We start from the raw sequence: 63,414 nt of genomic DNA, 5'->3' as shown, positions 1-63,414 counted from the left end.
GATTGGTTGAAACACACCCAAGCTTCAGTGATCTGGGTCAGCAGAGTAGGACCCTCTCCTCAGTCTGTTTAAGCCTGGCCTCGCTCTGGAACTGAGTCCCCCATCCCACAGAGAAGGTCTTCTGGACGCTTCACATTCCTCATTCCTAGTGTTCTTGGATTTGGCCCCTTTCCTTCTGCCTTCCAGCTCCCTGTGATTTCTCAGGAGACTAGTCTCTCCCTTCTGAGCCATCGCCTCCTGTGCACCCAGCAAAGTGGCTCTTACCCACCAAAATTCCCAGGAGCAGAGGTCCTCCCCACAAAGGACCCCTAGGAGATTTTCCAATCCTTTGCTCACTGTTCCCAGGAGATTGGTACCTCATGGCCTGACTGTGAGAATGCCCTGCCCTCCATTAGTTACCTTCCAACTCTGTTCTCCTTTTTCTGTCTCTTCTGCCTTGTGTATTCCTCTGTGACCTTATTGTCTGTTTTGTGCCACTACCTTGGCCCTGGGCCTTTTATGAATTGCTGAGTCTTAAAACAATGAACTTTCTGAGTAGGCAGTGTCAACTTTGCTCTTTACGGTCCTGAGTCTACCTTTTTGCCCTTTCACAGGTCCATTTGATACTGTAGTAACCCAGTGTGTTGGGTAGCCAGGCTGGCCACAGAGTGCAGTGCAGTGCAGAAGACTGGGGAGGTTTGGGTACTCTCCATTTCCACTACCGGGGTGATGTTCAGAAGAGGGGACCTCATACTGTGACCTGACCCAGGACCCTCTCTGGAAGAGAGCTTAGCCCACACGGTGTGTGTGTGTGTGTGTGTGTGTGTGTGTACACGTACGTGCGCCTTGGGTAAACTGACTTATCTGGTTGTGTTACTCAGGGTGGGCTGGGGACTCACCAGGAGTATCTCCTCAACCTGCCCAAGACTGGTTTTCTGCTGTTCCCTCTCCATAGGTGTCAGGGGAAAGGGGGTCCAGGTGTGTTGAGGGGGTTGCAATGGATAACCACTAAGGCCACACTGCTGCCAGGAGGAGTAGGAGGTGATGAGGTAGCCTAGGGACCTGGCACCTGGCTTTGGTTTTCCGTCTTCTTTCCTCAGGTTGCCCCCTGAGGCCTGGGACCTGCACCTAGCTTTGAGGAGTGTCTTTGGCTGGGTGTACCAGCTGCTGGTGTGATCATGGGCTTCCCTCCTCTCTTGGCAGAGCAGGCGCTCCTGCCCCAGAGACTGGGCAACTGGCTGTTTCTATGACGTATTTATTTTTACTTGTGTTTCATGTCACTTTTTTAAAAAAGCAAACAGAACAATTGTAAGTCAGTATAACTGCCTATCAGTTTTCTTTATTTCTCTTTTTGTAAAATAAAATTTAAACTCAAGGCAGCGTTGTTTGATCAAGGAATTGTCTGCGCAGTGGTTTGGCAGGGTGGTGGTGGAAGGGATATAATTTAGAACGTAGTGGGCACTGGATGACACTTGGGGGGTAGGATAGGTGGGAAGAGAAGGCACATTGCTGGCAGGCTCTTTGGTGCCGTGGGATTCACTAGGCTTTTTCTGCCTTTGATCACCTGAAGAGGACCACATTTCCAGGCTGTAGGGGAAATGGCAAAGCCTGCTAGAGTGGCTTGCAGTGAGCTGGCCCTCAGCCTTGGCAAGTCCTGCAGGCACAGTCCTGGCTGGGCTGTGAGTGTCCGGGCATTACGTGCACATCACTGCCTTCAGAGGGCAGGGGGTGGTGTGTCTGTGATTGTCCAGTGGCAGGGTTTGCAGAGCGATCTAAACTGCATGTGTGTTCTCCAGTTATCATCCAACATGGAGGATCTAGCCACTGGCCCACAGAGAGCTAACCAAGGCTTTGGAGAGTAGGGGGAGTAAGGGAGGGAAGGCATAGTCCATTCCCAACAGTTCCTTTAATGGGACAGGCCCTGGGGAAACAGATTATCTGTATATTTACTAAGGGAGGATTAAAGAGTTTCTGTGGGGATTCTTTGAAGAGAAGGCGGCAAGAGGAGACAAAGGCCAAGTCTGGGCTCATGGGGATGAGAGGAGAATTTGTGCTATTGGGAGACCAGACTGGGAGTAAAGTGTGGGTGAGGCAGACAGTTAACTCCAACTACTGGACTACAGGGGAAGAAGAAAGTGCCTTGCAAAGTAGCCTGCTGCCTTCTGGTGGCCAGTCGAGGCCTTACAAGGATCCTGCCAAGGGCTGTGCTTCCACTGTTGGGAGCAGCCTAAGTTGATGCCTGGCTGGTTGACGGCCTGCAGCCCTGGTCACAAGCAGACTCCCTTTTAATGGAGGCGCTGGCGCTCCCCAACCAGACTAAACAAAGTGAGCAGAGAGGACAAGATGAGGAAAGGGCAGCTCCAGACAACAGTTTCCCAGAAAAGCTCATCAGCTTCTGAGAAGCAGAAGAGTTAAATGTGCAAACTCTTCAGGCAGAGGCTGTTGATCTCTGAGCCAGTGCCCTGGCCCCTCCTTGTGTCACAGGAAGGGCTATAGCCCACCATCCTGGAACACCCAAAGGGTTTGATCCTGTGCCTGACATTCACAGGCAAAACAGAACTGCCGTGACCATGCCCGCCCAGCCCAGAGTGCCTGTGAAGGACCAGCTGCCCAATCTGCCCAGAGGAAAAGGATCAATCTTGCCTGCCTGTGGAAGGAAGAATGTGAAGTAGAGAGATAGAAAGGAAGCCAGGATTAGGAGTGCCTCACCTGTCTTGCTAGTGCATTAGTGGTGGTGGGGCAGGGGGGGATCCCCAAGATGTACCCAACTCATGGCATCTGACTCTTTTCACGGCTGCCATCCTGATATTCCATCAGAGTGATCTCCCTCTCAAACATCATGGCTCCACATCAGATCACCAAGGTGGCTCTTGGCCCTTTCTTGTGGCTGAGCTTGTGAGCATGGCTGTCCTCACCCCAACCCCCCACCACCACAGGACTGGGCCACTCAGGAGGGCTGAGTTTTATCTTTGGGGCCCTAGCAGAGTGCTTTGTAGTTTGTAAGTGCTCAGATACAGCTGAAGATTGTGTTTGTAAAGAACTTAAGGCTGAAATGAGAGTTACCTACAGTACGTTAAGCCAGAAGAGCAGACCAGCCTCCTCCAGCCATCCTCCAGGTCAAGTGACCAAAATTCAGGGCACCAAGGGAGGAGCCTGGAAGAGGGTCATCTCCCTGGAACATGAGCTCCAGGAGAGCAAGGCCTTGGTTTTGTTCACTCAGTAACCTCGGCGCCTAGAACTGTGCTGGTGGGAGTGGCACTGAACATGTGTTGGGTGGATGAACTATCACCCCGTGCTCTGGTTGGAGAACGTGGTGGCCTGGTGGTGAAGAGCTACAGCTGCTAACCAAAAGGTCACCAGTTCGAATCCACCAGGCACTCCTTGGAAACTCTATGAGGCAGTTCTACTCTGTCCTATAGGGTCACTATGAGTTGGAATCCACTCGACGGCAACTTTTTTTTTTTGGTGCTCTGATTGGAAGTGGAGGGGAAGGAGGGAGGAAACCCGTATTTCTCTGTCCAGAGGTTGGGTCCACCAGCGTCTTCCCTGAACCCAGGTTGGCCCTCAGCTTCCTCAGCTGTAACACGGAAGCAAGTGGCCCTGCCTTGCCTGGTTCCCAGGACTGTCGGGAACCTGGCGAGCGAATGGCAGGACCACGGGTAGTACAAATGTCAAGAGGCTTTTACTGCTGTGCTGCCCCTCCCCAACCCCTCCAGACACTCCTCCCCGGTCCCGGCTTCCTCACCCTAGCCTCCGCTGCGGACCACCGGGCTGACTTTCCTCCTCTCCTGGGGCCAGATCTTCGTCTTGGTGCTCCCGCCAACCCACAAGCCAGGGCGCTGTTGCTAAGGAGCACCGCCCCCCTCCCCCAGCGACCCTGAAGTTTGTTGGAGGCGGGAGGGTACGCGGCGGGCTCCGCCCCTGCCAGCGCCCGGGGATTGGCGCACGCCGGTTGCTATGGAAAGGAGCCCCAGCAGGCCTCCGCCCTCCGGGTCCCGGGCGCACGCGCCCACGGCCACGGCCACGGCCACGTTCCGTCGTGAGAGGGGGCGGAGCGAGCGTGCGCGGCGATCGCGCGCAGGCCCGGCGACCCAGCCGGGAGCCGCCGGAGCGGGTTGGCGTCGGCGGCGGGCGGCCGCAGAGGTGAGGGCTGGGCCAGAGGGGAGGCGTCTCTGCCGCGGCGGCCCTAAGCGCGGGGCGCACCTGGAGACCTTGGCCGCCGGGGCGCGGCCTCAGGGCCCCCCGCGGGAGCTCCTTCCGTGTTCCTAGCGGCCCGGACCGCCCTTTGCAGCTCATCTTGCCTCACAGCTGGTCCCGGCCGGGTCCGAGGGTCCGGGCTGGGACGCGACCTTGGGCCAGCCCCTACCATTCGGGACCCTCTTCCCGCTGTCTCGGCGGCGGGTGCAGGGCTGGCTCCGGGGCCGCGCAGCGGGAGGAAGCTGAGGCATGAGCTGCGCTTTTTAACTCGGACCCAGACACCAGAGGCCGCGCCTCGCAGCACGGGCTGCAAAGTTTAGCTTTACTTCAGTTGTTGGCGGAGGTGTGTGGGGCGTCGTGAGGTCGCGGCTGAAGTGGACGGAGCTGGATGACCAGGGGCTGGGAGCCGAGTTTGGGGGCAGCGTCGCCGTCATCCCCGCCCCGGCCCCTCGGAGTCGCGATCTTCCCGCTCGCCGCTGGCCCCGAAGTTTTCCCCGCGGCGGGTCCCTTTAAGGGCGGAGCCCGCCGCCGCGCCCGTGAGCGGCACCAGGAAGCTGGCGCGGGACCGAGCTACCCGACGCCTGCACCGGACCCGAGGGGAAACCGAGGCCTGAGAGGAAGCACAGCGTGGGCCTTTTTCTCCGGGCCAGTTGGAGTGGCTGCGGATTTCCTGAGCAGGGACTTCACGACAAGTCTGACATTATGAGGCTGGTTCGGTCTCCTGACCCCCTTAAGGGGTCTGAGGACCGGTCGAGGGGCAGTGTAGAGGCCCCGGTGGACTTTCCCTGAAAAAGGAGAAGCAAGGCATAGTGCCCAGCACAGTGGCTATTCCTGGGGGAGGTCGGTTGTCACTGACTGACTGTTCCTTTCTGCCCCCAGCACCGGAGCACTTGGCCTCTGCAGGACTGGACACCATGAGCTGCTAAAAGGGAACCTGGCTTTTCGGGTGAGCCTCCCTAGCCTTTCTCCTCTCTTTTCTCTTGAATGTGGAAGAGATTCATTCACATTGCTCCTCCTCCTTTATGTGTTGACCAAGGCTCTGGGGCCCCCAAGGTGGATTTTTTCCCCTTTTCTAAGTAGTTAGGGCATGAGAGGAAGAGAAAGGTAGGAACTAAGTTCCCTTAAGGGGACAAGAAGTGTGTAGCTGGGAGGAGGGTCCATCAGTTACTCCCAGGGCAAGTGGGAGCCTAGATGCTGAGAGCTTCTAGCCTTGGCTTCAGAGATGTCCAACATGGTTTAAATGCTTGGGTCATTCTGGAACCCTGCCACAAGGAAGGAAAAAGTGGAAATGGGGGCCTGGAGTCAGACTGCCTGGGTTCCCATTGCATGCATTTTGATCCATTTGGCTCTTCTAATATTTGTGTGACCTTGGGCACGTCTCTTAATTTCTAACCACTCATTTCCTGTACCTACTCCACTGGATCCCTGTGAGGATTAATGAAGTGGCTGTGTTTCGACATTTAGACAGTGCTTGGCAGATAGCAGGAGCCCTGGTGGCACAGTGGTTAAGAGCTCAGCTGCTAACCAAAAGTTTGGCAGTTTGAATCCACCAGCTGCTCCTTGGAATTCTTATGGTGCAGTTCTACTTTGTTCTGTAGGATTGCTATGAGTCGGAATTGACTCGCCGGCAAGAGGCAGATAGTAAGCGCTCAGTGAAAGATGTGTCATCATCAAAGAAGACAGGAATGAAACTAACAACGCAAATGAGTAGGACAGGGAGTGGGTATATAAAGGATAATGAAGTTGACAGGCAGGAGCACCGATGGTTGAGAGGACAAATATGAGAGGCACCTCTATGTGATGATACCAAAGAAGGTTTAGAAATTTACTTTGCCTGTGTGAGGCAAACACTGTGTACTTGTTGATGATGCTAAAGACAATTTTTTAGCGTGAAATTATGACACCCAGAAACCCATGCAAAACAAATTACATAGACCTAAATTTTCCACAAGGCTGAAGTGTTAACCTTTTTAGCTCCAAAACCTTTTAGATTTTAAATATTAATTTTAAATGCTTGGGAAGAAAATGTTTCCCCAGTGGTTCACCTGTTTCCCTGCCTCCTAAGATTCTTCTCTGTGCTGTGTTTTTCCTCACCCTGGGCTACTTGGGTCAAGTTTTCTGGAAGGGGCTCAGGCCTCTGACCCCACGCTGTGTGGAGGGCTGGGCCGTCTGCCTTGAGTAGCTTGTACACTTGCTCTGTGTTGTGTTGCTGGGTCTGCACTTGTGTAGCTGCTCTGCCTCTTATGGGTAACTGTTGCTGCTTTGCCTATCTTTCCTCTTTCCTTCTTGCTGCTTCTAATCTTCTGTGGGCTGGAAAATTGCTGTCTTAGTTATCTAGGTGGTGCTGCTGTCCCAGACATATCACAAGTGATGGCTTTAAGGAAGAGAAATTTATTTTCTCACACCTTAGGAGGCCAGAAGTCTAAATTCAGGGCACCAACTCTAGGGGAAGGCTCTCTCTGTCTGCTCTGGGGGATAATCTTTGTCTCTTTCAGCTTCTGTTCCTCAGTTTTGTGTGGCATCTATCTTTCCCTTGTTTGCATTGGCCTGCTCTTTTTATATCTCCAAAGTCGTTAGGTTTAAGACACACCCTACACAGATACGACCTCATTAACATAACAAAGAAAACCCTATTCCTAATGGGGATGCATCCACAGATAAGGAAGTTATGATTCCAAATGATATTTTGGGGGGACACAATTCAATCTGTAATGAAGGGGATGAAGTTTGTTAGCCCGGTGGCTCAAGTATGGGAAGCTTAGTGCTGGACTTTGTTCCAACTGCTGAGGCTGTTTCCATCTGGTCTCCCCTGGTTCCAGATGGATGATCTTGCTGGGTAGCAAGGTCTCTGCAGGCCAATATGCTTAGCAAAGGAGAGTTTCCTATGAAATTCTCTTTCAGTGGCTCATTTTCCCCTGGGGTCTTGCTGTTCATGGTTTCTTTGTTAATAAGCATTTGGACCCTGGCAGTTAGCCTGTCCTACCTCTGCCAGTGGTCCATGAAGCTTGAGGCTGGGCTGATAGTGTGGCTCAGCTGTGGGTAGAAAGAAGCGATAGGGGAAAAGGCAGGCTGTCTGGCCTCTGGCCCATCTTGGGGGGAGGCTGTCTAGGGCTTCCTGGCTGACTCACCCTTATGCCCATCTATGACTCAGTTTCCCCAGGTGTGACCAGGGCTGCCAGCTGACAGGCAGAGCTGCTCTGAGAGCCTCAACTATTGTGATTAAGAAATAAAGAGGCTTGTGGCTTCTGTCCTGCTTTGTAGCTCTCTTCTAGGTCACTATATGTGTAAACACGTCCGGCCCCTCCCCTCCTGGGTCAGAGTACCCAAGGCAGGGCTGAGACTGGGCCAGAGCCAGCTGAAGGGCAGGTGGGTGCATTGATTAAAGCAGGCTGCCAGCCTCCTCTCACCTCTGCCTCCTTTGCAGCTGCCTTGGGGCACAGCGTGGGGGGCCCAGAGCCATGTCGGACTTGCTGCTGCTGGGCCTGATTGGGGCCCTGACTCTGCTACTGCTCCTGACGCTGCTGGCCTTCGCCGGGTACTCAGGGCTGCTGGCTGAGGTGGCAGTGAGTGCTGGCTCACCCCCTATCCGGAACGTCACTGTGGCCTACAAGTTCCACAAGGGGTCCTATGGCGAGACTGGGCACCTTTTCACCGAGAGCTGCAGCGTCTCCCCCAAGCTCCGCTCTATTGCCGTCTACTATGACAACCCCCACATGGTAAGGAGCCTTCTGGGCCTGGGCTGGGGTTCCACCCCATGGACAGACCTGGGACGGGGCTTGTTGGGGGAGGGGAGTTTTGGTTTCTGAGGAAAAGGTGGGAACACATTTTAATTGGGTCTGCAGACCATGTGGCTCGAGTTCCTTTCCAGATTTAGCCTAAGCATCTGCTCCAGGCATCCATGTGCTGGCTTGTTACTGTGCAGGTCTGGTTCCCCTGGCTCATGGCTACCCATGGACCTCTGAGTGCAGTAGCCACACCACCGTGAGTTCCTCGTCTCTGCTTGGGCTGTGGTCCCATGTTTCCTTTTCTTGCTGTCTTTCTCTCTTCCGTCCTTATTTGGGGCCAGTGCACCAAGCCAGGTTGTTCAGACTCTGCCGTCTTTGGGGTCAAGTCTTTGGTTTTTATCTCTCCTGCTGTGACTGGAGGCCCGTGAGGACTGAGAGGGCAGCACCTGGTCATGGGCTTAGAATCCTACCTCTAGCTGTTCTGGTGGTCCCTGGCCCCGTGATATGGTGTTTCTTTGGGCCTCAAGGTGCCTTGTTGCGAGGGGAGAGCCTCAGGGCAAGGGGACCCTGGGGAGCTGCCCACATGCCCAGGATGCTGGAGCCAGAGACTCACCCAGCAGCATCACTGGCACCCTGTGGGCGTCTGGCTACACTTACAGCCTGTAGTGAGTCAGGGCTCGCCAATGTGGCTGCCTGCCATGCTGTGGGGGTGGTGCTGCACACGGCAGGATGGGCTCACAGCTCTGCCAAGGGCTCCTCAACCTCTCCAGCCCCAGCCCCTAGCCTGGCACCAAGCCATGCCAAGCATCCATTTGGCATCCCCAGCTCCAGGTTATTTGCCTGGAGAACTCAGGCAGGCAAGCCCTACAGTTCACCCACTGACTGCTCACTGGCCTCCCAGGCCTCCCTGGGACACTCATTTGAAACACGGGTGTACTGACTCCCTCTCTGTGCCAGACTCTGTGTGACACCTGCACTCCAGAGATGGATCAGACCTGGCCCTGGCCTCAGGAAGCAGCTTGTGGTTGGCGAGTCAGCTCCACACAAATGTCGATTGTCTACCAAGACACTGCTCGGTGCCCACAGAGCTTTGAATTGCGGGTTTAGGGATGGTGCCTTAAGCCTGCTGGAGAGGGTTAGGGAGGAGGTGGACCTTCTCATATGAGTGGAATTTTGCTTTGCCTGCTAGGGGAACTGCAAGAGGAAAGGCCCAGAGACATGGGGTGACAGGGGAAGTGTGGCCAGTGGATGGGTGGCAGGTGGAGAAAGAGGTAGAATGGTTTACTGGGTCAGGCTGTGGGGAGCTCTGGCAGATTGGGAAGAAGGGTGTGGCACAGTTTGCTGCCTTCATTCTAGGAAGCTAAATGGAGAGCAGGTGGAGGAGGGGAGGAGACGAGGCAGAGAGGCCAGGAGATTGGGCCAGGCCCAGGTGAGGGGTGATGTGGGCTGGGGTCAGGAGCTAGCATTTGGCTGGTTGAGGGGTGAGTGGACATTGCCTGAGGTTTTGAGGTCATGTGATGATGATAGAGTCAAGAACACTGGGGCCCAAGTGGGATGGGGCAGGCACTGGGGTGTGGGAAGTTCCTAGAGCGGATGCCCAACCCCTACCCCTGCAGGGGTCTGTTGTATAAGTTCCTGTCCTTCCTCTGTCCCTCCTTCCATACCTGGCCCAGGAGGAACCCTCTGCCAGGCCGCAGTGGAAGGGAGGAGAATACTTGTGGCTGCCTCTTTCCTCACTGGTATGTCTTCCTGTTACTGAAGCAGCATGCTGCCTCTTGGATTGGAGGTGCTAATTCCAGGAGGGAAACGGCCGAGGCAGTAGAATACTCTGGGGTCAGCACTGGAGGCTGATCCAGGGATGTGTGAGATGGAGGACCCTTGAGTCTGGCAATTTCCCTGTGGTGTCCTGGCTTGGCCCCTGCCTCCAGAAAGCCTACTCTGCAGCTTCCCCAGAGGTGTGAAGGACCCAACAGGGCGGGCCCTCGGTGTCCAAGATTGGCTGAGCACAGCCTGAATTGGTTGCCATTCTGAGGGGCCATAGCCTAAGGGCACAGCCTCAGGGTTGCCAGTCCTGGGTTCCAGTTCCATCCTGTCACTCTCCAGCTGTGTAACCTTGGGCACATCATGTAACCTCTCTGAGCCTCCATTTCCTCATCTGCAGAGTGGTGGTAAAATACCTGCTTCAAAAAAAAAAAAAAGTTTTTTTTTTTTTCATAGGTAGGCTGGTGATTAAATGAAGTGACATAGGTGAGGCATTCATCCCACCACCTGACCCTCAACAGATGTTTGACAACAGCAAAAAAGGGTGGAAAAATGCTCATCTTAGGGAGTGCTGAGGGATCAGGCTGAGCTCTTGTGATCCAGACCTGATCCTTGGCCTGGCTATGGCCATCTATTTGGCAGGAGGATGGACCAATAGGACAGGGTGGCCCCTGTGATCCTGCCCCTCCCATTCTTGGGTCACTCCAGGATATTCCTGTGTCCCCATTCATGGTTGGGCCACACCCTAACACCTGGGATAGCTCAGAGACACTTGGGCCCTCGCCTACTCTGGGAGCTGGGCAGTACATTCTGTGCCTGGTGTAGATCCTTAAAGATCCAGGGAGCCACGGACTCCGAGGCCTCAGGTGCTTGTGGCTATCACAGACTGTCTGATCTGCAAGGACCCAAGGCCTCCGAGTCCACCCTGCAGATTTTATAGAGAAGACTGAAGTTTAGGAGTGAAGAACCAATCTCACACAGTTCACGCATGCTGTTTTGTTTTCGTTTAACTGTTTGAGCACCTAATCTGTGCCAGGATCTGGCGTCGTAGGGACCATGGGACCTAGCCCCCAGGACCTCTCAATATGGATATGGACAGGGGACGTTGTGGACAGGAGAGCCTGGAGAAGAGGCCCCATCCTGGTCCTGGCGAAGCCTGAGAACCTAAGCTTTCTGCCCTCTAGGCTGCCTCCCTCTGTAGTGTCCAGCATGGGGTACTGCATATTCCGGTTCTCAGAAGGAAGGGACAGGATTTAACCTGGGCTGTTGAGAGTGCCCCATTGGCACACCTTCTCCCACCTCGGCCTAGCACAACAGAAGCCAGAATCTGCTTCTCTGAGCATGGAGAGAAAGTGAGGCTGTTGCAGGCTCAGTGTGGGGTAGCGATGGCCAGGTTAGTGGTGACTGTGTGTTTTTGGATGCTGCCATCCTCGTGAGGTATGGCCTGACAGCTCCCTAGCCACACCCCACACCTGACCTCAGCTGGGCAGGGGGTAGACTGGTGGCTGGCAGAGGGCTGCTGAGGCCCTACCTGGTCTGGCTGAGGGGCTGGAATCTCCCCACTCCAGGAAGTGGTACAGGAAAGGGCACACCAGAAGGCAGGATAGTGATGGTTGCTGTCGACCCTCTCATATTGGATGCTGCTTAAACTACTAAGCCTTATGTGTTGGAGCCCCATGTGGGAAGAGGCTGCAAGGCCTGGGCCAAGTTGTTCCTGTGGGACGGGAGGAAGGAGTCCGTTGCCCATCCCTGGGGACCTTGGCATGGTTGGTGGGGGTGGAGGGATGGGACAAAGCATGTGGCAGGAAGTGGACAGATCTGGCAGCATCTCCTAGGTGTTCTTCTCTGCTCTAGGGCCCAGAATCCATGCAGTGCAGGTGGTTTCTTCTTCACAGATCTGCACATGCACACACACACTCTGGTCCAGTTCAGCCCTGCCCATGCCCACTTGAGTGGGAAACTGCTCTGCCATCAGCCCTGTTTCTGAGGTGGAGTCTGAGGCGCAGAAAGCGACTTTAGCGCCCCCTCCTGGGCCTGGTGCTTCTGGGTGTCTTGGGTCTTGGAGGGCAGGAACGAGCTGGGAGGGCCCTGAGCTCCTCATTTGTTCTTGACTTTCTCTGGCCTGTGGACAGCCCCTCATGGCCAGGCTATTGTCACCATACCCGTGGACCCCACCTTCTGCTGCCACCACCTCCACTGCTGTTTGGGGCTTGTGCAACCTGCCCGCCTGCCCTCTCAGTGAGCCTGGCTGAGGCAAGAAGGGCAGGGAAGCCAGTTCAGTTCACCTGGCCAGGATGGGCCTGCATCAATCTGTCATTACATCTACCACCTACCTGGAGGGAGCGCCTACCCTGGGCGTATGCAGTGGCTGGGGGACTGGAGACCTCTTTTGATTCTGCCTTTAGAAAGTGCTACCTGATGAGGGTCCGTGCCCTGGAGCAGTCAAACCAATGAAACATAAGTTTATTAAGGAGATGCATACATCACCGGGGACCCGGCAGCAACACAGCCTGTCTCTGTGGAGTCCCAAAGAGCAGTTTTATATTAGAGCTTATATAGAATCTTACAAGGGTTACAAGTGTCTTCATAGTCCCCTGCCAGACATTTTTTTATTAGGCTAAAGATATACATGTCTGATACCTGGGCTCCAACCTTCCTGTGGAGGTTGTATGCCACAGGTAGTCCAGACAGAACAAAAGTTTATTTGCATCAATTTTAAAACAAAGAACAAAGTCATTAACGGAGGTATGTGAAGGAGGCAGGCAGAAGAACAACTTACAGGTTTATCATGGCCTTAGTCCTGTTAAGCTCTCAGTTGCCCATTTTGAAAAAGGAGAAAACATGCTGGGGGGTATTGGGGTCACATATTCCCCCCTTTGAAACTTGGGTGACTATATTCAGCTATCCCGAGTTTCAAACTATTCTTTATAGAACACTTTCAGGTGAAAGTGCCTTCTGCCTGCAACAGGTTTGAGCCATCTGTTAGACAGAGAATGTAATCGCACATATAAGCATAAATTGGAGATGGTAACAGATTAACAGGCCTGTGACAACCAATCTAATTCCACTAATAAATAAGGTTTTTAAAAAAACGGCAGGTAAAATCTGACAGTCAAGAAAAATCAAATCGTTCACGAATCTTGTTACAGGTCCCCAGCTATAGATATCAGAATATTAACTCTGTGTACAAGAGTACAAACCTTGATGAGACAGAACATGAGGGCCGAGTTAGGCATGCAACCCTCTGTCCACACAGGGCAGACAGAAATCAGTAATGTTTGACACTTCTCTAGCAATATAGATGTAAAAATTTTTATCTTTTAACAAGGGCTCCGGGGATGTTTATTCAGTTGCAAAGATTCTCCAGGCAAAAGTCTCTCTGGCCCCTAATAGTAATCTCATCTAAGCTAGCATTAAAAACATTTTTACTTTTTTAACCCCAGAGAATCTTAACTTCAGGCCATCGATCGGCTGAGCTTTCTACTCCTTGTCACTGTAGACCAGGCAAGGCTTGACTTGGAATAATGGGTCCATGGTTTGACTCCTGCAAGCTTTACCAGTGCTAAGTGGTGCCGTGAAGGGTCCAGTCCACTTAGGCTGTAACAGGAGGCCCTTCTACTTTCGGAGGAGCACCTGGTCACTGCTATCTCAAGAAGGAACTTCTGTCTGATGTAAATGGGAAAGAATTTTGGTTAGAGAAAGCAAATATTTAGACATTATTACATTAGGGGCTGGGTGGAGGATTGTGGGGAGAGTTGGTGGAGACAATATGATTTCCCATAAAGTATCTCAAAAGGACTGATTTTAAGTTTTCCCCAGGGTGCAGTATAGACTCAGAGGAGGGCCGGTGGCAGAACATCTGTCTATCTAGGGCACAGTTTACTAAAATGACGTTTTATGGTCTGATTCATTCTTTCACCCTTTTCCGATAGATTGAGGTCTCCATGTTGTGTGGAGTTGCCACTTTATTCTTAAAGCAGTTGAAAGCTGTTGTACCTCGCTCTAGCCATCTTGGTCTGGCAGAGAAAAGTCTCTAACCATCTTGAAAAAGAATCTACACACACCAGTAAATATTTCATCCGATGTTTAGTTTTGAACACTTCACAAAAGTTAAATCTGATTTTCTCTCAAAAGCTGTATTTGATACACTGTTAGTTGGCTGGAGGTGAGTCACAAATGTCTTTTTTGTTCCAATACTACAGTCACTGCATGAGGGACAAACAGGATAGTATCATGTCCCAAAGAAATTAACTCAGCCACCTTTGATAATGTTAGTGGTGGCAACTCCTGGCCGGCCAGCCTTTTGAGACTGTGTCCAGATTTCTAGAGAAATAGGTGGGCGACAGGGTGTCTCCATGGTCCCAAGAACTGAATTAACATACCAACAGCTACTCCTCTTATTTATATAATTCAAAGGATTTTTGATAACCTGGCAGCCCCAGGGCTGGGGCTTTGATTAACCAGGACTTTAAATCACAAAAGGCTCATTGACTGCATTTGAAAGGATCTCTCTCTGCCCCATGGGTAGCCTGATAGAGGTTAGCTTGTAACTTTCTTAAAGACACTCAGTCCAAAAATTTAAGACAGTCACAGTATTTGTAAGAGTCTTTCTCAGACTTATTCCCTATCAGGAGGTCCATATATTGCAGGAATATTCCTCAGCTGAAGGGAGGTAATCGCTCTAGACCTTGGGCCACCACTGTTCCAGAAATAGTGACAGAGTTCTTAAACCCTGGAAGTAACACAGTCTAACAGAATTGTTTCTTCCCTTTTGTCCCTTTTCCATTTGAAAGCAAAGATTAGCTGGCTCTCCAAAGAAAGTGTCTTTTAAATCCAAAACAGTAAACTGAGTACTGGAAGGTAAAAGGGCTGATAGTAAGGCATGTATGGTTCAGGACTACTGGGTATAAGGTCTTTACAACTTTGTTTACAGCCCGCAAATCTTGAACAAAACGGTACTCACCAGTTGATGTCTTTTTCACGGGAGACCGGGAGTGTTGAATGGGGATTCGCAGGCCAGCAACAGTCGTCACTCTAGGTATCCGGTGGTCAGTCCCTGCAGCCCCAGGTGAGCAGCCTCAGTTTGTTTAATCTGAGGAGGCATGACATTGAATAACAGCTCCATAGTCACAGGGAAGACAGTCTGAGCTTATCCTGGCCAGCCACTGGCCCAAACCCACCGGGTCACAGCATCAACCACTCTTTGAGCTGTGGGATAGCACTGGGTGAGTGCTGAGAGCTGTTTCCACATTCCAGGTATTCCCTGGTGGTACTGTCATAGACAGGCCTTTTTTTATCAAGAGATTTCAACATGTACTTAGGAAATCTCGTCACAAAAAGTGAGACTGAGCATTTGGGCTTGTGTAGAAACTGGCAAGATAGCTTAGTTTCTCTTATTTCAGTCTATTGGCCGCAAAAAGGATCTAGTCACCTCTTTTTCAGTCACCCCCACAACTTGAGTACTGCTGGCTGAGGCAGTCCCTTTAGGCTTCTGGGTAAGTACCGAGAAGGCTGCTCCAGTATCAACCAAAAAGTCTACTGACTGTCCTCCTCCTGCTCTTCCGTAATTCTTTGAAAAAGCTTTCCCCCTGTTTCAATCTTGCCTGCCTTTTCTATTCTTTGTGGGGCACTCATTTTTCCAGTGTTCCTCCTGTTTGCAAAATGCAGTTTGGTTTTTCTTTTAGTCAGGGCCTGTCCTTATCTTGGTCTCCTTGTCTTCCTCCGGATGATCCTAGAACAGCAGCCAGTTTCTTCGTGTCCTGGTCTTTTCCTTTCTTCTTCTCGACCTCTTTACCTGATCTCTGTTGGTAAAGGCCTTAAATGCATTCAGATGCCAGGGACGGATTATAGACTCACATTATCTGAGGTGACCCTTCTGCAGCGGGGACTGGCACCCCCTGGAGTGGGTAAAGCCCCCCCAGGGGAACTGGGCCGAATTGTAGCCCACTGCTAATAAGGGGTGGGGAGACCGTATCTGTCCCACCTCCTCCGCCCCCCCTTCAAGGCCTTCCCATTCTCATCTTTTGATACCACCTGGGAGGGGTCACAAATGGAGTTTTTCCAGGTGGGAGAATAAGAACATCCTCAGGTTCTTCATCTTATACCTCGTTGTCATCATTCACCTGCAGAAGAGGGGCTAAAACAGAGGCTTTATCCTTTTTCCATGCGATAAAGTCATAAAACATTTCACATACAGCGTTTTATCTCACTTGTCAGTTCCAGTACAGAACAGATCAAGCTTTACAGTGGTACCAAAATCTCCAGAACCGTTTACAGACCACACTTGATTACACAAAATATTAAGACGTCTCCTAGTTAGGGAAAATCCTATCCTAAATAAGTCCAGTTCTTAGTGGACTCTTGGCTGGCACCTTACGTCCTGCGTATCCACTGGCAACGAATGGGGAACCTCTCCTGTCTCTAGTCCAACCTCATGGGACCTAGTCACCCGTTTTTAGAGGGAGTCTGTGAGAACCGATGCTCCTGTGGCTTTTACAGAGGATTTACCACTCGATGCCCAGTTACCTACCATGGCTGACAGAAACTTTCTCCCTCTGTCTGGAGCTCGCTGCCGTGGAGTCCTCCCCTGTCACCAGACCTCTGGGCCACCACAGGTTGAGAGAGCTCCACAATTCAAGGAGGGGTGCACCTTCTCTCTTCCCGGGCCCATCCCAGGGACTCGGTCCTTAGGGAGACGGAACCAGGGCCTGAATAATTTGAGCCCCACGTTGGGTGCCAAAAATTTGTTACCTGATGAGGGCCCATGCCCTGGAGCAGTCAAACCAATGAAACATACTCCAAGTCAGGGGGAGTGAGAAAGTTTATTAAGGAGATGCATACATCACCGGGGACCCGGCAGCAACACAGCCTGTCTCTGTGGAGTCCCAAAGAGCAGTTTTATATTAGAGCTTATATAGAATCTTACAAGGGTTACAAGTGTCTTCATAGTCCCCTACCAGACATTTTTTTATTAGGCTAAAGATGTCTGATACCTGGGCTCCAACTTTCCTGTGGAGGTTGTATGCCACAGGTAGTCCAGACAGAACAAAAGTTTATTTGCATCAGTTTTAAAACAAAGAGCAAAGTCATTAACGGAGGTATGTGAAGGAGGCAGGCAGAGGAAGAACAACTTACAGGTTTATCATGGCCTTAGTCCTGTTAAGCTCTCAGTTGCCCATTTTGAAAAAGGAGAAAACATGCTAGGAGCTGTTGGGGTCACAAAAGCTAGACTGCCATTGAAGCTCCTTTTTTCCTCTCAGTCCATGAGAGCCAAGGCCCAGGCTCCCCTAAGTCTACAGGGGTAGAGGCTTATCTGCTGAGAGCTCTGACTTAGGCCTGTGCTCCACCCCCATCCCCTCTGTGTATGGAGATGAGCCCTGCTGCGCTCCCCACAGGCAGGGAGATCAGAGGCCAGGAAGGTGTGAAGGATGTTGTAAATCCTACCTCTGTGATGTTAATAAGGCAGGATTAGAGGCAGTTATATGGAGGCAGGACTCAGTCTACAAGATTAGCTTGAGTCTTAAGTAAGTCTCTTGAGATAAAAAAAGAGAGAAGCCAGCAGAGAGTCAGGGGGACCTCAAGCCACCAAGAAAGAAGCACCAGAAGAATAGCGTGCATCCTTTGGATCCAGGGTCCCTGTGCTGAGAAGCTCCTGGACCAGGGAAGATTGATGACAAGGACCTTTCCCCAGAGCCTACAGAGAGAGAAAGCCTTCCCCTGGAGCTGACACCCTGAATTTGGACTTGTGGCCTCCCAGACTGTAAGAGAATAAATTCCTCTTTGTTAAAACCATCTACTTGTGGTATTTCTGTTATAGCAGCACTGGATAACCAAGACAAAGGGGTAGGATTTCCCAGGAGGAAGTGACCCCCCCCCAACAAGAGCAGTAGGAATGATGACTGGGCTAAGGTTTCCTGAGGACCCAGGCCATTCCCTTCCTCCATTACCCTGGTGGCTGTTTTCTGCCAGGAGGAGGTCAGGTTTTTGCTCTGGAGTAGGGTAACCATGTAGCACAACTCTGGAAAGGTGGTTCCCTCTCTGCCCACGAGAGCTGCCCTTGGGAGAGAGGTGGGATGGGGTGTGGGAGGAGAGGACTTTGAATTCGCTCTTCTGGGCATGAATCAAGACTCCACTGCTTACCAGCTCTGTGAACTTGGGTGAGTCACTTGGCATCTAATAATCTGTCCCCTCATCTGTCAAATGGGATAGAAGAATGCCTACTTCAGGGTTTTTGGTTTTGAGGGGACTAAATGATAAGGCTCAGTGCCTGCCTGATACATAGTAGGTGCTTAACACACTAGGCATCCAACCCTGCCTCTGCCACTGGGGCTTCGCACTTTTAGGAACCCTGCCCATGTGTGTCCGGCCTAGTCCCAGCCTCCTGCAGGTCACCTAGGCCAAGTGGGGAGGTACAGTGCAGGGAGAAGCCCTCGTGCAGCCCATTCCCAGGAAGGCCCATTTCTTGGGGCCCCAACTGGCCTGAGTTGTGGGGTGCAGCTCTGGAGCCAGTCTGCCTGGGTTCAAATCGTGGCTCCAACACTGCCTTGCTGTGTGACCTTTGCTGGGTGGCTTGGCTCTCTGAGCCTCAGGCAGAGGCTTGATAACAAGACCTACTGCACAGACCTGTTGGGATTTATGAGCTGCTGAATGGAAGGCAGCAAGTGGGGCAGGTGGTCAGCACCTTGTCAGATACCAGCTGTTAGGATTATGCTTCCAGGGGGAATGAGGAAGGTTCCTGAAACACTTTTGGGTGGGAGCTCCCAGATATCCCCCAGACCACCCTGTGGGGGTTGGCATCCTACTGCTGCCCCTCTCCTCCTCCCCTCTTCCTGATCCTGCATTATTGGTCCTGTCCCCTGGCCTGGCTGTCTTTGTTGGCTCTTGTCCTGTCTGCTGTCTGCTTCAGTGTCTTTGGGTACTCGGGGACAGGTAGGGCTTGGACTTGCAGCACATAGGAGGCCTGGTGTCCACCTGCTAATAATGGGCACGTATAGCTGTTCCTTCCCCTGGGGGGCACCAGTGGAAATGGAAGGCACTACTCCTACTTCTCTCCTTACCTTGGCAGCTCCGGACTGGGTGGGCTGGGGGTCAAGGCAGCCCTCTGGGGCCTGGCATTGGCAGGTGGTGCAGCTGTCCATGTAGGTTCTGGGCCTGGGGCTGGCCATTTCTACTGAACCCAAGGGCTAGGTTTGGTCTGTGCCAGCTGATATCCATTCTCCTTCCTGGATCCTTGAAGATACTGACCTTGTCTAGTTCCTGGATTCACTGAGCTCTTGGGTGGGCAGGCCCTCAGGTGGCTCTCTCCACTGTAGCCTCACATGATAGGGCTGGCAGACCACTGTGAGGTCCCTCTGAAAGGGATATCGGGGGCAGTCCTAGGACTAGCTCATACCTGGAAGCTTCACGTTCTAAGCAGATTCTCCCTTTCCACAGTGCTAGGACTCGAGGGGCCTTGCAGCCCTGAAGGAGATGCTCTGTGGCCTGACCTGCCCCTATCTCCTTCCTAGTACTCTGGCACTGAAGGCAGATCCTGCGTGCCCTTACCTTCACCCAAAGTGGTGGTGGGTCTGGCCACTGCCTTGTCTTCCTGGCATGGATCATTGCTGCTGCTAGTTCTGGTCCAGCTTTTGTTCTGGACACAGGTACTGTCTTGGTTATCTAGTGCTGCCATAACAGAAATACGACAGGTGGATGGTTTTAACAAAGAGAAATTTATTTTCTCACAACCTAGCAGGTTACAAGTCCAAATTCAGGGTGGCGGCTCCAGAGAAGGCGTTTTCTCTCTCTCAGCTCTGGAGGGAGAAGATCCTTGTCCTCAATCTTCCCCTGGTCGAGAAGCTTCTCAGGCACAAGGACCCCGTGTCCAAAGGACGCGCTCTGCTCCTGGTGCTGCTTTCTTGGTGGTATGAGGTCCCTGAACTCTCTGCTTGCTTCCCTTTCCGTTTATCTCTTAAGATAAAAGGTGGTGCAGGCCACACTCCAGGTAAACTCCCTTTACCTTGGATCACAGAGGTGACCTGAGTAAGGGTGGTGTTACAATCCCACCCTAATCCTTTCATCGTAAAATTACAATCACAGAATGGAGGGCAACCACACAATATTGAGAATCATGGCCTAACCAAGTTGATACACATATTTCTGGGGGGACATAATTCAATCCATGACAGGCACCATCCAAAAATGACTAAATGGGAAGGAAAGGGAGCAGGCAGATGGAACCGGGAGGCCCAGGCTGGCATCCCAGGGTTAGGGCCAAGTTAAAACATTGCGTTGGACCAGAGTGGGTAGGGTCTTATCAGGATACCCCTACCTTCTGGGCCCTTGACAACCTCAGTAGGCCGTTCCCCCACGGGTAGCCTTAGTGTTCTCCTGGGAGTCCAGGGAAGCCTTTTCATGCTCCTGAACCAGCTTTGCCACTCTGTGGCATATCTTAGAGCCTGTCCTAGCTCCTTGCTGGTGGCTAGTTCAGCTGCCTCCCAGCTCCAGCCTGGCATGGGGTTATTTGGCAGGTGGTGGGGTTGCTGAGTAACCTCCTGGGCTTCCCTTTTAGTCACTGGCGTGGGGGGGGAGGGGGCAGTTAGTCCTCACCTGTGTAGTTGGGGATTGCTCAGACAGGAAGGGAGACGTGCCCAACATAACCTCTAAGATCCCAAGGGTCCCGTCTCCTTGTTAGCTGCCTCTATCCATTGTGACGAGAGCCCCTCCGGTTCTCTAGGTGGAAGGAGACGAGGTTTTCTCACAGCGCAAGACCCATGTGTGCATGTGTGAGCCATTGCTGAGCATACCCCAAGAACTTTCTGTGTGGGGGGCATCCTAGGGAGCCCTGAACCTTCCTGCCTAGAGGCCTGGAGTCTGAAAGGGAGCCATTGATTACAGTGCAGCACAATACCTCCCTTGTGTGGGCATTTGGGATCAGAGAGGAGGGGCTGCTTGGCGGGGAGGAGCAGAAGGCTCTGAGGAGGAGGGTTGAGCTGATGAGCAGGAGTTTCCCAGGCAGAAGGGACTCTGGAGTAGGGTGAAGAAGGACATTCCGAGCAGAGGAAGTAGCTTACGCAAAGGCAGGAAGCATGGGAGGACGTGGCATGTTTGGGAAGCTGCAAATAGTTCCATGTGGGCGCTTGCAGGGGTGTGGCGGAGAGGAGGCTGGCAAGGCGGGCTGGGCCACAGCCTGGATCTGTTCCTCCCTCTGCCACGCAGATGCTCAGTGGGCGCCTGCCCACCTGGGCTCTGGCCCCTGCTGGGGTCTGAGGCTGTGGAGAGGGAGTGCGAGGTGAGGGTGTGGGCAGATCCAGCAGCACTGTATGGGCCATTGCTACGACGGCCTTACGTGCCAGGCTTGGGAGCTCAGTCTCATCTTGAAGGTGAATTGGGACCCATTGAGAGTTTCTAGGGAAACGCTGGTGGTATAGTGGTTAAAAGCTACAGCTGCTAACCAGAACGTCGGCAGTTTGAATCTACCAGGCACTCCTTGGAAACCAAACGGGGCAGTTCTACTCTGTCTTCTAGGGTTGCTATGAGTCGGAATTGACTTGATGGCAATGGGTTTTTTTTTTTTTCTGAGAGGTTCTGAGCAGGAGTGTGAGTGATCATGTGTGTTCCTGGTGCCTTTTGGGAGCCCAGTGAGGACTGCTGAAGTGATCCCGGGAAAGCCTCTGTCACCTGAACCCAGGCAGGACGAGGGGTGGAGAGAGGCCAGGTGGCCCTGCATCTGTTTCTCCATCTGACATCTGTTGAATGTGTCTTCTGTACTGCGCAGCTTGCTAAGGTCAGGGACATGAAGATGGGCTTTGCAGCAGGCAGGTGACTGCCCTTGGTCTGTCAGTGGGAGGCCTGCCAGAACCTCCTTTCAATCCCCAAATCTGTCCAGCCTCTTCTTCGGATGTGAGTGGGGCAGTTGCACCATCTAGAGACGAGAGATGGTACTACAGCTATCCCCTCTGGGTGGGTGGGGCGGGAGGAGCTTTGAGGCCAAGAGAAGTAAGTGACTGTGCTGCAAGGTAGACTTGATGTGGGCAAGAGTGTTCACAGCGAAATGTTGACGTGTGTGGGGGACGGGGGGAGGTATCACTTGGCCATTCTGAAAGGTTCCCTAAGAGGGTGTTTGAGCCTGAAGGATTGGCAGGGAGGACTATTCAGAGGTTTGGGTGGATGGGTGTTCTAGGCCAAGGGACAGTCATTTGGTCTGTGTCACGGCTGCCAATAACTGCCAACAATCATGGAGCATTTGCTGAGTGCTGGACCCAGGCTGAGCCCTCATGTACTGACTGACTGACTAATGCCATCAGGTCAATTCTGACTCACGGTGACCCTGTAGGACAGGGTAGAACTGCTGTATAAGGTTTCTAAGGAGCAGCTGGTGGATTCAAACTTCCAACCTTTTGGTTAGCAGCTGAGTGGTTAACCACTGTGCCACCATTTAATATGACAATTCTGTAAGTAGATATCAAGGAGCTGACGCTGCAAGAAGCCAAGTGACTTGTCCAGGATCACATCCAGGCATGCCATTCTCCAGAAGTTGTGGTCCTGACCACTGTACCATATTGCCTGCCACTAAAGCCCTAAACTAGGCTTGATGTCATTGGATTCAAGGGGGCAGGAAGGGGACAAGAGAAATGGGGGCCGGGGATAACCCCGGAGGGTGTGCAGATTTGAGAACCTGGCGTCCCTGGGTGGTGCAAATGGTTAACGTGCTCAGCTACAAACTGAAAGGCTGGAGCTTTGAGTCCACCTAGAGGCCCTTGGAAGAAAGTTCTGGCAGTCTTTCTGGAAAATCAACCATTGAAAATCCTATGGTGCACAGTTTGATTTTGAAACATATAGGGTAACCATGACTTGGAGTCAACTTGATGGCAGTTGGTTCTCACTGGTTCAGTTAGTGCCCACGTCCCAGGCAAAATGTGTCTCCAAGGACAGGGCCAAATTGGTCAGGATAGAGGAAGCAGAGCAGGGCTGGGAAGGGATTACTGTAGTACCTTGGAAAGGGATGGAATGGGAGGGCAGAAGTGAGAACAGGTAAAAATGACTATAGTGCTGGGAAGGTGGGCTGAGAAGAGAAGGTGGAGGCAGAGGGAGTGACCTGTTTAAATTTAGGGGTCAGTGGCCCCTGGGGGCAGAAGAGAAAGGGGTCCTCAAATCAAGGACTGAGAGCACAAGGTCTGTGTGAGTCTCCTGGATTCAGGAACTGGTGCTCCGGGGGATCAGCCTGAGCGCTCTCACAGACTCAAGCTGCAGGAAGGCTGACATGGGACACAGTGGGAAGAGGGAACCGCTGGGGCTTCCTGAGGCCAGGAGAAGTGGGTGCTAGGCCTTGCAGGCCTGGGTCAGGCCTAGGAAAGTACTGGAGGCTCACATAGGAGCCCACTGGCTCCTGGGAGCCCGGGGAGGTAAGGAGGGAAGCAGAAGTGCAGGTGCCAGAGGCCCAGAGAGACTGGGAGGGAAGCCAGCTCTCAGACTTAGCCAGGAAGCTACTTGGGTGTCGGGTAGGGCCTGGGATGGGCTTGGATTAGAGAAGGGGTCTGGAGGCCCAGGGATGGTGGCTGGCCCTGTCTGAGGGACTGAGGGAGGATGCCCTTGCAGTTTCATCAGTAACCCAGAGTTCAGTGTGATCCCTTGTCCTGACCAGTGCTCCCAACAGCACCCCTCTCCAGCCAGGTCCTCTTTATCCCTGAAAATCAGAGAGGCACACACAAACTTTTTTTTCTCCTAAATTTTTTCATTTCATTGTTGAGCCCACTCACACACTTTTCCTTCCCTGAAGAGCTCTGGGCTCTTTTCCTTGCTCCTGCCTTCCAGTTTTGCTGGGACCTACTCTGTGCCAGTGAGAGCTGCTCTCCTTTAGGAGATAGGAGGGAAGTGAACTAAGAGCTGGGATGGATCCAAGCCTGAGGATCAGCTGGCCTATGGGCATTGTGGGGTGGCGGTGGAGGGGGAGTAGGGGTAATGGTTGGCAGAGGGTCATATCACTGGGTAGGAAGGACTCCTCAGTGATGCTGTTGATGGGCTGTGTGGGGTAGGAGTATGTGTGGGGGCATGAGGGTTCAAAGGTCCTTTTCATCCTTCCCTCACCCAGGCTCCTGGAGGGCAGGGACGAGGTCATTCCCTGCCATGACCCCCAGGTCTCCAGCATGTTTGGTGAAGGAATAAACGAAGAACTGGATGAGAGTCCTGCCGCAGGATGCCTCAGGCAGGGACCACGAACGTGTTTCCATAGAGAAATTACTCAGTCCTGGTATGCAGGCCTGCATGGCCTATCAGAGCTGGTGGTTCTCCCAGGCCCAAGGTGGCACAGAGGCAAGAGGCCTGGGGACCCCCTTCCTTTGCCCAAACCTGACACTCCTCTGTCTCCCCAGGTGTCCCCTGAGAAGTGCCGCTGTGCCGTGGGCAGCATCCTGAGTGAAGGTGAGGAGTCGCCCTCCCCTGAGCTCATCCACCTCTACCAGAAATTTGGCTTCAAGGTGTTCTCCTTCCCGGCACCCAGCCACGTGGTGACAGCTACCTTCCCCTACACCACCCCCCTGTCCATCTGGTTGGCTATCCGCCGTGTCCATCCTGCCCTGGATGCTTACATCAAGGTAAGATACAGGCCTGGTGTATAGGTGGGAGCTGGGGAGGACTGCCCAGGCTGCCTACACTGTGAGGAGAAGAGGCCTGGGGAGGATAGAGCCCTGGGCATCCTATGGACTAGTTGCATGTGGAGCTGGGAAGATGAGCAGAGGCTACTGTGTCTCCCCAGAGCATCTCGTAAGAGCACAGGGAGCTTGCTCAGAAAGCTGGCTTGTCAGTCCTGCCGTCTTCTACCTGAGACATTCTTAGTGCTCAGATGGGTGGGCAGGTCCACATTGTCCCCATCCTGCTGGAGACTGCAGAGCAAGGGCTCTGAGGCTCTCAGCTGCTAGGCAGGTCTTAGGTGTCCATATGCTGCATGGGCTCAGGGCACCTGGGCCTGAGGCCCTTGAGCCAGGTCTGTTCCCTGAACCCAGGAGTAGGGCAGCAATGTCAGGCCCTATCTCCTTCACTTTCTGGCCTGGTCAGTGGTAACACTGGCAGCCTGGCCTACCTAGAGGAAGGAGGAAAGACAGCTATAGGAGGTCTGATGGGGGTCTCTGTCCACAGATTTTTTTTAAAAACTTACCCTGTTGCATATCCCTTCTCTGAAAACCTTTTGTAAACTTGGGTACCAGGGAAATGACCTCAGGTTGGACTTGGAAATCATTGTTTATTCATTCATTCGACTTGAATGTCTGTGTGCCACGTGTTGTGCAGGGCGCAACGAGACTTTGGTGCGTGAAATAGGCATAAAATAGGTGGTGGAGATAGGTAATGGATGTCAGACAAATGGGAGACAGGCTAGAAGAGAACAGGATGCAGTGGTGAGAAAAGCCAGGGGGACCAGCTTGGACAGAGTGGTCATCGGTAGCATCTCTGAGGAGGACCCTCTAAGGCAGAGTCCTAAAAGAACCTTTGGGGAGTTGGTTGTAGGCAGAGCAGGGAGAGGGGCATTGGAAGTCACTGTAGGTTTCCATCCAGGAAAGTACCAGGATCCAACCCACGTCTCTACAAGATGGGCTACCCCTTCCCTGGCCAGGGTGGACCTGGCTTATGAATCAGAGGGGCTGGGTAGGGTGCTTAGGAGGCTGTTGTGAATCTTAGCCACAAATGGTGGTGGCTGGGCTAGTGTAGTGGCTATAGAGATGCAGACAGTGGGGAGATTAATGATCTGTTTTGGGGGTAGAGCTGATGGACTTGTGGGTTGGATTTTGTGGGAGGGGAGGGACAGGAGGAGTCACAGAAGGTTCCAGTTCCCTCTGGCCTGAGCGGATGGGTAAGCAGGTAGTGGTGCTTTTCACTGAGATGTGGGGAACTGAGGGAAGACGTGGTTTGGAGGGCATATCAGCTCTGTGGGCTGTGTCAGTGGAGCTGCCTGATGAGAGACATCAGGTGGTGGTGTGGGGTCAACACTGACGTGTGTACCGAGAGTCTGGAGTTTAGAAAGGGTTGGGTGTGGACATTGGTATTTAACTGGGAGGCTGCCCTGAGCCTTCTAGTCTCTTTAGGGCCAGGCAGGTGGTTGATGGCCTGTGGCAGGCAGGGCTGTGCAGAGGGTGTGGCCAGCGTGGCTGGGGTCAGGGAACAGGAGAAGAAAGAATGGGTGGGAGCTTGTGGAACTTGGAGGAGACTCGTGGCTTCGTTCTCCAGACCAGCTTGGGGGAGAGGGTCTGGCCTTGATGGAAATGGGACCTCAGACAGGGCCTGGAACACCAGCTGTGGCTTTGGTGGCCAAGGATAGGAAGGGAAGAAACAGGGTGAAAAGACCTGGAAATGGGAGGGCTGTCGTGGCAGGGAGGGCAGGAGGCTGAGAGGACAGAGACGGGTCTCCTTTGTGAGCTGAAGGGTGGCAGCCAGAACGGGAGCTGGGCAGGGGTGTGCTTGCCTGGGTGTGTGGTTGGGGCTGGAGGCTGAGGGGTAGGGTGAGGCAGGAGTTGGGGGAGCTGGCTGGCAGTGAGGACAGGGAGACCTCAGTGTCCTAGGCCTGCTCAGCATGCCTCCTGAGGGTGAGCCTCACTCATCTCACCCAAGGAACGGCTGGTGTATGTTTTCTTGGGTCCCATTTGTGCCATCCTCAACCCTAGGGGCCAATCTGGAAGAGGACCCCTGGGAAGAGACTTCCCAGGTTCCAGACCTCAGAACAGACCATGGACATGTGGTGTGGCTGCAAACAACTCAGCCACCAAAGCCTTTTCCTGGCTTCAGGGGTTTATTTTTAGACACCTTTGTCCAAATTTCCCGGCCCCTGACAGCTTCACAAGTTGCCTAGTTTTGACGTCACCTTTTTGATGAAAGCCCTTCCTCCTCCTCCCCCTCCTGTGGGAGCCATCAGCCATGCTCTGGGCTGAGACTCCTCGGGTGGGGGCTGGAGCAGGGACAGTACCATCCTCTTTGTATCTGGGATGAGGAAACCAGGGATATAGGGGGAAGGCAGGGGGCTTCTCTCCAAATGTCTAGGAAGCGTGCTTGTGTGGGCTTGGCCACCAGATGCAAGGGCGAGGGACTCCAGGTTGCCCAAAGTAGAGGGATGGCCCAGGGTCCTCTGCTCCTTCTGTGCCCCTGTGTTTAGACTAACCTTGTACCCTGGGAAACAAAGTCGGGTAAGAAATGAGAGAGAGGCTGGCTCTGTGTGCCAGTCTCTGCCTGCTGTGGACAGGGGGCTGGCCCTGTGCCTCTCAGCCTAGGAGTCAGAGAGAAGGGAGTACAAGGCTCCTTCCCACCCTTGCCCTTTTCCCCACCGCCCTAGGGTCAGAGAAAGGAGGCTGCTAATGAGGCTCTGGGCGCTTCTGACTCTCCCAGCCCTGACAGCTGGCTGCCCTTAGCGGACTGTGTGTGCATGCGCACTCTCGCCTCTTTCTGGCTCTGAGGCTAGGCCTGCCGTGGAGGTGCTTCAAATGGAATGACAGCAGCTGCTAGCTTTTTTTTAGGAGGGGTGAGGGAGGCCAGGAGCCCTACTGCCAGGAGGATGGGTGGGAGGGCTTGGCAGGCTTGCCTGCTGCTCCAGAGGCTGGGGCCAGGAGAGGGGGTGATGGGCCTCAGAGAGCTTTGCTGGGGGAGGTGGAGAGCAGCTAATGGCCTACAGCTGCAGATGTGCCTGAGCTGGGGCAGAGCTGGCCTCATGGGACATCAGTGGCCTGGGGTGTCACTTTGAGGAGCCCAAAGAGAAGCCTGTGTGGGGATTCTGGAAGGGACGACTGGAACCCAGCTTTGTGGTCTGCATGACACCCCCTGGCTCTCCAGCAAACTGAGCTACAGGACCTGGAACTTTGTCTTTCTCTGCATAAACTACTAGGGGCCCCAGGCCAAGCACCCTGGGACAGTGTGTGTATGAAGGGTCCTGGGTACTATGTGACTGTGGTTCTACATGGAAGATACCACAGCTTTGTCAGGCCACTTTACTGGTGCGGGAGGTGGCTTCTAGGGCAGAAGGAGACCATTCCCTAAGCCCCAGGAAGGAGCCCTCTTCTGGCAGCTGCAGGAGGGAGCAGGAGGGAGCTGAGCTCCTTGAGCTTTCAGGGTCACAGAGTTGAGAGGACCTGAATGTCAGCTCAGAGCAATTGCAGAGCCCTTGGAATTCACCTCAGGGTGGAACCAATCTCAGCAAGTGTCCAGGGAAGGCTCTGGGCATGTAGGGCAGGCCAGGACTCAGTGGCAGGCCTGGGGACCATGTGTGAAAGGTCCCCTGAGCAAGGTATCAGGCTCATGTCTGTCTGTAGCAATTGGGGGAGGAGTTAGTTTGAGTGTTAGACTGATTCAGCCAAACTCCCCACGCCTGACTTTTCACACAACAGGATGCAGGATCTTTTCTATATTCCCTCTTACTGGGGTTTTTGCTTTCTGGGAGTTTTCAGGGAAGGGTTCTTGTAAAACAGTTTAGGCATTTTCTCCCACATTCAGGGAGACGTAGGGCATTGTCCATGTGGCGACTGCTCCATCAGGCTCTAGGAGTGCAGGCAGGCCCTGGAGGCCAGACTTGGCCCTTTATCCATAGAACTAGAACGAAGTGGGTAGCGGTTGCCGAGAGGAGTATAGTGAGGTGGTGACTAGAACCGTGGTGGCAGTTTCTGAGACTGCTGGGTTGACTTGGGCTGTTATGCCAGGAGTTTGAAGTGGGCAAGGACCCCTGACTGCTGGGGAGGGAGCCTAGAGGCTCTGCTGAGGTGCCCCTGTGACCGGCAGCCAGGGGTGGGGGCCACACTCAGACCATTACCTGCTTCAAATAGAACAGCTCTGCCTCTGGGTTGTACAAACCAGATGACCTCACGAGCTTTAGCTTGCAGGAGGGCTTTGGGGCTTAATCGGTTTGAAAACCTCTGTCCTGAGAGAGGCAGTCAGCTGCTTGTCTGTCCCAGGGCCTGAGGATGCTGTGGCAGCTGCAGAGTGAGTGGAGCTGGAAGGCACAGGAAGGCGCGGTGCCCCCAGAAGAGGCGGTTGTGTCTGGGGGAGCATGACTGACTGAAGCTGGGCTTGGAGGGGAGCCCTGGGAGCCACAGGGTGCAGACCCCTCTGGGGTGGTTGAGGCTGAGTTCCTGAGTGATGGGTGATCAGAGGCAGTGCTAGGGGGCAGCCAGCTGGGAACGAAGGAGCATGGGGCCTGTGGAAGTGGGTCCGCCTGCCGAGCTGTGGGCCCGAGGAAGCGTGCAGCTTCAGGTCAGAACCTGGATCCTTTCCCTGGTCTTCAGAAGCTAGCCCCTGTGTTTGTTTCCCCTTAGCCTGCCTCACTGACTCCGAGGCAGCAAGTGGGGGGTCTAAGTCCATGCTGGGGCCAGAACACCAGTGGGGAGCAGCATGGCCTTGGCAGTGAGAGCCCAGGTGAGGGTGCCCTAAGGGTAATGTGAGATTTGGGATCATCCCCTCCCCCATGCGTGTCATATCTGCTGAGCTAATGAGGGAGGGTGTTCCAAGCTTTGTTTTTAATAAGGGGAGCCCCCTTGCCAGTCTAGTCACTTATTCAGAGTTATTGACCACGGCCTCTTCTTTGCAGCACTACTCTGGTCATGGGGGAAACCAGTGAGGAGGCAGTCAGAGGGGCCTAATCAAAGCCAGCTTCCCCATCGTTTTACAAACCGAGAGACAGGCCTGGGGAGGGGAGGTTACCCAAGGTTAAAGAGTGAAGCAGTGGCTGAATCCAGACTGGGCCCCTTGAGCTGAGGATCGTTCTGACAGCTACCTGCCTTTTGCCTCTTTCATGAGTGGGGCCAGGCCCAGGAGACAGAGACTCACTGGTCATGAATATGGGGTAGTGCCCACAACTTGGGTGGGTCTGGGATGGCAGCACGTAGAGCAATACCCACTTGACCATTTGTCTCCAGCCCTCATGGGCAGAGTCGGGAGCATAGGCTGCCAGTCTGGGAGACTGAGGCAGGGCCTGCCTGTCTGTTTGCCCAACCAGCCCTTGTTAAGGGAGGTCTAGGCAGCTGTTGCAGGCAAGGAAACAGCTGCTGCAGGTGCCTCCCCGGTACTCATGTCCTCACCTTTAGTGAGGTGGAGGCAGCTACATTCCCAGGCTTCCCTCACTGGGGCTCCAGGACTGGCTCATGTGCCAGTGTTGCCACCTGCTAATTGGCCTGCCGTGGCACAGGGAGGAGGGCATCTTCAGCACTGCCAGAGCCTGGGGCCAAGTGACAGCCCCTAGAACACTTTCCACTCCCATCTTCCCCAGCCACAGGACTTGACCATGCCTGGGGAGAGGAGGGATAGATTCACTGGGAAAGGCAAAGCAGCCTTTCTGAGTTGGTGGCATTTGGGGTCAGCCTTGAAGGATTCACCAGGTGGGAAGGCAGGTCAGACAGAGGCTCTGGCATGAGCAGAGGGTTGGTGAGGGCCCTGGCTGTGTATCTAAAGTGGCAGCAGGGCAGGAGAAGAGCAAGAGTTGGGAGGAGCTATCAATGACTTTGAATCTAGGCCCGGGAGATTGGGTTGGGTCCTCCAGGCGCTAGGAACCACAGCTAATGTCTGAGCAGATGAGTGATGGTGTTCAGCCTGAGCTTCAAAACAGGACTCCCAAGCATAGGGAGAGGAGGAAGAGGAGCCAGAGGGTACCAGAAGTTAGCTGAGAGTAGCCTTCAGATACCTCCAAGCCAGGAGGAGCTAACCCCCCCGCCCCACTGTACCAAGGCTTGGCTTCCCTGGCACACCTTAGGGAGCTCCCCATGACTGTTGAGGAGAGGGCCCCAGGCCTCTTCCTTCTGCTGGCCCAGGCACTCACACCTGCTCTCCAGCCTCTCTGGCTTCCCTCCTCCCACCCCCATTCTCAAGACTGAAAGCACAAGGCCAGCCTTTGCTGGGGCGGGCGTGGGAGCCACCACTCTCGAAATACCAGCTCGGATATCGTAGCTTGGCAGCCCTGTAGGACCCTGGAGGCTGAGACTTGTCTGGTTAGTGCTGTAGGATTGAGCCATCAACAACCCAGAGGGAGCCTTCGTCCTCAGGCAGATGGGACTTACCAAGAACTGTTGCTCTTCTCCCAAAGCTTGGGATTCCAGGGGCTAGGGAGGGAGGAGAGATTCTGAGCAGGTGACAGAAGGACCTTGCCCTTTAGCAGATCCCACAGCTAAGGAGAGGCTATCTGTCGAGTTATCAGACAGGAAACCTGGGGCTCCAAGACAGGAAAGGGCTTTCCGGAGGGGTGGAGCGGCCCATCAGAGAGGGGCCAGTGGGAGATGAAATTCAGAGCCTTCACCTTCCACCTCATCCTTTCCTCCCCCCACCTCTCCATTCCCAGTTGCCCACCTGTCCTTCCCCTCTGGCACCTCCGGACTCCTCTGGCTTCCAGGTGCTTGGCTTCACTGCTCCATCTGTACCTAGCAGCCTTCCTGCTGCTGGATAATCAATCAGTCAGCAACATTTTTGTCAGCTTGTGAGCCGGACAGGGCTCAAGGTCCTTGTCTGCACAGACATGACGAAGAGTGGCTGGACCTAGGAGAGGGGTGGGCTAGAAGCCTGCTGTGGTAGGAGGGCCGTCTGGGAGGGCTGTGGCTCCCTGCCCCAGGTTTGGAAGGGAGAGCGGTAGCGTCCTGGGGCTGACTCCCCTGTTCTCTAGCCCATTTCCCCATAGGGTGCTTACCCTCGTGCTCCCCTGCCCTCTGGTCCTGCTCTATGAGGGCCCAGGAAGGCCAGAGCTGGCTGAGCTGGGGTTGGGGTTGGCCATCTGGGTCTGGGGCAAGGAAGGGCTGGGCATGGCTGCTGGGTCAGGGGCTTCTCAGGCCACCTGGCACCAGGGCACTTGAGGACCTGTGGCCTCTGCGCCTGATTCAAGGGACTCTTTCCCCCAGCTTCTCAGTGCCACAGCCAACCCTGGTGCTTAACTGCCGCCCAGGCCCCCTTATAGGCCACCCAGGAAGCCAGGGCCTAGGTAATGCCAGGGAGATGAGCAGAGGTGTAAATTGCATGGCGAGCTGCCGGCTCTGAGGTGAAAATGAAAAGTCCCCAGGCAGTGGCAGCAGCAGGCACAGCAGGCTGGGGTGCCAGGCTCAGCACCCCGCTCTCCCGCCCCGCTCTGCCTCACACCTTCCATTACTGCAGACTTCCCCAGGCTCCCACCCAACCTGCCCAGCCTGCCTGGCTCCTCTGTTCCCTGAATGTGGAGTCCCCAGACCAGCCCTGGGCTAGACCCAACTCTGAGAGGGCCTTCATCTCTTGCTTCTGTTATATTTTCTAACTGGCTGACTGCTGCACAGAAAAATGGACTGGCCTTTTGTTGATTTTGTGATCTTAGTGTTTGTGATAGTTTCATCGTTGATTCTTTTTGGGTTTTCCAAACATACATTCATTCTGTTTTTAAATAATTGATGTTTTTATTCATCTTTTCCATTTCCTCATTTCTTTTGAGATCATCTGTTCCAACCCCTTTAATTCATAGTTGGGGAAACTGAGGACCAGAGGGAAGCCACCCATTTGTCAGTAGCCAGGCCAAGTTTCTGAACTCCTGCCTGGGGCCCTCTGCCACCTCCTGTTCCCTCTCTCCCTCCCTGGTGGCCCCATCTCTTGCTCTCTGTCTCCTTTGCCCATTGTTCTCAGGGCTTTGGGCCCTCCTATATGGGGAGGAGGCCAGAGGTGTTCACCAGCCCCTCTGAAGGCTCTCCCTGTTGGCACTGCGTGGCTCCCAGTGCTGTCTTTGCCTGCCCAACAGACAAGCTCTGGTTCTGGGCCAAAGGCTTTTGGGAGGTCTAATGGGGAAGAGAGGGAGCCCAGGAGAAGGAAGTTGACAGAAGTTCCTGGGCAGAATAATAACAACATACTACGTTCTAGCCACAGCCTCCCTGCTGTGCCGTCTCCCGCGTGGCTGCCTGGGGGTCTGAGCCCCCACTCTCAGGGACCGCTGTGCGAGTGCAGGCAGAGGCATGTCAGTATCTGTGTAATTAAAAATCAGCATGCTTCGCTTCACCCAGCAAGGAGAGGCCACCACCTCGGGTGGGATGCAACAGCTGTTTGCTGGCTGGGTGGCTGCCCTGCTGTCCAGCCTGGAGTGTGGAGGGATGGGTAGGACTGGGCAGCTCAGGGTGGGTGAGGGAAGTCCAGGAGCCCTCACCCTGAGGCAGGAGGTGAGGGCCTGTGGTGGGGTGGGGACAGGGACGGGTCGGGCAGACCTCATCCCTTTCTGGACGCAGAGCTTGTATAGTTGTGTGTCCCGGTCCTTGGCCCAGACTCATTGCCCCCTCCCTTTGGGGATTTGAGGTCACCTAGCTCTGAGCAGACCCAGCCTCTGGGCAGCCTGGAGCCAGGATCTGCACTCAGTCTCCAGCCTGGGCCTGACCTCTTCTGCCTTCCTGCGCCACGCCCAGTGAAGCCAGGATACAGGCTGATACTCTGAGAGCAAGCCCAGTTCATCTCTCTTGCCTCACCTCCTTCTGATTCAGTAAGATGAGCTGGCAGAGGCGCCATGGGTCCTTTGGGGAGACCTTGGCCTAGCACACTAATCTGACCCTTTGCAGAGCCCTGAGCTTATGGGCTGAATGCTTATCCCCACCCCCACCCAGGAGGTGAGCTCAGCCTGAGGGAAGGAAGGAGTGTGGTATGTTTCCAAGGTGGCCAAGGCAGTGGCACTGCGGCAGCCTTGTGTGAGCTTGGTGAGCTGCACCTTCCCTTGTCCACCAGCATCCCTGAGTGGGTGAGCCAGTGTTGGTGGCCGAGGAAACACTTGCATCATGGGTAGTATCTCAAGTCACCCTCTGTTTCTTTGTGCAGGGTAGTGGGAGGGAAGCCCTGGAGGTGTGTCTGAGGGACTGGAACTCCTGAGTCTAGTTTCCAGCAGTTCCTCTTACCACCTTGGCGTGATTTGCTCCGGCTTCTTCCTGTTAGGTGGGGAGGATTGTGGGTGTCTGCATCTCCCCCACTTTGGAGAGGACTCTTACAGTTTCCTTGAGTCTCTGTAACTGCTCTGGGCTTTGGCCTTGTCAGATGGCCAGTGGCTTCAGTGGCCAGAACAGGTTCCCCTGTCCCAGCAATGCTTCCTCAAGCCCCTGGCTACCTGGGTTGTAGGAGGCAGTGTGCTCAGGGCTGGGAGGACTCCAGGCCCATTCAAGCCCCTTAGCGGTACCAGCCCAGTATGGCATTGAGCTGGTGTCCTTGTCCATCTGCATTGGCTCACCAAGGGCTCCCTGGGGCTAGCTGAGTGAGAGGCAGCTGGCCTTGCCTTCCTCTGACGATTTTCCAATATTTACCACCTCCTCGACATGCTGCCCTGGGGCCATCGCTCCTTCTGTGCAGTGATGACCTGAGACCTGGCTGTGGCTGTCCTTCCTCCCTGTGAGGCTGTACCTGGCTGGGAGGGAAGGGCTTGTCCTCTCTGCCTGATCACTCAGGGACAGGGCATATGACTAGTTCTGTCCCTCACCCTCCATCCCAAACCCCCACCAGACCCATTCTTGCCTAGTGGGCAGAGCATGGAGAGGGGAGAGAGGTCTTCCATGAGGGGGTACAGGGTCAAGTATAAGCTTTCTCCTGCCTGCAGGCCTGGGCTGAAGTTTGCCCCTTTGCCTTCTCCCTGCCCATTCTCCCCTCTCTCTGAGTCTGAATTTTGTCAGGACCTGGCACTGGCACGTGTTATGATTTGGGGCTGAACTGTCAATGAGATTTTAATTAGCTCCATGCCCCTGTCCACTGGGGGGGTCAGGGGCCCCAAGGTGGCAGCAGGGAGGCTGAGCTTGGGTACAAGGCTGTTCCCAGGGGCCTGGGGGCAGGCTTAGGCAGCTGGCGCTCCCTGTGTGGGATGCTGTGAGGAGGGAGGGCTGGGCAGGGAAGGAAAGGCTGTGTAGCCGGGCCACAGTTTTCTCTCCCTCCTCTGTTTCCCCCGTTCCTCTGTTCTCCCGATGGCTTTGAGATGAAGGCAACGGCAAGGATGGAGGATGCAGTTTCCATGGCAACGGGGCTGTCCACAGCCAGGCAACTTCAGAGCTGGGCTCTCTCCGGAGGAGGCAGATGCGCAGAGCAGCCGCAGAGCTGCCTCCCGCCTGCCAATGAGGGGGCTGTGAGAGCAGGTGGCACAGGGTGGCTGCCGAGCGCTACCCACCCTGATTCCTGGCCTAGAAGGGAGGGGAGAAAGAGCACTACTCCCTCTTATCCTGCTCCTGCCAAGTTCATCCAGAACGGACGCTGGGGAGGTAGCTTGAGCACCAACGGGGGGCTGTGCTAGAGTCCAGTATCCCTGGACTCTGAATGGACACAGGCTCTGGTCCCTAGAACATCCTCAAGAGCCCGTCATCTACAGCCCTGAAATGGTGGGCCACCAGGTGACCAACAGCTGCTCAGCTGCAGCCTTTGGACCCTTCGAATGTCCAGAACATGGGGATGCTGGTGATGGCCATTCTCTGACTGGATTCAGGGGACCTTTTGTTCCCTCTGGCCACCAGGGAAGGACCTGGACATTTTTCAGGGAACTGCCTTGATCCTGGCCCTGGTGACTGGGCCCAGTTTGCTGAGTGGGGTTCAGCAAACAGGCAGGTGCCTGCTCCCAATTGCTGGCAGCAGAGGGGTCTTGATGTTTCAGCGTCTCTTACCTGCTCCCTAGACTTGAGTACCTCTTGCTTCCTGATGTTGTGTTCTTGCTTAGCCTCCCCTCTGGGCCAGGGCTGGGTGGGTATCCACATAGCCACAGAGTAGGTGGAAAAGCCTAGGCAGCCTTAGGCAGCCATCGGTGTGTTCAGAGATGGGAAGAGCTGGGGGTGGCTGGCCCTTCCCTGAGGCTAGGAAGTGCTGTTGAAAAACCACCTGTGTCTGTTGTACTCCAGGCCCCTACAGCTGCCCTTGATGAGTGGGGAGGTGGACTCATGAGCTGGTACCAGGTTGGCAACAACACTTGGCTTCAAACATGAAAAATAATGACTTCCTATGGTATCAAATTGACAGCAGCGACTCAAAAGATTAGATAGGTAACTTAGGGGGGCAGTGAGTTTATGTTAATGAGGGAGGAACACCTCAGAAAAGGAGAACGAGAATGGCTGCACAACTTGAAGAATGTGATCGGTGTCACTGGATTGTACATGTAGAAATTACTGCATTGGTGTATGTTCTGTGTGTATTCTCAACAACAAAAATAAATTATATAAAAAAAAATGATTTCCTTCACTGACCCTGGAGGTGTCAGGACTAGGGCACCCCACTCTGCAGTGAGCACACAGACTGAGGACGAAAGGCCTTGTCTGGGACACCCATGGCGTTACAGCCAAGCTGCTGCTAGACCTGGGGCCAGGCCCTCCACCCCACATGGCTTCCTGGAGGAACCTTCCCTCCAGCTGGCTGCTCGGGCCCACTCCTCCTTCCCTCTTTCCCTGTGGCCTCCTTTTTTTGTCCCTCTTCACTTTAACTGGGGGGTTCCCTTAATCCTAGGTTGGCCAGGTGGGCAGACAAGTGGAGGGCCTGGAGTGGCTTCTCCCCACCAGGCGATAAGTCTTTCATTACCACTAAGTGGAAGGCTCATTTCAGAGCTCATGGTGAGAGCCGGGCGGGTGCTATAAATAGCTGTGTTGTGAAGGTTGGCGGGTGAGCCTTGACAGGGCAGGAGCCGCACAGTCATCTTAGTGGGTAATTGCGCTCCATCACAGGAAAGGAGGGCGGGCTCCAAGCAGGAGACACTTGACCCCCGTTCTGGTTGCTCCTGCCTGCCCTAGGGCAGCTCTGGCATTCATCTCTGTGCCACCTCCACACACCCCAGGCTGGGGAGTATCAGGCTGTGTCCAGGCAGAGGGGAGTGGAATGCCTGTCTCAAAACTCGAGGGCTTCCCTAGACGCTAGTACTTCAGCCCAGAGGGTAGTCAGGGTAATGCCCACTGCTAGACCTACTTGGTCTGCCTGCCTCTTCAGCCCAGGGTTGGCCTCCTCCTCTATGGCTGCTCCAGGGGCCAGGCTGCTGAAACCCTGGGCCCAGGTGTGAGGAGAGGGAAGACCAACCATATGTAATAGCCTCAGAAACTGGTACAAGCCTGGACTAGCCAGGGTACCGGGAGCAGAAGGGAGGTTTAGCTGGCCTGGAACCCCTGTCCTGGATCTGTCGGTAACATGTCAGCAAGGGTAGGGGCTAGAGGTCAGGGCATTGGCCTCTTCTGACATCTGTTGGTCAGTCAGCATTGTCCAGGGTGGAGAGGAGGTCACAGAAAGGAGTACTGGAAAAGAAAGTGTGGCAGGTCACACCTTGCTTTGGCTTAGGCTCCTGGGATCATAGTCGTGGGTCTCTGTCCTGGGGTGGTCCAGGGATGCTAAGCTTAATGCCTCTGTGAGACCAGTGCTTTTTGGAATAACCTTTTAGTCACAGACATATGTATAGAATTAGCAGTGGCAGTTTTCTGGGTTCACACCTGCCCTAGGTCTTGTCCCAAGGACTCCTGGGTCCTCAGACCACTGCTCCCTGAAGTGTGGGGCCCTGCTGTTAGGGTGCGCTGGATGGGCTTCCTCAGCAGAGGTTTGGACTTGGGAGAGATTGGGGCGGGGGGCGGGGGTAGGGCCAGTCCCCCCGGAGGGAGGAGGCTGTCGACAGATTCTGGAGTCACCTAAGAGACAAGTGGGTTGGGGGCCCTGTAGAATTCATTCTTCCTTTTGCCACCCTCTGGCTAGGAGCGGAAGCTGTGTGCTCACCCCCGGCTGGAGATCTACCAGCAAGACCAGATCCATTTCATGTGCCCGCTAGCACGGCAGGGGGACTTCTATGTGCCCGAGGTCAAGGAGACAGAGCGGAAAAGCCGGGGGCCTGTGGAGGCTAGTGACATCCCTACGGATGGCACAGGTACAGGGGGTCGGGGAGTGAGGGTGGGGCCTGCCTGCAGCCCTCTCCTGGAGCCAGGGGCGTGGTTGAGGAGGCCCCTCTCTTGGTCTGGGTTGACAGAGGTGGAAGAAGGAGACACACCTACCCCTAGGGCCCACGTGCAGAATTGTCTCTTCCCAGATGCGTGGAGCCACATAGATGTGGATTCACACACATTACCCCTAGCAACACAGATGCAAAGACCCTGCCCAGGTTCTCTTCAGATGCCACAGGGGCACCCTTAGAGACACAGATCTCAGGGAGTGGGAGGCTGACACTGCTCAGTGAAGGAATCACTTGAGTGGAGCTCATCAGGAAGTAAAATTAGCACTGGATCTAGAAGGTAAGGAGAAGAACAAGGTGTCCTCCTGGTCCCAGTGTAGGGTCCCACCCAGGGCCAGCTGCTTTCTCCCTGTCAAAGCTAATGGGTACAAGCAGGGGCAAGCCCCCAGCCAGATACCAGAAAGAGGGGAGCCAGGTGAAGCCTGCTGGGCAATGGCCTGACCTAGAGTGAGTCTGGCGATCAGACCCCTGCTCTTTCCAGGGGAGCCAGCCTACCTACTGGCAGCCTTAATACCCCGGATGCAGGCCAGCAGGTTTCCCGCCTGATCTCAGCCCACCTGTCTGCTATTGTTATGACCTCTTGTGACCTCATGGCTGTCCCCAGGAGTGAGGGGCCCTGCTGGTGACATCCCAGATGGTGCCAGGGAGCCCAACTCTTGGCCATCCTGATGGAACCTGGTATGACTCCTTGAGGTCCGTGACCTCTGGGAGTGGTAAGGGCTGGGGGGAGACGGGCTGTCCCCCTTCACCTCCTCCTTTAGGAGACTTCCTTGGCCATCCAGTCTTCAGCAGCCAAGGTCACCCTAGAGGGGCATGTGTTAACAGGGGCGGGAGGTATTGGGAGGCAGTCACCACTCCCTAGGGCCCATGTCCAACAGAGTTAACTTCATCTGCCACTTAATTACCTCCATGGGGCTACTCCCACCCGCCTGGCTGTGCCCGGCAGACACTCTTCAGTGCCACTACTGTGGGCACAGGACATGGCACAAGGTCAGCAGGCCCAGACAGGGCAGGAAGGGGGTGAGCCTTGACCTTCCTACAACCTCCCTCTGCTGCCTGCCACCCCCTGCTGGACCCACCCACCCAGCTTCCTTCCTTCCAAACACTGCCTGCCAGGGGTGTTGAAGGACTGCTTGACATCCACTGCAGCTGGCTGCAGCCACAGCTCCACCCCCACCCCACCCCCACCTCCTCGGCCTGTCCTCCCCACCAGCCTTACCCGCCCACTCCTGGCGTGGGGACCAAGAGGTCTGCGCATCTCACGGGATATGTCCTGACACCCAGGGTGGGCCTGAGTGTCTGTCCACCAGATGCATGCCACTTGCACAGCAGTGTGTGGCAGGTGCCCGGCCTGCCCAAGGCTTGGCCTGTCCCTGCCTGCCTCCCCGCTGGGGCCCCGGCTTGGGCTAGGAGGTGAAAGAGGGTGATTAGCTGCCTTGCTCCTGTTATTACATTGATGTATTATTTAGCTGCAGAGAGGCGATGAATATTTGATCTTCTTGCATCGGCTGTGGGCAGAGGGGAAGGGAGGGACCGGGGTGAAGGTGGCAGTATCACGTCCCTGCTCCAGCAGCCCTGGGGATTGAAGTGGTGCCCTGCCTTGTCTGGTGTCCTCTCCCCTGAGACACAGGACCTGCTCCTCTGCAGACCTTGATGGGCTGCAGGGATGCTGCTTCTCTGTCAGGGGCCCCTTTGTCAGAAGTGTCTACATGTCCCTAGGGTGTGTCCTAGCTAGCTGGGTCCTGACCTGAAGGGGAACCCCTGGGCTGTCCTCTGAGCATTCCTAGTTCAGCAGCTGGGTGGGAGGAGGTGGCTGGCTGGTAGGCAGCCAGGTTCCTGTATGGGGTCCCAGGAGAGCTGTTGGATAGGTGATCAGGCAGGAAATGACAGTTCAATGGGGCCAGGGAGAAGCTATCCCCCTCCTTCCAGGCCTGCAGTTCTCGGGTCCCTGGTTATCATTTAAGGGTTGACTGAGCAAGGGACTGGAGTCCTGGCCCAGGGTCAGAGTGACCATTCTCAACCCAAGGCTCAGCCTGGGCTTCCATGTACATGTCTCCACCACTTTGCATGCCCCTGGCCCCCTTCTTGGGGCCCCAGCAAGAGGAGGGCCCTTGGCCAGCAGATTGGCACTTCCTGGGCTCACTTCATCTCTGCCAGTAGGGACCAGAGGAGATTCTCTCAGGACTGAGGGGACTGGAGGAGCAGACCCCAAGTTCCCCCACCCTACCGCAAGCCACGGATGAGGCTCAAGGAAACTCCAGGGTCCAATCCAAATGCCAAACAGTCCCAGCTGTGCCTGGCTCAGGGCTCCATCACCATGGAGATGGGAGCTGGAGAAGCTGTCCCACCCTTTACCTTCTGTGATGTTCAACAGCTGCCCACCCTCTGCACAGGAAGGGAGAGGGCATCAACCTTCCCAGCCTGGATTCCTACACTTAGTGAGGCTGAGCTTTTTGCCACTCTCCCGCCTTCCAACTAGCATTCAGCACCCCTGAATGGGGGAGATGAACTGAGGGTGTGTTGGGGGCAGAAGGTGCAGGCCAGGCCCTGTCCAGGGACTCCCCAGCCAGCGGCAGTGTGCTCTCAACGTCCCCTCCTGCTGCCTGTGGCTCAGGAACCACCTGTGGGTGGGGTGGGTGGGTAGGGGCTTCTCTGGTTGCCCCAGGCAGAGCAGAAGAAAGCCCTTAAAGGGCCAGCACTCTTTATTCCAGTGCCTCCTTCCTCGTGATTGGTTGAGCAATTCTCAGGAATTCTCTACCCTTCTCCTGTCCCTGGGTCTCCTGTTCCAGCCCCTTCCTCAGGTGAGGGCTCAGAGGGCCCCCTCTGCAATGGGCCAGGCCAGGGGCCAGCTGACTTCCTGGACATGGCTCCTCCCCTGGGAGCCAGCATGCAGGGTGGGGATAGCCACAGGCCTCCTGGTCCATTCTCCAGTCCTCTCGCCTTCTGGCAGTGTTCTGTGTAGCTGGCCATGGACACACCGCCCTCTGAGCCTGAACTGGGTGGTGGGGGGGGGCGGGTACGGACACTACTTGGGCCTCTTTGTTCTCCTCTCCACCCTTCACCTCAGGGCTGAGTGGCCCTTAATGGATGGGGGTGTGGGGGAGGCAGGGGCTTTGTGGGAGTACCGGGAGCTGAGGCTAATTCAGGGTGTGGGGAGGAGCCCACAGCAGCCACCATCTCTTCCTCCTCCCTTTCTTTCTCCCTGTTGTGTCCCTCTCCCCTGTCTGCAGCCAGTCACAACAGAGGGGAGAGGGCAGCTGGGAGGAGCCTCCTGAGCTGGGGCAGCTGTATTATTCATGAGCTGACGCCTGCAGAGTTGCTGGCCTGGCCTGGCCTAAGGGCCTCTGCCCTCTCCCTGGAGGAGGTTGGGGGTCCTGGCTCCTGCTAACCTGCCCTCCCTCTTCTGGCTACAGGAGCTGACACGAGTGACACGAGTTCTGTAAGCCTGGAGGTGGGGCCTGGCAGCCGGGAGACTTCAGCCACCACACTGTCCCCTGGGGCCAGCAGCCGCTGCTGGGACGACGGTGACACCCGCAGCGAGCATAGCTATAGTGAGTCAGGTGCCAGTGGCTCATCCTTTGAGGAGCTGGACCTGGAGGGCGAGGGCCCCCTGGAGGAGCCACATCTGGGCCCTGAGGTGGAGCCTCTGGGGGCTAACAAGTGGCCCCGGGAGCCAAGTACCCCTGAGAAGGGCGAGGAGTAACCCAAGGCCCACACCTTCCCGGGGCGCAAATGCTAAGGAACTGAACAGACTCCAGCCCTCTTCTTCCTTCACTTCCTGGGCCTGGGCTGGCACGAGGGTCCAGGATGACCTACTTTCCCCGCCCCAGGCCTCTAGCTAAGCCTTCTCTTCACTGCCCTCTTGGCTACCAGGGCCAAAGGAGCCAAGGGCTATTTTCTGCACCAGCCCGCGGGGCCTGTCGCCCCTGTTGTGTTTTTTCAGACTCACATGGAGCTTCCAGGACTCAGAATAAAGCAGATGGTTTTCTTGTTTCACCTGGATCTGTGCTGTGCATTTATTTGTTTGCTCTACCTTGGGGAATCCTATGCATATAGCCAGGAGCAGGCAGGAGCCCCCCCTAATACAAGGAGAGGAAGGAATGTGGCCAGGTGCCTGAGGGGTAGGGGGGCGGAGAGAAGGGGTGCCCCACTCCCCTGCTCTGTGGCCCCAGTTGACAGCTGCCCCTGCATTGCAGCAGCCCCAGAGGCTCCCTGGGGGCTGTTGGAGGGCAGGCAGGGGCAGGGGGTGCGAGAGCTGAGTGGAGAATGGCCTTGGACTCAGGAGTGGGGAGCTCACAGCTTGCCATTGTCTGCTTCCAAGCAGTGCCTTTGTGTCTGTGGCGGTGTGTTGGTTCTCAACCGATACCTTCCTGGCTGTCGAGGACGTCCCTGCTGTGCCTGTGGGTGCCATGTTCTTGCACGTGTGATGCACACACATGTACATGTCTTCTTCCATTTAGTACATGCAGCCATGTTTGGGGCTGCCGTCCGTGTTCTGGGTGAGTCTGTGCCCAAGTGGACAGCAGGATGTGATTGTGGCTGGATGTGATATCTGTGTGGGTGGCTGCATGGCTGTGTGGCCATGTGCATGTGTTGTTGTGCTTTGTGTATCTGTGTGGTTGTGTTACAGGGGTGTGTAAACCTGGCTAGTCGGGAGCGTCTCTGTAGTGGCTTTGATTGTATGCAGCTACGTGTGTGTGGCTGTGTCTCTACAGCTGTGTGCATGAGGCTGCATTTTCTTACGTAAAGCTGTGTGTTTTGCTCTGTGTCCATGTATATAGCCATGTATGTGGGCATGTCCACATGTACAGCTATGTATTATGGCTGTGTCCCTGTGTTCAGCTGTGTATGTGGTTGTGTGCTTATGTGTACTGCTATGTGTGTGTGGCCATGTCCACATGTATAGCTATGTGTGTGAGGCTGGATTTATGTCCTTGTCTGTGTGTACAGCTGGGAATGGTGGCTGTGTATAGTTTGTGTCTAACTGCATGTCCGTGAGCTGTGGGGGGATTGTGCAGCCCACTTGCTGGGGCTGTGCATAACCGTATCTGTGTTTATAAAGCCCTGTGTCTTTTGTGAGGCTGCCTCGGTGAGTGGGCTGGAGCGTGGCTGGGATGGCTGAGCCGCTCCTCTAACCTGGGCACCCTCCTGCTGTCAGTCCCTCTGCTGCTGGGGCCCGTTACTCACTTACCTGAGGGAGTGGCACTCTGCACCATCCAGGGAGGGGAGAGCAGCCGGTGGCAAGCCAGAGCTGGAAGACAGCGTGTCTGTCTCCCTAGCCTTGTCTGACAACTCCGAACCTTTATCTTGCTGTCACCTCACCTCCCATTAGCGATCAGGTTTGTGTTTGGTGTGTCTGTTTTGTTTGAAAGCTATTCTTTCCAGAGCAGTGGGGCATTGGGTTTCTCTGTCCAGGCAAAAAGCTCGTCCTTGGTGATGGTCACCCCCTCCCCCAGCTGCCGCATGCACATGTGGGTGTGTGTGCCTGAGAGGCCTGGGCTTGGCATGTGCTCATTAACATGCGTCTGAGCTGGCCTTGGCTCCACTGACACCTGTGGAAGAATGGGCAGTGCCAGGGGACTGTTCGTCAGGATGCTGTGCCCCTCAGTACTTGTGCGTGTGACACTGGGGGGCAGATAGCACAGGCTCAGGCTGGATCTAGGTGCGGGTCCCCTTCCCAAATCCTTCAGCATTCTGGCACTACAGCTGGAGTACCCAGCGTCCCCTGCCCAGGGGAGTCCTTCCCCGTCCCAGTGTGGGAGGGAGGAGTCAAGAGTGTCTTCTCAGAGCTGTCCTCCCTCTGCTCTGGCTCCAGCCTGGCTTCCTCCCACGCAGCAGCCAGTTCCAGCAGCCTTTCCCCAGCCCCTCCCCTCGCAGATCCCCCTGCCAACCCCAACATGTCCCACAGGGTTGACCTTACCTAGCCCCTGGCCCTGCCAACCCCCCCCCCACAGGTTGACCTCTCTGCCATAAATACACTTTGCACATGAGAGTGGGGTTGGAGGGCAAGCTAGGGAGGTCAGGACTAGGTGGGTGTGTTGGGGGAGGGTCGCAGCTTTAAAGGTCATCTACAGGAAGGAAGGGGAGGCACCATCCTCTGACACCCCGCCCCCCAATACCTTCCTTCTAGCGACTCAGGCTGCTGTTCTCACGGGGATGGGGAGGGGTCAGGGAGGCAAGGACATGCCCCCACCCCAGACCCGGCACGGGGATCCAGCCGCAGTCCTTGGGTGGGGAGGATGGATTTAAGGACAGCGATAGACTCGCGGGCTTTGGGCTAAGCTCTCACCTATCTCCCACATGACCCCTCTGCCTGTCCTCCAATGTCAACCCTCAACCCTAGGACCAGCCCTTCTGTTCTCACAGATGGAACTCAACACGGTGCGCACTTCCGGGGTTGAGTGGCCCCGACCTTCCCAACCCAGTGCCCCGTGCCTGCTGCTCTCCCGGACGAAGACCGCGGGGTGCAGGGGTCCGCAAGGCACCAGTTCCAGCGCAGAGCAGGAGTGCCCGGGGATTCAGCACCACGCGGCGGACAGCTCCGGGCCGGGCGGTCCCGCGAAGAGCGGGAACCGGTTGAAAAGCGCGGGGCGAGGGGCGGTGGAGGGGTCCGGAGGGAGGCGGAGGCCGGCTTGGGAGCCGGAGACCCGGAGTGGGGAGGGAGCGAAGGAGGGGCTGGGGGCGGGCCGGGGCCGGGGGCGGGGCGGCCGCGATTGAAAGCGGCAGGGCCAGCGAGCGGGCGGAGAGCGCACAGCCGCCGAGCGAGCCGGAGCCGAAGCCCCGCGCCTCCGGCTCCTCTGTTTCTCTCCGCGCCAGAGCCGGGCGCGCCAGGTAGGGTGAGTCGGTGGTGCCTAGGCTACAGCCGACCTTATGGTCCAGACCCGAGTCCCGGGGACCTGCGGGCCCTCGAGTTTCGGGGCGCCCGGGCCGGGACTGGCCGGGGCGTCCAGACGGCGCTCGCCGGGAGCTCCGGGAAGCGAGAAAGCATCCCCGGGCGTCCCGCCTTTCTTCCCCAGAGGAAGCGCGCCCTGCATCGCACTCCCTCACTCCTCCTGGTCTTCCTGCTCCTCGGTCTTTTGGACTGTCATTCTGTCTGTGTCCCTAGTCTTTGTCTCAGCCTCTCGGCTTCCCTTGCTTCCCGCCGGCATTCTGTGGCCCTGGCACCGGGTCTGTCCGCCTCCCGGGTTCTGTCCCCTTCTGCGCCTCTGACCTCCCGACCAGACCTCCCCTGTGGAGAGCTTGTGGTCTTGACCGGTTTTGGTGTCAGGCCCCATCTCTGTCTCTGTCCCGTTCTGTGCTGGTTTCCATCCCTGCCTCTCTCCTGTTTGCCTGGTTGAGCGGCTCCTTTCGGTGGGCCCCCTTGATCTGGGCACCAACAGAACGATTAGCCCTGAGGAGCTGAGGGGGCTAAGTGAGGCGCCCCAGTCCCTGTGGCCAGGAGCTGGGGCCCTTGAACTACTTTTTGTCTTTCTTCAGCCTCACTTTCCTTTTTGATTCTGAGGAAAGATATACATCCCTCTTTCCAAACCTGCATGATTGTGAGAGCCTGTGTGGGGTCGGTGTCTGGAAGAGCAACTGGGGCAAAAATGATGGGGGTGCAGAGTGGAAGAGGGAGGAAGGGTGTCTTTGAGGACCAGGGCCAGACTGGACAGGCCCTGAGGATGGGGATATTGGAGATGGTGTCTTTCTCTGCTTGGTACTCAGCTGAAGAGAAAACTGAGGCATAAAGTCTCGAACAGCATCCTATGTAGAGCTAGGGACTCCAGAAGTCACCTGCAGCACCGCTTTGAGATTCTGACCACACAAACGCTCTCCCTACTCACATCTGCTTGCCCTGTTGACTTAGGACCTGTAGCGAATTGGGCATCCCTCCTAGAGGCCATCCTCTGCACTTTGCTGTCTTACCCCCAAGTGCCTAACGTCTGTAGTCATCCCTTCGTCAGGAGGCTCTGGGCATGGCTTTTGAAGAATCAGAGACTAGGACCATTTGGTGCTTACTTAGGTTTCAGTCTCCCCAGGGGTTGGAGACTGTCCCTTAGAGATTCTCTCCTCCCTCTTCCCTGATAGGTCCTTAGCTAGCAATGCTCCCTCTCTGGAAATCAGGATGGGGACTGATCCCCAATTTTGTTTGATATGGCCTCTGCTGCAAAGGCATTGATTTGGGGGTTCTGGGGATTTTGTGCAGGATCTCAGACACCCTTGATTCACAGAGGGCTTAATGTTGGCTGGGGTCTTTCATCCACTGTCTGGCCCCCACTCCCTGCCTCCCTTCCCCTCTGCTGAGTTTAGGATGGGCACAGGGCTTATCTCCATCCCCAGATCAGGTCAGGGCTGAGAGACAGGCCCTGGAGGTGCTCCATGAGCTGCTCAGTCTAGTTAATGATACTACTCTTTCCCTGGCTCCCGAATCCCTGGGAAGGGACTGGGGGTGGGGGGCGGGAGGCAGAGTCAGAAGTGCAATTGCTGTCAGTTTCCACTTCGCCCGGTCTGTCTTTCTATCTCTCTGCAGGAGCTGGGCCCCTTCTCATCTCTCTTCCTGCCTGTCCTTTCCTGGCCCTTGCTTCCCCCACTCTTTGCCTTTGCTGCTTCTACACTCATCCCGTGGAGGTCCAGGTCTGCTGGACACATCCGTCCCCTTCTGGGCCATGGGATCGTTGCTGGGGCTCCTGGCGCTGCTGCTGTGGGGCACTGTGGCTGAGGGCCCAGCCAAGAAGGCGCTGACACTGGAGGGGGACCTGGTGCTGGGTGGGTTGTTCCCTGTGCACCAGAAGGGCGGCCCGGCGGAGGAGTGCGGTCCTGTCAACGAGCATCGCGGCATCCAGCGCCTGGAGGCCATGCTTTTCGCTCTGGACCGCATCAACCGCGACCCGCACCTGCTGCCTGGTGTGCGCCTGGGCGCACACATCCTCGACAGCTGCTCCAAGGACACATACGCCCTGGAGCAGGCGCTCGACTTCGTGCGGGCCTCCCTCAGCCGCGGCGGTGATGGCTCACGCCACATCTGCCCCGACGGCTCTTACGCCACCCATGGCGATGCTCCCACTGCTATCACTGGTGTCATTGGCGGCTCCTACAGCGACGTCTCCATCCAGGTATTGTGGCAGCCGCCTGAACAAGGGTTGGGGAGGGAGGCAGGAGGCAGAGGCCCGGAATTCCCACAAGCAGGGTCTCCCGGGCTGCCATGCACTGGAAGGGGAACTTGAAGCTTCCTTTGAAGCTTTTTACAGAAGAGTAAGCAATTGCTCCCTCACTTAATGAGGGTCAATTTTTAGAGACTGTGTGAGAAGACCACCCCCCACCCCCCTTTTATTTACTCTTATTTGACTGTTAAATAGCCCTGAAAGGCTTAATAGCTAGGCCTTGGGAGCCAGGACTCCAGGTTTGAATCCTGACCTCCCACTAATTGCATGGCTCTAGGCTGGTAAGTTCTCACAAATTGTGCCTCAGTTTCCTCCTTATAAGATGAGACTTATAATATTTCCACCCATAGGGTCGTGGTGGAAATTTAATGAAATAATATATGTAAAGCATGTTAACAGGGCCTGGCAAGTCATAAGGACTTAATAGTAGCTGCTATTGTTATTACTAACCCATTTTAGAGGCGAGGAGACAGAGGCTTGGTGGTAAGGTGGTGGCAAAGCAGAGATGTGAACCTAGGGCTCTCAGCCAAGGCCCTCCCCATCTATCATATCATCTCTTCCCTGATCGGAGAAGGGTGGACAGATAGAAGCCAGAAGCAGTTCAGAGAAGAGAAGCAGAGGGGTGGGGGTGGGGGTCCCAGGAGGAAGGGAACCCGAGTGTGTATGGGGGTAAGGAGGAAGGCTACCCCAAGGCCCCTGGGGTGCAGGATTTGAGGGGGTGAGGAAGAAACCCCTAAGACCGGGGGTTAAAGCCCCTGCATGTGCAATGACGGCCCCCTCCTCCTGCTCTCCCACAAAGGGTCAGCAGAGGGCGCCCTGTAGCGGATGTCCCTTTGCAACTCCCAGGCAGTTCTCTGGCTTGCCTGGCTACCTTAGCCCAGGTGGGGTTGTCCGTTTCAGTCTGGGCTCCACCTCTCCAGGCCCAGACTCTTATCCTGCTCAGTGCTCAGCATAGGTTGCTGGAAGATGAGGCCAGACCTGGAGCGGGGGAGGTGCAGAAGAAGCTTGGATGGGGCCTGTTTCCTTTAGGAGGCTGGCTGAGGGCATTGCCATCAGAGGCAAGGCCAGGGACCTAGACTTAGAACACTTGTTCATGAGAAATGAAGCAGGAGTCTGAACCATGGAGTCAGCTTTAGGCCTAGAGAGGGGAAAGAATTACCTGCCCTGCCAGTCCAAGCTACTGGAGGTGGCCAGGTAGCAGCTTTGGACAGGTGTGGCTGTGCCAGTACTGACATTTGCAGCCCTGCCCAGAGGTCAGGGATAGGTGGGCGGCCTGCCACCTGCTGATTCTGGGGCACTTTCCCAGAAATTCTCTTTAGGGACCCATGCATTCTTCTCCAGGGGCCCAGTTATGTCCCCTTGCCCTCCCCCTTCCTCCACCTCAGCTGCCCATCTCCTGTAGCAGGGTCCATACCTGGGGATCGACCTACCTTCTCCTTGTCCTGGTCAATGTGCAAGGCCCAGCCCTCCATCTGTAGGCTGTGCCTGCCCGTTACTGACTCCCCTCCATTTCTGCCTCTCTTTTTTGCCCATGCCTCTGTCATCTTCCATATGCCAGGCACTGTGCATGATTGCTTCCATCCTCTCAGCAGCCTTGTGAGGCAGGGATGAGAAACTGAGGCTCAAAGGAGTTTTCTAACTTGCCCAGCATAGTCAGAGCCTGTCCTCCCAGCCGCAAATCCAGGACCTAGCCCTTTCCTGTGTGACTGGTCATGCCCTGCTCTTGCCCACCCACCATCCTACCAGGTCCTTAGCAGGACCCCATCTCTGTGGGTGGGCCCCAGAGACCTGAGGATGGGGGGTGGGTGCCAGGCAGTCGGTGGTAGAGCAGGAAGCCTTTTTTTTGCAGACTCTGGTACCCACAGGAGACCAGTCCTTGGGTTCCAAGTGCCATGGGCTGCTTATGTCTGGGTCTCCCTTCCTGGGTAGTCCTTTCCGTCTACTCTCTCCATCAGCCCATCATTCGGGGTTATCTGCCCCCAGACAGGTAGAGAACACAAGAGCACTGATCATCCCAGAAGCCATTGAGTGCCTCCTCCTGCCCTTGTGTAACCAGATGCCAGCTCCCTCTGTCCCAGCAGTCAAGCCTTCCCTTGGCTCCACCTTTGCCATTTCCTTGGGCCTGGAGACGGACAGCAGAGGAGCTCAGGGGTAGCTCAGGCTCAGGCTCTGCGCCCTGGACCTTCTCCCTCCAAGCCTTTGAGAAGGGATAGAAAACTCCTTTCTCTCATGGGAAAGACATACCAAGTCAGGATGGCAGGTCTTTTTGGAGAGGGTGGCCTCAGGGCTGACCTCATGGACCCTTGACCCAGAGGTCCACTAGCTTAGGGGACACATCTGTCTCTAGTGTTTGGCCTGGTCTCAGGTCTTTGGTCTCTCTATACTTCCCCCAGGTGGCCAACCTCCTCCGGCTATTTCAGATCCCACAGATCAGCTACGCCTCCACCAGTGCCAAACTGAGTGACAAGTCACGCTATGACTACTTTGCCCGCACCGTGCCCCCTGACTTCTTCCAAGCCAAGGCCATGGCAGAGATTCTCCGCTTCTTCAACTGGACCTATGTGTCCACTGTAGCATCTGAGGGGGACTACGGTGAGACAGGCATAGAGGCCTTTGAGCTAGAGGCCCGTGCCCGAAACATCTGCGTGGCCACCTCGGAAAAGGTAGGCCGTGCCATGAGCCGGGCAGCTTTTGAGGGAGTGGTGCGAGCTCTGCTGCAGAAGCCCAGCGCCCGCGTGGCCGTCCTGTTCACCCGTTCTGAGGATGCCCGTGAACTGCTCGCTGCCACTCAGCGCCTCAACGCCAGCTTCACCTGGGTGGCCAGTGATGGCTGGGGAGCCCTAGAGAGCGTGGTGGCAGGCAGCGAGGGGGCTGCCGAGGGTGCCATCACCATCGAGCTGGCTTCCTACCCCATCAACGACTTTGCCTCCTACTTCCAGAGCCTGGACCCCTGGAACAATAGCCGGAACCCTTGGTTTCGTGAGTTCTGGGAGCAGAGGTTCCGCTGCAGCTTCCGACAGCGGGATTGCGCAGCCCACTCGCTGCGGGCTGTGCCCTTTGAGCAGGAGTCCAAGATCATGTTCGTGGTCAACGCAGTGTATGCCATGGCCCATGCACTGCACAACATGCACCATGCACTCTGCCCCAACACAACCCGCCTCTGTGATGCCATGCGGCCTGTCAACGGGCGCCGCCTCTACAAGGACTTCGTGCTTAATGTCAAGTTTGACGGTAGTGGTGCTGGCCCTCGGAGGGGGAGGGGGAGCAGATGCTTAGGTCCCATTACTTGGCTAAGGATGGCCATCCACAGAGCCTAGAGAGGGTACGACTCGCCCAGGGGACTGGTGTCGGAGGCCAGGGATGGCCAGGCAGAGAGGGCTCCAACTGGAGCCATGGCTGAGGCTCAATCTTCTGAGGTCCTTTCAGAGAGTAGACATCTGGTCTGGTCCTGCCACTCAGGGTTTCTGGCTCCTGCTTGCGCCTTGCCCTCTCCCTCCTGCCTCCTTATCACGCCAGGGGTAGAGGCCAGGGGAGCACAAGCCTGTTCTGTGACAGCCAGAATAAGGGTGGGTTGAGGGTGAGCATCAGGATGACGCTCCAGTCCCAGGGAAAATGTTTACTCCTAATCTTGATTTCCCTCTCATGAGGGCCAGTTTCCTCAGTGCAAAGGTTGTTTTAATTAAAATTCCAGTTTTAAAAAAAATGACCCAGAATCATCACCACCTTCGGGAAGAAGTCACGGTGGGAACAGTGGGAGGGGGAGCCAAGAGCTCAGAAGGGCTAGCAAGCACAGGCCCAGGGCTAAGACTTAATAATAATTTCAGTAAGATTAACATTCAGAGTTATGATAGGGTCATGGCAGGGGCTAGGGCTGGAGTCTGGGGTCTGACTGGTTGATGTTAGAGCAAAGTTAAATTTAGTCTGATGGGCTTGGGTGGAGTTTATGGTAGGGTTAGAGTTGGATTTTGAGCACTTTGGGGTTGGATGGAAAGAGCAAGTGCTTGGAGGGGACCTGGGTTTTTGAATCTAAGTGACATCACTCACTCACAGGGCCTCATGCACGTCATCTGCCTGCTCAGAGCCTGATTTCTCACTGGGACCCGGGATGACGGTAGCCTTTGCTCCAGAGCTTGGCGGGGAGATATGAGGTTCACAGGGGATGAGTGGCTGGGGAGTGAATGGGGTTTGTGAGCTGCTAAACACATTCTGGTGAACGTCAGTGGTTGCAGGTGACTGCTGAGGTTGGGATTCACTGGGATCCGTGTTAGGAATGGTGGGGGCTGGAGCTGGGGTTGGAATTTATGGGATTAAGTGGGACCAGGCTGAACCCAAGACTAGGTTTAGCTTGAAGTCTCTGTATTAAATTTGGGGAGAAGACTGTGATACGTGTTGTGATGAAAGGGTTTGGAACCTGGGTTGGTGTTTGACTTGGAAATGGTTGGAGACTAGGTCTAAGATTTGGTTTAGAGGGGCACAGTTGGGGAATCAGTGTAGCCATTAGGTTTAGGGAGACTTCTAGCTTTAAGGTGGGGTTTATATTTGGGGTCATGTTGGTGAGGCTTGGGGTTTGACGTTGAGGCTTAGTGGTAGGAATTTGTTATAGCGTCTCATTTGGAAAAACAGCTGGGATCAAGCAGGGCTTTAGTTTGGGGTGAGGATTAGAAAATCCAGTGGTGGCATGAGCTCTGGGGTTTGGATTCCATGTTAGAATAAGAGTTGAAGTAACAACAGAGCAATCCACTAATTCAACTTTCTCTCACTTCCCTCCCCTACTCCCAGCCCCTTTCCGCCCAACTGATACCCACAGTGAGGTCCGCTTTGACCGCTTTGGCGACGGTATTGGCCGCTACAACATCTTCACCTACTTGCGGGCAGGCAATGGGCGCTATCGCTACCAGAAGGTGGGCTACTGGGCAGAAGGCCTGACCCTGGACACCAGCCTCATCCCATGGGCATCACCCTCGGCCGGCCCCCTGCCCCCCTCTCGCTGCAGTGAGCCCTGCCTACAGAACGAGGTGAAGAGTGTGCAGCCAGGCGAGGTCTGCTGCTGGCTCTGCATCCCTTGCCAGCCCTATGAGTACCGGCTGGACGAGTTCACCTGCGCCGACTGTGGCCTGGGCTACTGGCCCAATGCCAGCCTGACTGGCTGCTTCGAGCTGCCCGAGGAGTATATCCGCTGGGGCGACGCCTGGGCTGTGGGGCCCGTCACCATCGCCTGCCTTGGCGCCCTGACCACCCTCTTTGTGCTGGGTGTCTTTGTGCGGCACAACGCCACACCAGTGGTCAAGGCCTCAGGCCGGGAGCTCTGCTACATTCTGCTGGGCGGTGTCTTCCTCTGCTACTGCATGACCTTTGTCTTCATTGCCAAGCCGTCCACAGCAGTGTGCACCTTGCGGCGCCTTGGCTTGGGCACTGCCTTCTCTGTCTGCTACTCAGCTCTGCTCACCAAGACCAACCGCATTGCACGCATCTTTGGTGGGGCCCGGGAGGGTGCCCAGCGGCCACGCTTCATCAGTCCCACCTCACAGGTGGCCATCTGCTTGGCACTGATCTCAGGCCAGCTGCTCATTGTGGCTGCCTGGCTGGTGGTGGAGGCCCCAGGCACAGGGAAGGAGACAGCCCCTGAGCGGCGGGAGGTGGTGACCCTGCGCTGCAACCACCGCGATGCAAGCATGCTAGGCTCGCTGGCCTACAATGTGTTCCTCATTGCACTCTGCACTCTATATGCCTTCAAGACCCGCAAGTGCCCCGAGAACTTCAATGAGGCCAAGTTCATCGGTTTCACCATGTACACCACCTGCATCATCTGGCTTGCCTTCCTGCCCATCTTCTACGTCACCTCCAGTGACTACCGGGTGAGCCGCCTGCCATGGAGAGAGGGGGCAGGATGCTGAACACTTTGCTTCCTGGCGTCTCATTCAATCTCCAACAGGTTAAATCCTCACTCAGAGCACATAGGTTGTAGTGGCCCAGTTGGGACTGGACCCCAGGGGAAGGTGGGAGGCTGAGTGGGGCTTGGGGAAATGGCCAGGGAGGTGGAGGAGTTAGAGAGAACTGAGAAGAAATTTCAGGACTCAGATGTCATTCCCTAAGCTGGGAGGAGATGGGGGTGCAGAGATACGTTCCAATGAGCAAGGGCGCTGCCCTGCTCAACTGAGGGGTCAGCTGTGGAAGGGGAGATGGAGCCCTTGCTCTTGGGGAGCTCCCGAGCTGATTGGGGTCTCCAGGGGATTAACTAAAGAGTTAAGTCAGGAAATGCTGTTGACTGGTTTGGGGTGACAAAGGGTGGACCCCCAGTGACAGTGCAGAAGAGGGAGGCGTGTAAGTATCTATGTGGTATGTATACACAGGGGATCAGGGAGGGCTTTTTGGAAGAGGAGTTCTTGAACTGGGCTCTGTGGACAGGCAGGCTTGAAGAGGTACGGTCAAGGAAGTGGAGGAGGGCAGCCAATAAGGAGATGGATTAGAGCAAGGGGTCTACTTTGGCCTCCTATGTTTGGGAGGAGAGGCACAGTGGCGAGAAAATGGGAAGAGGTGAAGGTGGAGCAGGATGCCAGGGCTGTCAAACCACGCAGCTCCGGAGGCCACCATGCTCCAGTGCCCCCTGCAGTTGTTCAGTGCAGCACAGTGCCCCCTGAATTTGTGCGACATGGCAGCTTGGGAGAGGGGAGATGAAGCCAGAGGAAGTAGGAAATGTGAAGTTAGGAGGGTGGTGGGGGAGGTCTCAGGTTAGTGCTGAGGAGGTTAAAGCAGGTGAAAACTGTACCCTAGTTGGTGGCTTCCAAGCAAAGGTCCAGCTGGCACTGAGTTTCTCAATGGGGTCTGTAAGGGGAAATGGCTGCTTCAGATGGGGCAGTCAGAGAAGGCCTCTTTGAGGAGGTGACAGGTGAGCTGAACTCCAGATGATAAGAGGATCATCTTGGTCAATCATCACTACTCTGGAGTAAGCTCTGTGGCTCTCCCCATTTTACAGACGAAGAAATGGAGACTCAGGGAGGTTCAATCCCTTGCCCAAGGTCACCCAGCTGGGAGTGCAGAGCAGGGTCTGAACTGACAACCTTAATTAAAGGAGCAGGAAAAGTGAGAGGAGAGCCCCTGCAAAGGCCTCTTCCCCCAGGACAGAGGTGTGGTGGTGCATTGCTGGGGGCCAGGGATTTGGCTGCTCTGTTCGCACTTGCTGGGCCACCTGCCCTTGTGGTGGAGGCCAGGGCTGGGAGGGAATCTGCTCTGACTCAGCTTGTATTTGCATATGATTTACATACCAGTCCTAGGCAGCTAAGGACTCAAAGGAGACACACACACACTCACAAACACATGCACTGTACCCACCCATGGGCGTGCACACACACATTTGTGTGTATATGAACACACACATACACAGACATGCATGCATGCACTCCACATGCACACATGTGCACACACCCTGCACACTTGCACCTGCGCACACACACCCGCACACACCACTCCTATATAGGCGTGTGTACCCATGTACCCACACAGATACACATGCACCTCCATGCGTGCTTTCCACACCTGCACACCCCCATGCCCCTGCACATACATGCATGCCTGCCTGCTCACCCCTAGGGGCTGGAACTCTGGGCTCCCTAGAAAAATGGTCCACTGGGCCTGACCCTGGGACCGTCCTAGAAATCCTCTGGGGGTTGGCAAATGGACTAGGGCCCAGTGTTGGGTGCTTACCGTAGTCCTCGCTGCCCCACACTGCCTGCCTTGGCCTTTGGGATCACAGACTCATCCTTGACCGGTGCCTGCTCCCCCTCCCTTAGGTACAGACCACCACCATGTGTGTGTCGGTCAGCCTCAGCGGCTCTGTGGTACTTGGCTGCCTGTTTGCACCCAAGCTACACATCATCCTCTTCCAGCCGCAGAAAAACGTGGTTAGCCACCGTGCGCCCACCAGCCGCTTCAGCAGCGCCGCCGCCAGGACCGGATCCAGCCTCAGCCAAGGTCAGCGTCAGCCCTGAGCACCTCCTCCACCTAGGCCCCCCCGCTTTCCCTGCCCAGCCCCTCAGGCATTTTGGGGCACTCCCCAGCTTGCTAAGATTTCTTGGCCTGGGGCGAGGGGTGGTGGTACCCCAGATGAGGCTGGACAGGAGTAGGCGGGAGGAAGCCTCCCTCAGCAGCTCGGCTTTCTTGCTGCCTGCCCTACATGGAGGACCTGGGGTAGGCCTCAAACACACCTTCCTTCTCCTAGGGTGTGGCTCCCAGTTTGTCCCCACTGTTTGTAACGGCCGTGAGGTGGTGGACTCCACGACCTCGTCGCTCTGAGGATCCCACACCCCTGCGCCGACAGCTTCCGCGTCCAGGGCCAGGAGGAAGTTGGCTGAAGCACTGCAATAATGCCTACCCCTCACCCAGTCACCAGAGTCATGACCCACCTACCTGCCCCAACCTTCAGAGTCAGAAGTCAGGGTCCTCGTCCTGGGGCCTCTACCACGGCCACTGACCTCCCTTGCCGCTGTGTCCCCTCCTCACTGGCCCAGGGCTCAGAGGGAAGCAGCCAGGGTCCTCTCTGCCCTGGAGTGGGGTGTGGGGTGGGTGAGGGGGCGCTTTGGCTGAGGACTGCAGGCCCCAACCCCCAGTCAGCAAAGGTGCTTCCAGCCCTGCCCCTTCCCCCTTCTAGGGCCTTTTTTATTTTTATATAAGTTATTCTGGGATTGGGGGAGATTAGTGGGTGGCCCTTTCTTCTCCTGTACGGTAGTCAGTCCTGTGGTTTATTTTGTATTATCTGTAAATAAAGTGTCTTTATTTTAAAAAAATCACTCTTTGCCCTTAACCCAGGGAGGCCCCTCACACCCGCCCCAGCCCCCAACCTTCCTTCAATCATGCTTATTGACTATGCCCTGTGCCAGGCTCTGTGCTGGATGCTGGCTCCTGAAGCCCACCAGGACAGACCCACTTCTGCCTGGGGCGGGGTGGAGGGGAGGGAGATGGAAAATGAATAAACCACCCTCCCTTAAAAGAGCCACCAGAGATCAGCTGTTCAGGGGAGAGGTTTCCTTGGGAGTGGGGATGGCATGGGCGCAGGGGGGTGGGGCAGGAAGAGTAGCTGAAGGCGGTCCATTCTGTGTGAGCCCTGGGAACGTGGGCTCTTCTGCAGCTGGTCTGCCTGGTGCTTGGAGGAACCACTGGTCAGCACCCAGCCAGGCTGAGCGTTTGGTGAGGAGGGAGCCAAGAGAGATACGAGGTCAAAGGTCGACTGTTCTCATGGAATGAACAAAGCCAGCAAGAGCTCCTGAGAGGGAGGTTGGGAAGCAGGAAGGTCAGAGGCTGGGCAGTTGGAGAGGCCAGCTGCTATCGGGTCTGGCGATAAATTGGGTGAAGGGGACCTTTCTTCAGTCCCTGGAGTAGCTCTGGTCCCCTGGTGGGGGCGTGGAGCCCAGCACCCTTGGGTATCCCCATGTTTGCAATCTAGGGCTTACCAGTAGAGGGCGCGGAGGCAGGCTCTCGGCCACAGGTCTCAGGCCAGGGAATGGCTACCCTCATGTGGCCTAGAGGGCAGTGGACATCAAACCTACATAGAAGAACAAGCAGCTTCTGGGGAGCCCCCAGACTGTGGTATCTCAGAAAGATGAGGACCTGCATTAGCAGGGCTCATTTGTTTCCAAAGGCTGGCAAGGCTGTGTAAGTTGGGTTAATAATTAGACAAATGAAAACAAAAACGAAAAAAGAAAGTCACAGGGATGGTTCCCTCTCCCCAGCCAGCACTTGCACTGTAGGGTTGCCAGATACAATTCAGGATGCCCAGTTAACTTTCAATTTCATATGAACATGGAATAATTTTTTTAGTATATGTATGTCCCATGCAATATATGGGACATACTTAAACTAAAAAATTGTTCCTGGCTTATCTAAAATTCAATTTTTTCTTTTTTATGAATCAACTCGACGGCAACGGGTTTTTTTTTTTAATTTATTTTTGTTGTAGAGAATATACTCAGCAAAACATACACCAATTCAAGTTTCTACATGTACGATTCATTGACATTGGTAATATTCTTTGAGTTGTGCAACCATGCTCACCCTCCTTTTCTGAGTTGTTCCTCCCTTATTGGCATAAACTCACTGCCCCCCAAGATTCCTAACTAATCGCCTTTGTCAGTTTGATTCCATAGAGATAAATCGTAAAAGAGCACAATGTTCAAGGCAGACATTCTTTACTAGTGAAGCTAAACTATTGTTTGGTTTCATGAAGACTTCAGGGGATATTTTTGGTTTAAGATCATCCCAGGGTAATAGTTTCAGGGGTTCTTCTAGCCTCTATGGCTCCAGAAAGCCTGGATTCCATAGGAATTTGAAATTCTGCTCTGCATTTTTCCCCTTTTCATCAGGATTCTTCTATAGACTCTTTGATCAACATGTTCAGTAATGGTAGCCAGACACCATCCGGTTCCTCTGGTTTCATGGCAAAGGAAGCAGGTGTTCATGGAGACAGTTCTCTTCCTCCTATTCCTGACTCTCTTTCATCTGTTGCTCCAGGCAAATAGAGACCAATTGTTGTATCTTGAATGGTCACTTGCAAGCTTTTAAAACTCTAGGCTTAGGCAGGGAACTAGGAAGTAAACCAGAAGCACTAAACATGTTACTGGGCCGATTAACTGGACTGTCCCATGAAACTATGACCCTAAACAGCCAAACAAAGGAACCAAATGCCATGAGGTGTTTGGTTGTACATAAGCAGCCTCAGCAGCTGCTCTTTTTTGTCATTATTGTGAGTATATCTATTACACAACTTTTGCCAATTCAATTTTTTACAAGTGTACAACTTATTGATAGCAGTTACATTAATTGGCTGTGCAACCCGACCCTTAATCAATGCAATTTTTCCATCACCATCCGTAAACCAGAACTCACTACTCCGTAAGCAATAAGCTGTCCCCTTTCACCCCTCTTACCCTGCCCCCATAACCACTAATACACTTGGTCTCTATATCTTTGCCTGTTCTTGTCTTTTTATATAAGCGAGGTCATATAATATTTGTCCTATTGTGATTGACATTTCACTCAGCATAATGTCTTCAAGCTCCATCCATACTGTAGCTTGTATCAAGGCTTCATTTCTCCTACTGATTAGGTAGTATTCCATTGTATGTATATGCCACATTTTGCTTATCCATTCAGCTGTTGATGGGCATTTAGGTTGTTTCCACCTTTTGGCAATTGTGAATAGTGCTGCAGTGAACATTGGTGTTCATGTATCTGTCTAAAATTCAAATTTAACTGAGCATACTGTATTTTCATTTGCTAATTTTGGGAACCCTATTGGGGTGGTCTCTGGTTTAACTCTGTGGCACCGAATGACCCAGGCCTGGGTGTGGCCAGCAGGGAAGGCCAGACACCAGGGCACTGTGCCCTATGGGACCTGTGGCACTGGCCCCTGCTTCCACTGTGGCCTTTTTTTTCTGGGTCTTCTTGCCAAACTGAACCGAGGGAACATTTGCCCACCCTCCCTAGCCCTGAATAGGCCAAGGGGGCTCTGATTCCCTCACGCCCAGAAAGCAACTCTTCTTCAGTTTTTTCTTTTTTCTAAGTAGGAAATTAACATGGTTCACAGCTAACAGGTCTCAAAGGTTATTTGGTGAATAAGCTTGATCCACCTCTGTTGCTCATCCAGGGGAAAGGACCCAGAAGTCTGGAGGGAAGGTTTAGGAAGGGAGTGAAGAATTCCTAAGGGCCCCTCCTCACGTCTATCAGCACACCCCCTTTCCTTCTGGCTCCCTCCTCACTTGTGGGGCCAAAAAAAAAAAAAAAAAAGCAACCCCACTGCTGTTGAGTCAATTCCAACTCATGGTAACTCCATGTATGTAGAGCAGAACTACTTCATTGGGTTTTCAAGGCTGTGGCCTTTTGAAAGGTCTCCAGGCCTGTCTTCCAAGGCATCTCTGGGTGGGTTCCAACTGCCTACGTTTTGGTTAGTAATCAAGGGTTAATCATTTGTGTCATCCAGGGACTCCACTTGTGGGACAGGGCCTCTTCATTTTTTGTCTTGTCCTCTCAGCAGCTTCCTCAGCCCACTGCTCCCACCACCACATCACATGACTCCTATTCCCCCTCCTCTGCCCCAGTGTTGTAGGCATCCTAGCCCCCTTAACTCTCTGTACACACATCTCTCAACCTTCACTCCACAACTCTTAAGCCCAACCACGTATTACTAACAACAGGTCCCTCCAGCACCAGCCCCTTCATCCACCTCCCAGTGCTGAGTGGCCTGGGTTCACCTCTCCTCTCCTCTCCAACACCGCGGTCCAAGTCCCACAAAGCCCTGACACCTCTGCCTGAGAAGAAGATGGCGGTCAGGGATCCCTGCTGGGCTGACCCTGCTTATGTTAGACTTGGAGTCCTCAATGAGAAAGCCTTGCCCCTTCTGGGGACTGAGAACCAGAGAAGCCATGTGTCTCTGTTATTTAGTGCTGCTACAACAGAAACACCACAAAGTAGGTGGCTTTACCAAACAAAAATTTGTTTTCTCACAGTTCAGGAGGCTGGAAGTTGGAATTCTGGGCACCCAGCTCTAGAGGAAGGCTCTCTCTCTGTCAGCTCTGGGGAAGGTCTTTGTCTCTTTTTAGCTTGTTTCTTGGCTCCTTGGTGATCCTCATGTGGCGTGGCATCTATCTTCCACCAACTGTGCTTCTTTGCTTCCTTGCTTAATCTGCTCGTTTTATATTTCAAAAGAGATTGACTCAAGACACACCCTACACTAATACTATCTTATTAACATAACAAAGAAAATCCTATTCCCAAATGTGGTTATGACCATAGGAATAGCAGAATTTACAAAGTGTATTTTTAGGGTACACAATTCAATCTATAACCCCAGGCATTTGGGTTTCTCTCCTGCCCTGGCGAGCCACCCATCCCTCTGAATGGACTGTCTGTGAGTGTGACCAGCAATTTGCTTTACTTGGTAACTAGTGTTTACCCTGGGGCATGGTTTTCTTTCCCTTCCTTCCCCATCCCTTGCGTTGGTCCTGTGAAAACTGCAGGATAGCCCTCACTTTGTCTGGTGGGCCTGACTCTATCTTACTCTACAGTGAGTCCCTGTGGCTTGAGTGAGAATGGTCAGGCCACTCTGTTCACTATTCCGCCAGTCCCAACACAAGGGCGGTGTGGAGTGAAGGGTGGGAAGAAGGGGTTATCATGTTACAAGGGCAGCTCCGAGGAGGACTGCCATCCCCTATTCGAGCCCTCTCCAGGGGCAGATGATTGACAAGCTACCACAATCCAGGCAGAAGTCGATGCGTTAGGCAAAGGTGGACGTGTTAGAGGCAAAAGGTGGGGAAGAGGTTCATGTGGAGCTGGGGGATTACAGGGAACAGCGAATAATATCCAAGCTCCTCTACATCCCAGGATCTTGTGGGTAAACCTGAACCTCGCCCAAGCGCCGCATTCACCTGCGGCTCTCCCATGATTCCCTCTCCCCAACACTGGATGCTCTCACCTCCTCTCCTGGTGTGGGAGAACGTGGGAGGGAGAGGAGGGGTCAATGACGGCCATGAACCCTCTGAAAATGTCCAATCCCAACCTCCTGCCAAAGAAGGAAAGGAGCTCACCTTACCCTTGAAGGCTAGCGAGAGGTCTGCACTGAGAGATCAGGGTGGGGGTTAAAGGGAAGTGAAAAGCTGGGAGGGTGAGGGAGGGAGGGAGGCAGGGAAGGGGGAAATGGGGGGCCTTGGGGAGCTGGGGGGGCTTGGGCAGCAGAGAAGAGCAGGAAGAACAAGTAAATTAAGACAGCTTGAAATCTTGAGGGCTCTTCTCAAGATGTCAGTTTTGGTTTTTCCTTTCTTTTTTTTTCCTTTAAAGAAAAATGACTTTATTCTTTCTGTGAAAACAGTATATGCTCCCTATAAACAGTTTAAGCATTGCATAAAAGTACAAAAAAGAAAATAAAAGTGTTACTTCGAATTCCATCATTCAAATATAACCATCATTAACATTTCTGGTACAGCATCCTAGACATATTTCTATGCATTTTTTTACAGATAGAAGGAGAGATAGAAATACTTTAATAAAAATGGGATCGTGCCATATGTCTATTTTTTTAGTGAAAAGGGTTTAATTTTGCTTGAATCTAATTGAAGAAAATGAATCTGAAGTGAAACTGAAGACATTCTTGAACTTCATATACATTTCGTCACCACAAAAGATATTTTTTCCCTCTGAAAGATCCCTCAAGTTTAAGGAAAGAGACGAGTGACATTTAGAGGTAAACATTCCTCCAGTCCCAGGGAATCTGAAGCGAGGTTGACCCTTCATCAGCCTTCTTGAAACATGAAAGAGAAGACTGCATCCAAAGGGAAAACTGTGGGGGCTGTTGATCCAAGCCTGTTCCTACCTACACTGCACCTGGTCCTTGGGCTTGTTGGCTCTGCAACCTGTCGATCATGCACTGCAGCTGTACTCAACGATGGTGGCTAGGCAGGCCCCCCCAGGTGCTTCGTGACTAGCAGTATTCACACGGAGGGATCTCAGGTCTTACAACTTGTCCGTGCTGTGGTCTACATTTAGGTGGGTTCTCATCCCTCAGGGATTGCCACGTGTGATGCTGTGTGCTGATCTCTGAGGCCCCTGGGATGCTGTGTGCCCTGTTCTGTATCTTTCTCTAAGCTAAATAAACTTGGTGCTGGGCCAGCCTATTGTGTCTTTTTTTGTTTTTATTATGGTAAATACATATATATAAGAAAACATTCGCCATTCCAACATTCTTCACATGTACAGTTCAGTGACATTATAACATATGCCCATCATGTTGTTAAGCCATCACATTTACCCATTTCCTAATTTTTGGATCACCCTTATCAGAAGAAGCTCAGTGTGCCCTAAGCATTGAGTTCTTTCCCCTCCTTTCCCCAGGTCCTTTTAACCACTAATAACTTTGGTCTCTATACAGTTGCCTATCCTCAATATTTCATAAAATATTTATCCTTTTGTGATTGACTTACTTCACTCAGCATCCATGGTTGTTTTCAAGGTTCATCTATGTTATAGCATGTACCAACACTTCATTCTCTTTATGGCTGAGTAGTATTTCATTGCGTGTATGTACGTACCATATTTATTGTGTCTTGTGAGTTTGGTTGACAATCCAAATCTGAAACTCAGTCTGATGGTCTTGCAGCATTATTATGTTTTTTTTTTAAGATCACATTTTCATTTTAGACAATAATGATTGATTTCTTACTAAGAAATTGAGGACTTAGCATTAGTTATTAGTTTTATATCAAGTTTATCACATTTAAATCCTGTTTCGTAACAGTCATTTACTTATTTAATATTCATTCTATATTTAATGTGGTCACAGATCATTACGAATGCTTTTCTTCAGCTTCTCCTTTTCTGAGTTCTCAATTTTTATTTATCTTTTGATTGTTGGAATTTTATTAGTTTTTTTTCGAGAAGATCTCGTGGACTCCATATTCTGAGCTCTTTTATGTTTGAGAATGTTCCTTTTCCCTCCTTGGAAACCCTATGGGGCAGTTCTACTCTGTTCTGTAGGGTCACTATGAGTCGGAATCAACTCGATGACAATGGGTTATTATGTATATTATTACAAAGATTATGTTTTATTAGTTTATTTTACCAAATTTTAATACAACTCACCTTAATAAAAAGTATTCCTTGCCACTAATTCTTACTCTTCTCCCCTTTTTTATTATGGAAATTTAAGTGTTATAACATTGTATATACTATATATATAATCCTCCACGTGTCCGTCACTTTGTCGTACTTTGGGGGCTTTGTGTCGCTGTGATGCTGGAAGCTATGCCACTGGTATTCAAATATCAGCAGGGTCACCTATGGTGGACAGATTTCAGCTAAGCTTTCAGACTAAGACAGACTAGGAAGAAGGACCCAGCAGTCTACTTCTGAAAAAAATTAGTCAGTGAAAACCTTATGAATAGCAGCAGAACATTGTCTGATACAGTGCCGTAAGATGAGCTCGCCAGGTTGGAAGGCACACAAAATGTGACTGGGGAAGAGCTGCCTCCTCAAAGTAGAGTCAACCTTATTGATGTGGATGGAGTCAAACTTTTGGGACCTTTATTTGCTGATGTGGCATGACTCAAAATGAGAAGAAACAGCTCCAAATATCCATTAATAATCAGAATCTGGAATGTACGAAGTATGAATCTAGGAAAATGGAAAGCATCAAAAATGAAATGGAATGCATAAACATCAATATCCTAGGCATTAGTGAGCTGAAATGGACTGGTATTGGTCATTTAGAATCATACAGTTGTATGGTCTACTCTGCCGGGAACGACAACTTGAAGAGGAATGGCATCACAGTCATCGTCAAAAACAACATTTCAAGATCTATCCTGAAGTACAATGCTGTCAGTGATAGGATAATAACCATACGCCTACAAAGACCAGTTAATACGACTATTATTCAAATTTACGCACCAACCACTAAGGCCAAAGATGAAAAAACTGAAAATTTTTATCAACTGTGCAGTCTGAAATTGATCAAACATGCAATCAAGATGCACTGATAATTACTGGTGATTGGAGTGCAAAAGTTGGAAACAAAGAAGGATCGGTAGTTGGAAAACATGGCCTTGGTGATAGAAACGATGCTGGAGATTGCATGATTGAATTTTGCAAGACCAACAACTTTTTCATTGCAAATACCTTTTTTCACCAACATAAATGGTGACTGTACATATGGACCTTGCCAGATGGAACATACACGAATCAATCGACTACATCTGTGGAAAGAGACGATGGAAAAGCTCAATATCATCAGTCA

At 53.9% G+C, this 63,414-nt stretch overlaps 2 protein-coding genes and 1 long non-coding RNA gene across 4 annotated transcripts; all 3 read left to right on the top strand.

Annotated features, from left to right (window-relative positions):
* Window positions 1-4,075: 4,075 nt before the first annotated feature.
* On the top strand, window positions 4,076-41,499 carry TEX264 (testis expressed 264, ER-phagy receptor). 2 transcript variants are annotated; one of them, XM_003410077.4, is made up of 6 exons: window positions 4,076-4,122; window positions 5,056-5,122; window positions 7,601-7,892; window positions 24,011-24,232; window positions 37,254-37,422; window positions 40,917-41,499. In XM_003410077.4, the coding sequence occupies exons 3-6, from the start codon at window positions 7,635-7,637 to the stop codon at window positions 41,204-41,206; spliced, it is 939 nt and encodes a 312-aa protein (XP_003410125.1). In that variant the 5' UTR covers window positions 4,076-4,122; window positions 5,056-5,122; window positions 7,601-7,634; the 3' UTR covers window positions 41,207-41,499. The 2 variants fall into 2 exon arrangements, with proteins under 2 accessions (XP_003410125.1, XP_023403419.1); XM_023547651.2 differs by lacking the exon at window positions 4,076-4,122 and having other exon boundaries at window positions 4,182-5,122.
* LOC135228472 (uncharacterized) lies at window positions 7,899-17,453 on the top strand. The gene is made up of 2 exons (XR_010318978.1): window positions 7,899-14,730; window positions 17,293-17,453. It is a non-coding gene; the product is annotated as an uncharacterized LOC135228472 (long non-coding RNA).
* A 2,746-nt stretch (window positions 41,500-44,245) lies between the features above and the next one.
* On the top strand, window positions 44,246-55,429 carry GRM2 (glutamate metabotropic receptor 2). Its single transcript, XM_023547650.2, has 5 exons — window positions 44,246-46,595; window positions 49,037-49,874; window positions 51,423-52,498; window positions 54,431-54,611; window positions 54,859-55,429. The coding sequence occupies exons 1-5, from the start codon at window positions 46,149-46,151 to the stop codon at window positions 54,930-54,932; spliced, it is 2,616 nt and encodes an 871-aa protein (XP_023403418.2). The 5' UTR covers window positions 44,246-46,148; the 3' UTR covers window positions 54,933-55,429.
* Window positions 55,430-63,414: the final 7,985 nt, after the last annotated feature.

Source organism: Loxodonta africana, chromosome 22 (genome assembly GCF_030014295.1).
Source record: "Loxodonta africana isolate mLoxAfr1 chromosome 22, mLoxAfr1.hap2, whole genome shotgun sequence".
NCBI lineage: Eukaryota > Metazoa > Chordata > Mammalia > Proboscidea > Elephantidae > Loxodonta > Loxodonta africana.
Note: the sequence above shows the minus strand (reverse complement) of the source record. Positions and strands in the feature narration are given on the sequence as shown.

What these genes read in the sequence shown, in the direction of transcription:
- TEX264 (XM_003410077.4), top strand. Translation starts at nt 7,635, where the DNA reads ATGTCGGACTTGCTGCTGCTGGGCCTGATTGGGGCCCTGACTCTGCTA. An exon ending in ACTATGACAACCCCCACATG is followed by an intron (nt 7,893 to 24,010) that starts GTAAGGAGCCTT and finishes CTGTCTCCCCAG; the next exon opens with GTGTCCCCTGAGAAGTGCCG. An exon ending in CCCTGGATGCTTACATCAAG is followed by an intron (nt 24,233 to 37,253) that starts GTAAGATACAGG and finishes CCCTCTGGCTAG; the next exon opens with GAGCGGAAGCTGTGTGCTCA.
- GRM2 (XM_023547650.2), top strand. Translation starts at nt 46,149, where the DNA reads ATGGGATCGTTGCTGGGGCTCCTGGCGCTGCTGCTGTGGGGCACTGTG. An exon ending in ACAGCGACGTCTCCATCCAG is followed by an intron (nt 46,596 to 49,036) that starts GTATTGTGGCAG and finishes TACTTCCCCCAG; the next exon opens with GTGGCCAACCTCCTCCGGCT. An exon ending in CGGATCCAGCCTCAGCCAAG is followed by an intron (nt 54,612 to 54,858) that starts GTCAGCGTCAGC and finishes TCCTTCTCCTAG; the next exon opens with GGTGTGGCTCCCAGTTTGTC.